At 39.2% G+C, this 72,089-nt stretch overlaps 3 protein-coding genes across 4 annotated transcripts; 2 read left to right on the forward strand and 1 right to left on the reverse strand.

The window, feature by feature from the left end:
* Nucleotides 1–2,485: 2,485 nt before the first annotated feature.
* LOC110895387 lies at nucleotides 2,486–5,596 on the forward strand. The gene is made up of 3 exons (XM_022142700.2): nucleotides 2,486–3,120; nucleotides 3,210–4,595; nucleotides 4,720–5,596. Exons 1-3 carry the CDS (start codon nucleotides 2,955–2,957, stop codon nucleotides 5,421–5,423), a joined length of 2,256 nt encoding a protein of 751 aa, XP_021998392.1. The 5' UTR covers nucleotides 2,486–2,954; the 3' UTR covers nucleotides 5,424–5,596.
* Nucleotides 5,597–38,684: 33,088 nt separating this feature from the next.
* Nucleotides 38,685–39,942, reverse strand: LOC110893141. The gene is made up of 3 exons (XM_022140259.2): nucleotides 39,783–39,942; nucleotides 39,084–39,346; nucleotides 38,685–38,999 (listed from the first exon to the last, which is right to left on the reverse strand). Exons 1-3 carry the CDS (start codon nucleotides 39,940–39,942, stop codon nucleotides 38,685–38,687), a joined length of 738 nt encoding a protein of 245 aa, XP_021995951.2.
* LOC110895385 lies at nucleotides 39,774–46,982 on the forward strand. Of its 2 annotated transcripts, XR_004874956.1 has the most exons (9): nucleotides 40,294–40,885; nucleotides 41,146–41,236; nucleotides 41,329–41,368; nucleotides 42,807–42,886; nucleotides 42,998–45,552; nucleotides 45,633–45,726; nucleotides 45,817–46,538; nucleotides 46,678–46,750; nucleotides 46,829–46,982. XR_004874956.1 is itself a non-coding variant. In XM_022142698.2 (5 exons), exons 1-5 carry the CDS (start codon nucleotides 40,063–40,065, stop codon nucleotides 43,628–43,630), a joined length of 1,200 nt encoding a protein of 399 aa, XP_021998390.1. In that variant the 5' UTR covers nucleotides 39,774–40,062; the 3' UTR covers nucleotides 43,631–43,700. The 2 variants fall into 2 exon arrangements, 1 of the variants encoding a protein (XP_021998390.1); XM_022142698.2 differs by lacking the exons at nucleotides 45,633–45,726; nucleotides 45,817–46,538; nucleotides 46,678–46,750; nucleotides 46,829–46,982 and having other exon boundaries at nucleotides 39,774–40,418; nucleotides 42,998–43,700.
* Nucleotides 46,983–72,089: the final 25,107 nt, after the last annotated feature.

Below are 72,089 nucleotides of genomic sequence, written 5' to 3' on the forward strand. Positions count from 1 at the left end.
ACCGAGATCATGTTTGAGAAATGCTTCAACTGTCTCAGCAATGATGAGCGTTCAAGGCTTCAGCAAGCCGAATCCTCTATCAAATGTATCGCTGACATACCCATCAAGTCTTTGGGCCAAATAACCCTTAATGTATGTTTTAGTGAAGGAAAGATGGAAAGAACCGAACCACTCACCTTTGTGGTAATCAACATGCCCTCCAACTATGATGTCATCAAATTTAATTAAAAATTATTAACATGTTAAAATGATTTTTTTCTAAAAAAGCTTCAAAACAGAAACATAAATCTACATATAATCATAATTTCATATAATCAGGTTAAATTAAATAAAACTTAAATGATAATTGCAAATAAATGATACCTTAAACTGAGATCTAAGATCTGAAACCCTAGAAACTAATACTGCATAGATCTCAGTCAAAATCGGTAACAACTAAAGTTTTGTAATAGTTTTCCGCAAGCAGATCTGAAAATATGTAGATTATTAATGTAGATTCGAAAAATCTCAGCCGAATCTGAAAAATCGTACATGGATGGTGCTAGACCTTCTATTAAATCGCAGTGGTTGTTGCTGCTGGTGTTTAATGTTTGCGTTCGCTGATGCTGGTGGCGTATTGTGGTGGCGGTGGTGGTGTAGTATGGTGGTGATGTTGGCGGCGTATGGCGGTGATTGAGAGAAGCTAGGGTTTCAAAGTGTGGATGGATTCTGTTGGTAAATCTTGAAGTAATTAGATTTTTTTTTGGACAAAAATGCCCCTGTTCTTCAGTTCCCCATTTTTTTAGTGTTCCCCAATGAACCCTTCCCTATATATATATACTAAAAAATCAAAGTGTATATAATATAAAAAATAAATAAAAATGATCAACAGGGCCGGCCCTGAGAATTTATGTACCTTGTTCGAGCTCGAAAAAACATGCCTATTTATAAGGACCAAAATGCCCTCCATTCCTACTTATTAGAAGTGTCGTATGTCATCATCACAATCCTTCTTAGGCTACTTAGGCAAAATCCACTTTTTAATGAATCATTCCTCTATACAAAAAAAATCAAAGTGTACAAAATATAAAAAATAAATAAAAATGATCAAAGAAAACGGATAAGAAAAAAAAATCCCTTAACCCAACCCCTCTCCAAACAACGCAGGTCCAAAGACTTGAAACCAAAAACCCACCAAAGGACCATACTATAATTGGTGGTCCATACTTCTCTGTTCTCCCATCCATGACCGCCAAATTGGTGTCATAGTGTCATTATTTCAGATTTGCCTAGATGAGTTTATTAATCCCCACCCACATTTCAAAGGAACCAGGATTAACCTAATATTATGTCCTTTCTGGCTTTCTCTTCATTTTTTGGTAAGAACTGCAAATACCCGTTTTTTCTTTCTAAAATTGTCTCTCATGTTACAATAAAGCTACAGGTCGACTAGGTCAACTTAAAAAAAAATTGAAATTCAGTAACGCTAGAGGTGTGAACGTACGATACTAGTACAAACCTAACTTGAAATTCACGGTTAACCTGTTTAGCTAAATGGGTTGGCTTGTGTTGACCCGACATGTTCGCAAGTTAACCCGTTTAACCCATTAACTTTTTAAGATTTGTTTTATGCTATAAATTAAATTCGTTGGATATTTCTTTTATCAAAATCTAAAACTTCGAAGAGGAACTGAAATAAGATTTTATAATTAAAATAAAAATGTTTTATATACATTTGTATGTCCTTTTTTTATAAAAATCTAAACTTGGAAAAATTAATATGTGAAAAAAAAATTACAAAAATAGATTAAACATATTGTGTTCAATTATTTGTGTCAATCCGCGAATATTAGTGTCGTGGTCAAATTTATATATTTGACATTATTTTGGGTCCGGGGCAGGGTCAAGTTCGAGTTTGGACTCAAGACAAATTTTCCGGTTTGTGTTTGGTTTAACCCGCGAAGCGATGTAACACGCGTGGGTAAAAGTAAAACATTCCGAAGCTATGTAACACCCGTAGGTAAAAGTAAAACGCAATGTTTTTAAACCCGGACCGGTCCAGCCTGGAGCCGGAAGCATCATCGGGCCGGTTCTTGCATTTAATCTGTTTCAACATCGACCGAGAAATCGGGCCGGGATCCGGCCAGTCGGGCCGGCGGTTCGTCTAATTAAGGTGGGGCTGTTTTTTAATTAAAAAATGCCCTAAATCATAAAACCTAATATCTCAAAAACTCAAACACGCCTTCATTCTTTATCTCCTTCATACGCTGCTGCTTAATTATTTGGAATTTTTATCTATTTTTTCTATATTTTATATATATTTTTATATAACTTATAACATAATCCGAGTCTTAAATCCGATTGAACCGGTCAAATCAGTTCGACCTTTGACCCCGTAAGACGACCAGGTCGAAATCAGGTCGGATCCTCAGAACATTAGTAAAACGTACCGAATTTTTGCTTAAACGAATACCTTTGACTTCGTCCGCTCACTTCTCTCTGTGCATGCGGTTGGTGGTGGGGCGTAATCGTACACTGTAAACATTTGTCACATCCTACATTCCTACCCTCCTATCCTACGCACCTACCTACCTTATCCTACGCATCAACCCATTCTTCAACACCAGTGCTCACCCAAACAAGCCGTTTTCACAGCCTTTCATGATCACCTACACCTACCTACACACACACTCCTGTCAATCCTCCACCTAGTGTTTCACTTAACTTCGATACAGCCACCGTATCCACTCCTTATTCCATCGGTTGTTTCTCGTGACCCAAGGTTTGACCACTCGTACGACCGATTGTTTTCATCTAACGTTAAGTTGTTTTCTGGATTGCTGCTGCTTTTGGAGCATACCTTTTGTCTTTTTGCAAAGATTCCTCTGTTTATTCCTCTCAAAAGTGTCCCCTGTTTTCTAGGGTTATTTACGAAAAAAATCTGCAATTATGAAATTGAATCTAGAGTGAACAAGATGACGGATGACAGTGCGAACGTTACGACGTCGTGTTTAGCCATCGGCGAGAAACGACCTCGTCGCTCCGGCGGTTGTGTCGGAATATTCTTTCAGTTTTTCGATTGGAATCGAAGATTCTCGAAGAAGAAATTCTTTCCCAAACGATTACTTCCTGTTCCACCAGGTTTGTTAATTGTTAATTTCATCTTAATTTTTTCCACGTTACCTTTTCATTTACAATTGATAAATTAAACATTACTTTTATTGTTTTAGATCGTGCAAAAGAAGCTTCAAACCTGTTGCAGATTGCTGATGCTGCTCAAAACGACGGCGTTTTAAGCGGTGGTAATATTAATTCTGCCGGAAATAATGGTGGTCAAGCTCCCACTCTGGTTGCCAGACTCATGGGGTTAGAATCCATGCCTTCAGTACAACAGATTGTTAAATATTCTTCCGGTGAACACGATGAGCTCGATACGAAACCGAACCCGAACCCGAAAGCGACACAGATACAGCAAGATTTCAGGCCTCAGAAGGTTCAGAAAACAGGAACTAGTGATAGAAGAAGTGTAACTAGATTTGGGGCAGAAGCATTGCAGTTAAAGAATGTTTTAACAAGATCTAGGAAGCATCATTACTCAAAACTTGCATCTCCTGTGCCGAAAAGTAGGAATCACTCGAGGAGGAATTCATCGCGCTTGATCGGTGCTGCCACTCGAGTTTTAGAGTCCGGGTTGCAGGGTAGACAGAAGTCGAAATACGCGATTTCCTACGGTGCGAGAAACCGTATGAATGGAGAGAATAAGAATGAGAATGTTGATGTGTTGAGTCAGCAAGCGTGTTGTAAGAACTGTGGCAGTTTGATTGATGTTTCGGAGTGTAAATCGAAGGTTAATGTCGGTCCGTCTATGTCGAATTCATCGTTTGATCAAGAACGAGAGTTGCAGCCTCGAAATGTTGCTTCACGGGATTATGTGAAGGGAAATACGCGACGGGTTGATGATGTTCGGGTTTCATTTCAGTCGAAAGACTTTGTGGCATTGAACAGGAGTTTAACGGGTCAGACACGGTCAAGGGTACCAGGTAAAGTCGACGATAAGTTTGACAAGAGGGGTAAGTTTGAAAACGGGCCGTCTCATTGGCAGAAAAGGCGAACAACACGCAACGGGCCAAGAATGGTTAGTAATGCCCAAGCTGCAGGAAAACAAATCGGGTCAGAAGCATTTAGATTCAATTCCCAAATGAAGAACAAGAGTGAAACACCTGTAAGATTAGAGAGAAGAAAGAGTAACAAAAATGCCACTTCTTGTAAACCGAGCGATCAAAAGATCAGTTTGCAGCACCCGTTCCCGTTAACAGGGGATTGTTTGAGTGCACTAGTGGAAGAAAAGCTGCAAGAATTGACGAGTAGAGTCGGGTATGATTTACGAACAAATGGGAATCCACCAAAGAGGACACCGGCAGCTAGTTTTCAAGATTTGTTATGTGCTCTAAGCACTGAGAGACAAATTAGTCAAAAGAATATGGAAGTTAGACCCAAAAGGAACCATCTTCCGCCCCGTAGCAGATGTAGGTTTGATCATCTTAGCCCGGGATCAGTTCTTGAAGCCTCCTTTTCAAACGACAGTTGTTGCTCTAGCAGTTTGGAAGATAACTCAGGTAACACATTTATACTCTCGGTTTCTTGTAGTAGAAAACTACAATCAACTTCAAGCCCTTTGATCAAGTTTTTGTTATTATAAACAAATGTATATTAATATGTTCTTTCGTTTTCTGATTAAAGGACGAACACAGCATGCTGTTTCCATAAGTTATTCATTCGGTGAATCACAATTTCAAGAATCCGAGATGAATATTTTTTACTCGGATGACTTATTTAGTAACGAGAACACCTGTAACGAGTTGGTAGTCGATCTTCTCACATATATTTCACAAGTATTATCCGCCATAGAGATTGTTAATTCCAGAATAACGGGAAACACGCTGGCCCACATAAAGCACGTCGTCTTCAACTCCGAGCTAGTACTAAGCAACCAAATATCACATAACCCAACTGAACTCAATTCCTTCTTCATATGTGACCTTCTTCTTGAACTAGACGCGCTTGCAGACGTCATATGGACCACATTCGGCAACTTTCTTGGTTCGCAGAACGCGGTTGCGGGATATCAACTCAAACGGTTCGTGTTTGATGCTGTAATCGAGTATCTGGAATCAAAATTCGTTAAATATTCCAAATGTGGGTTTATATCCTGGATTGATCTCCCTCATTTTACGGATTTAGATGGTTTGGTGCATGAAATTGTGGAGGAAGTGAGAAGGTGGATGGGTTTGGTTGGTGTGACGTCGGATGAGCTGGTAGAGCGGGACATGAGCCATTGTTTAGGAAAATGGACCGATTTTGAGGTTGAAGTGTATGAGACTGGTGCCAAAATCGAGTCGGATATTATGCAGATGTTGGTCGATGAAATTGTTGTTGAATGTTAAGGTATTCATTTTAATGGTACGATGATTTAACGATGGCAGTGAGTCGTCTTGTGTTTTGTTCCTTTTGGTTTGCTGAAATTGTTGTTGGTGTTTAAGGTATTCATTGGTAACATTGTAATGAAATGCTAGCAAGTTTAAATGAGATGGGCTGCATTTTGAAGAAGGAAAAAAAATGTTTTATATAATCTTGCATGCGAGTTATAAGGCTAAGGCTAAACGGCACTGGTGGAACCAGAAAATAAAATTTTCATACATTCGATTCCATCATTGCTAGCCGAGTATCATCTCACCCCACTCCACTCCATCATGACATTCGATTCCAAACTTCCACCGCATAAGGACACCTAATGAATACATGATTAGCGGTCTCTTCCTCCCAGTGGCGGAGCTTGACCAAAAGTTCTGAGGGACAGAAAGTCATGGGACCCAATTTATATATTGTGTAAATATTTAGGCAAAATAATTGGGGGGGCAATCCTATATAATTTTAAAATTTTCGGACGAAAAAGAGATTTTCTAACCGAAATATTGGGAGGGGGCGGGTGAACCCCCCACTTCACACTAAGCTACACCGGTGCTTCCTTGAATTTGCAGGGACAACGGACATCCATGATGGGGACACCCCATAGATGATTAAATAAACAAAATGTATTACTAACATCTATGATTCATGTGTTTACGATGGAAACGAATAAATGAAAATGATAGTCAGGTGCTTGCAGTTGAGACCAGTTTATGATCGCCTGCCATGTCCACTGGCCCAATTTTTTTTTACGTTTTTATGTTACCGGTTTCGTCATAGTTAAGTTGTATCATTTTCAAGCCTATGATGATTTACTACGCTAATCAAACTATCAACCATGGTTGCAAAAGTCGCTAGGTGCTCCCTAGTCGGTCGAGTGAGGAGTTAAGAGTACTCGGACTAGGTGGAGAATACTCGGGGAGTACTCAGACATGCTAAATTATAAAAAAAAAATAGTTTTCGGAAATTCAATATGTGTCGAATAATATAAATTTACTAATAATTATAACAAAATACGTGAAAATAATATTCATTATTTAATATGAAAGAAATAGAAATTATGTTTTATTTTTTTTAAAAGTCAAACTCGTCCTGAGTTGACCTACTAGATACGATTGTGGCCGAGGTTGATCGCATTTGATCGATTACGAGTAATTAGGCGGAGTTGAAGAAAATCATCTTAGCATCTTACCTTAGAACGATTACTCGAAGAGTTCTGAGACTTAAAAACCTTATTTTACAACCATGCTAAACTTTGTGTAATGATAGATTTTGGAGGAACCTAATTTGTAATAAGATTTCTATGTTAAGTTATTTAATTAAACGTGTTTCCAACACATCATATATTGCAATTTTTTTAAATACAATATTAACTTAATATATATTTTAATGTCCCGGGTGGGTTAATGTTTAAAACGAGTTGACGCTATCTCGCGCGTTGCGGCGGGATCTTGAAAAGGGCAATATAAAATAGGCTTCAAACTTTTACAGAGGGTGGAGGCGCAACTTGTTGCCCGACTACCTGTCATTGCTTTGTAATTGCCCTTTCTAGTGTGGAATGATATTTTTCTTTTTAATTAAAAAAAATGTAACAACTGAATATATGTATACAAAACCGATTCATTTGAATTGTTAACAAATAATCAGGATCGAATAAAGAGATGCTATGGAACTAATCAATCGAGCTACCAAAAGACGAAGGGTGGGTTTATATAGGTTTAGTGTTTAAGAACTTGTGGATGATAATGAAAGCCACCACATTGTGGCAGATCGAGTCCGGTATTCTTGCACTTCACATCCATTCTTTGGACATTGTTAAGATCATACCAACATGACTGAACTTCTTCATCCGATGCAACCATTTACTGATACTTGATGATGGATTGATGGCAGAAATTTAAAAAATAAAATATAAACAATAACAAAATTAAAAAAGTAAACAAAGTTACAGATTTATGGAAAACTAAATCAAATTCAATGCAAGGGAGAAAATGAAATTTAAGCACTTACATTTGTTGAAGTACGTTGATCTGTAATTGGATAAGAAATACAATAAGAAGCAAGTGTAATTTCAGTGGTTTCGTAAAGTCCCTCACTGAATCGGAATTGTTGATCATAAACTAATGTAGTTTGAAAAAGTTGACCGGAGCACATGTCAGTGGTTATTGCGGTGGTGGTGAGGGTGATATAGGGTGTGAAACGCTGGGGACGGTGGAGAAACGGTGGCATGAGCAGACGTGTTCGGTTTGATTATCATAAATTGTGATCCACTCATGACGGTGGTTGAATGTTTATGGTAGTTCGGTGTGTCTATAGCCGTTGTTCCAGAACGTCAAGTCTTCACTTTCATTTATTTTAGATGGATGTTTAAATATATTTTACTTTTAGAATTAAATAAGAAGATAATTTGAAAGGATTAGAAAAAAGAACAGGTAACGGGAACGGAGTTGTAAGGGTATGTCGATTGGGCTTGGGGTTTTGAAATGTAATTTATCTAATTTTGTTTAATAGAGTATGTTTACAATATTAAGAATGTGAAAGGCCATGTTGGTTTGTGTATAAACATGTATAATATAATTGGCACGTCGGTTTTCCGAAATGTATATATGTTGTTGAATCGGTGCTTTCTGAAATGTTTGAAAGTAAAAGTGTATTGTTGATTGAAATGGTGCCTTTTAATGAAGGGATGCGTTGGTTTGAAAGTAAATGCATACATATTGAGTGAAAAGGTGCCTTTTGATGAAGGGATGCGAAGGTGGTCAAAGTCATCCTAAGTTGCTTTTTGTATAAGAGATATAATTATTATATATACTTTTACTCGGCTTATGAAAATTTACCCGGCTACCTCACCTTATAAAATATATAATCCTTATTTTAAAATCTGACATAAAAAAATTGAAATCACAGGTTGGATAAAACAATCAAAATCTGAATTTGAATAAACAGAGTACTAAAAAACATTAATAAAGTTTGAATAAATTGAGTACTAAAAAACATTAATAAAATTGAAAGTGGTTTTTTTTTTTTTTAACTTTATGTATAAAGTTATCACATTCGTTGTTGTTGGAAACAATTTCTTCACTTCATCCAAGTTTGCATAGCTCTTCTAGACGACCTAATCGCCGTAAAAATCCCCTTCTTTCGCTTCTCCTCCGGCACTGACGACTTATAGCCACCCGATCTCAAACTAATATCATACACTTTTGAACAACTCTTACCCGCCGGAGCAGCATACTTCTCCACCACCGCCGGCAGAGCCGGTTTCCGGTAATCATTCCTAGTATTAGACACCACAACTGGAGCAGCAGATTGAGCGTACAAACCCGCGCCTTTCCCTCGAATATTCGTAGCTGAATGGAAGCTCTCCTGACCCTGAAACTTGACCGGCTTCTTCGCCGGAATTATATTATTGACGGAATCTTGATTTTCCGGTGGGTTTTTGGTTTGTTTCATCCTGAGTTTTGATTCGCGGAGATTGGCGTAAGCTTCGTATTTGGATCCTCTCTCCATGATTATTGATTGAACTGTCTGTAAAGAGTGATCGGGGAATTCGTCGGAGATATTGTCTCCGGCAAATATGGGTTCGATGTTTTTATAACATATTAATAATGCACTTGTGGAAATTGGGAAAAAGGAAAAGAAATATATTGAGTTGCCACAACCATCAAAAGAGTGTATTTTATAGCTTTTCAACACCTCCTATTAAGACATTTGTTGATCTACTAATACACGATTCTAAAATTAAATTTAAAATAACCTATTGTTTAAGATTAATTGTGTTAGATACATAGATAATTCTTTAAGATTTATTGTGTTAGATACATAGATAATATGATTTACTCGGTCTAAGTAATGTCAATCGTATCAGGTTGGTGGGCTGAAATGTCTAGTTCTAACACAACCAGTATATTTACTTATGTTAAACACACAAACTCTAACACATACTTAAAATTGTAAACCTAAAACGATCGGTTTATAGGATTTATCTAAACGTGTTAAAGGGGTTGAGGAGTGGCAATAAAGTTGTATACATGTTAACCGTGTTGGTGAGTTGTAAAAAAATGAGATAAACAAGTTAGCATGTCGAGTTGTTGACAAGAAGCATTAGCCTTGCTTATTAGTTATCGGATATAAACTATCGATATCACCCAACAATCCTTAATTCCTTTTGTTTGTTTCTTCCTTGTGACATGTTCCCATCTTGAAAGTTAAAACAGTGAAACGAAACGCTGTTTCGAGAATAGGCATTTAGAAAAAACTGTAGATAAACATGAGAGAGGTCGGAGGATAGATTGATTTTTCATCTCTCACTCACAGTCTACGTCTCTCAGACTCTCTGACATTCGATTATTGATTTCTCTCATAGAATACTCGATACTTGACTAGTTTCTCACTTCCTTATGACTCAAGGTATGCTTGTGTTATGACTATGTGAATTGATTTTGGGGATACTTATCACCTATATATTAATTATGTGTTTAATTTGATTATATGAATTGATTATCTATTTGAAATTGTTTGAGAGTGTAAGACTTGATTAGGTATCTTATTTTCTAAGTTCCTTGTATTAACTTGTACGAAAATTGAAAGTACAAACAGAGAGAAGGGATTATAACAATGAACTTTGGAAAAGAACAGAGAGGTTTTTTTACTTTGCTTTAGAACTCGAAAAATGATTGAGCTGCCTCTGATAATATACATGGGTCGCAATACTTCTTAGGGGGAGGGGGTGGTCACTAGTGATAGAATTCTATCACTCATAATATCCAATCATGTTTTGCCATGTCATCAACCATTTTTCCATCACTCACAACCTTTTTTGGTGGCAATGGTCATCACTCACCACCACACCCAACAATTTCCCCCCAACCAACAATTATACTCACAAAGTAAAACCTTCACGCGTTAAGAAAATAACGGAATTTGAATATATGCATGTTATCACGCGTTGAGTTTGTAGGTGGCGGTGGAAGTTTTGTGTTTTCCACGCGTGATAAATGCTATCACGGTGGATTAACTTGCCACCCCGCCTCCCCTTATATGAAGGTTTGGGTTTGTATGCTAATCTTTATATTATATTATTACAAAATAACTAATTACAAATAATTGCTTCTTAATAGTAAATAACTGAATTATGACAAGGGTAGTTAAAGTAGTGTTTGTTTCATAGAAATGTAATGGAATTGTAATTAGAAATGAATTTGATTTGGATTTTGAGGAATCCATTTGAAATCTCATTATGTGTTTGGTTGGTATAATTATTAATGGAATTGACATATAAAATATGTAAAATGACATAACTACCTTGAAATCAAATATTGTGTTTGGTTAGTGTAATTTCAAGGGATTTAGATTCAATTCCTTATTGAAACGAACAACATAAATAAGAAATAGAATTTACCTTTGAATTCCATCCAGAATCCATTTCATTATTTGAAACAAACACTACCTAAATTTTTTGTTATATCATAATATTTGTCCCCTTATTTATTTGGAATGACAATTTGCACTTTGTCACGTATTACAACATTAGTTGATATGTATTTAAGGGTTTATTAAACAATACTCAAAAATACTTGCTGATATGTTATTAAAGGTTTATTAAACAATACTCAAAAACACGATGCTAACTTTAGAGTTATAGTACTAATAAAAAATAATAATTATTAAAAATATAATATTAGTAGATATTTTACGACACATATATTAGGACGGCTATTTACGAGGGACACACATGGCTTAATTAAGCGCAGGGAAATTTGAACACCGTTAAAACACATATTAAGGAATACGTTATAATTTGTTTTAGAGAAAAATGTCCGGATAGTCCCTGTGGTTTCGTCTTTTTTCACCTATAGTCCCCAACTTTCTAAAATTACCTGAATAGTCCCCAAGTTTTCAATTTTTGTTCCCGGATAGTCCCAGGCCTAACTTTAATTTGTTTTCTCTGTTAAGAGAGTGTAAAATGACAAAAATACCCTTACTAAAAAACAAAATAACTTAACTTATTTAATAGATTTATTTGAGTTAATTACTGTTTTCGTCCCTGAGGTTTGTCAAAAATAACGGTTTCAGTCCTTCTATTTCTACGTGGGTCGATTTTTTATATGGTCAATCAGCTAGATTATATGTGGGGGATGAGTTTATTTGGTCTACTACTGGTGTTCAGCAGGGGGACCCCTTGGGGCCCCTCCTTTTTGCCCTTGTTCTACATCCCCTTGTTCACCAAATAAGGGATCGCTGCAATCTTCTATTTCACGCCTGGTACCTAGATGACGGAACGCTTATTGGAGATGCCACCCAAGTGGCTACTGCTTTAGATATCATCAGAGCTGAGGGTCCTTCCTTAGGGCTTCAACTTAATATAAAGAAAACTGAAGTTTTCTGGCCAACCTGCAATGGTGTAAAGGTTCAGGAGGGCTTATTCCCTCGGGGGATTGGGAAGCCGGTGCTGGGTGTGAAACTCCTGGGGGTGTCGTTAGTCGTGATGCAGAGTTTATTAGTAGTATGGCTCTTAAAAGAGCGAACTGTGCAGTCGAGCTGATGAGGTGCCTAAAACGCCTACGGGACCCTCAGAGTGAGCTCCTCTTGCTTCGTTCTTGTATGGGTGTTGCTAAATTACTGTTTGGTCTTCGAACGTGTCAACCTTCTTTGGTCGGGGGAGCTGTCTCTGTTTTTGATGAAGGCCTCCGGGGAGCATTAGAGGATATTGTTGTTTGTGGGGGTGCCTTTTTTGGAGATCTACAGTGGAGGTTGGCTTCTCTCCCGACCCGGTTCGGAGGCTTAGGGATTTGTACGGCCGAGGATGCCTCTTCATATGCATTCGTGGCTTCAAGGGCCCAATCTTGGGGTTTACAAGACCACATACTCCGAGAATGTGGTGGGGATGTTTTAGACTCCGATTACAGGAGTGCGTTGGACCTTTTGCATAGTTCTCTTCCCGACCTTGATATTGGCGGTTTCTACATTAAAGACACCGCCCCTCCTAAATCCCAGAAAATTCTGGCGAATGCCTTATATGGCGAAATTGTCAAGAGGTTTGAAGAGAAGTTTGTTTTATCCCCTCGGCAAAGAGCTGTGTTTGAATGTCTACGTGCCCCACATGCTCAGGATTTTCTGTCTGTCGTACCTATTGAAGGCTTGGGGCAACACATGTCGGCTGTGGAATACCGTGCTATCCTTAGATACCGATTGATGATTCCTTTGTTCCCAGTTGACGAGCCATGTCCGGTATGCCGCAAAGCGTGTTTAGATTCTTTCGGCGAGCACGCGGTCCACTGTAAAGAGCTACCAGGGTTTAAATATCGGCACGATTGGGTGAGAGATGTGTTATGTGATGTTCTTAAGCGGGCCGGAATCTCTGCCAAAAAGGAGGCCCCAGTAAATTTCCTGACTGACCCCTTAGAGGGGAGGTCCACTTTACGCCCGGCGGACATCCTTGTGTTTGGATGGGAAGGGGGAAACACGCGTGTGTAGATCTAACTGGAGTCTCCCCCCTTGTCGGGCTCAAGGACAAGGGCTTTGTCGTAGGGCAAGCGGTGCTCAAGGCAGAGGCGAGCAAAGTGGCAAAACATGAGAAAGCCTGCCTGGAGAATCAACATGTGTTTGTCCCGTTTGCGTTTGATACCTTTGGTGGTCTCGCTCCTGACGCTGTGCGACTTTTGAATCGGGTTCAAAAATTTGTTAATAGTAATTCTTCGTCGCTAAAGATTTCAAACTTTGTATTTAGTAGAATTGGTTTTTCTATTCAAAAGGGGGTGGCGGCGCAACTTGTTGCCCGACTACCTGCCATTGCTTTGTAATTGCCCTTTTTCGTGTGGAATGATAACAGTGTTGTTCTAAAAAAAATTTCGTAACCATTTCAGTCCACTAACTTAACTCCATCCATTTATTTTGTTAACTTTGGGTGAAATGACCAAATTACCCCTGCTAACTTAACAAATTGTAATAAAAAATGCAGTTCACAGGATTCGAACCCATGACCTTTGATTTTGAAAACAACCACTCAACCATTGAGCCATGTATTAAGTTTGTGATTTACATCATATTGTTTTCATTTTGGTAATTGCAGGCTAATTGCCATTTCACCACCTTTAGCCTCTGCAACTTACACAAACCCTAACCTAAATCACAATGTAACAATAATCTTCACACAAATTACACAAACCCTAACCTAAATCACACAAATCCTAACCTGAATTTTACTCTCAACACCCAACCAAATGCATCACACGATTGTTGGAACGATTGTGGCGGAGGTGGAGGTGGCGGAGGCGGAGGTGTGGCGGAGGCGGAGTTGTGGTGGTGTGTGGTGGAGGTGTGGATTATTGGAGCGAACACAGCCGTTGCGGATTATTGGAGCGATTGTGGTGTGTCGGTTGTTGTGTGGTGGGTTGTTAATGGTGGTGAATGAAAGGTTTGTGGAAGATGATGAATAGATTTAGGGAAGAAGATGATGAGTAAGCTATGTTATAAGAAAAACAAATTGAACTCATTCACAATCTTAATACATGGCATATTGGTTTAACAGTTACCTTTCAAAGCAAAGGTCACAGGTTCGAAACCTGTGACTAGCCTTTTTTTAAATTTAACCATACGGGTAATTTGGTAATTTCACCCAAAGTTAACAAAATAAATGGATGGGAGTTAAGTTGGTGGACTGAAATGGTTACGAAAATGAAACTAATGGACTGAAATTGCAATTTTTAAACTAATGGACTGAAACTGTTATTTTTGACAAACCTCAGGGACGAAAACAGTAATTAACTCAATTTATTTTTATGTGGGACCCACTACTTTATAAAGAAAAACAAAACAACCCCAACCCCACCCCACCTTCATCGTAGACCAACCATCATCTCCGGTCATCTTCTCCGGCCACCGTAAACTCTCCGACCAACCTGCAACATCCATCGCTGCCGTCATCATCATTCACAAAATCCCGCACACCACAGCACCATACACCATCCCTGCACACCACATCACCTTTCAAAACCGCACACTCTGTTCATCTTCTCAGTTCATCAACAGTTTCATCATCATCACTTCCGTCGATCACCATTAATCTCCATACATCACACGCGTATACATGTACTGATTTATCCATCGTCATCGTCATTTTAATCATCGTTCAACCTACATCTTCTCCGACAACCTCTGACGTCTTCTCCGTTCACTTGCGACATCAGTTCTTCATCATCTCCGGCAGACACCATCTTCAATCTTCATCTCCTTCTTCTCCGTTAATCAACCACCTCTGACCACGGTATCACCGACGACCTGCAACTCATCACCATAACCACCACGACCTCCAGTTGTCATCATCTACTGTTCGTCGACTGTACCTCCGTTACCTCTCGCCGGAGAAGATGACCGGAGATGATGGTTGGTCTACGATAACCCGTTTAATAAGTTTCCTTATCAGCGAGTTGTTTCCGTTTGACCAATTACAGAAAAAATTAACGTGCATTACCCAATTAATGGTAAATTGGCACCTCTAATCAAATATAATCAGTCTCGTTACCTTCTAAGGAATTTGGAATCTTTGAGGGAACTGACATGAGGCGAAGTAAAAACGGATGGAAGCGATGCAAAACTTATGTTGCTGAATGTTTGTGTAAAGTGAACAGATTTAACCTGCTTGATAGGCGAAAGACTGTTGATATAATTGAAAACTGGGGAGTCCTGCAAACCGGCAGCGGTGGATGTTGCAGGTTGGTCGGAAAGTTTACGGTGGCCGGAGAAGATGACCGGAGATGATGGTTGGTCTACGATGAAGGTGGGGGTGGGGGTGGGGTTGGGGTTTTTTTTTTTTTTTTATAAAGTAGTGGGTCCCACATAAAAATAAATCTATTAAATAGGTTAAGTTATTTTGTTTTTTAGTAAGGGTATTTTTGTCATTTCACACCCTCTTAACAGAGAAAACAAACTGAAGTTAAGCCTGGGGACTATCCGGGAACAAAAATTGAAAACTTGGGGACTATTCAGGTAATTTTAGAAAGTTTGGGACTATAGGTGAAAAAAGACGAAACCACAGGGACTATCCGGGCATTTTTCTCTTTGTTTTATGTGTAAAAGACGCAATAGAAAGTTGACAGAAGTTACCTATTAAAACAGAGTTATATATGTTAAAAAAAAAGAACACTTTACTAGTATTATAATCTGAATGTAAAACTCACGCGTTGCGATGAGATATTAAAACTTACGTGTTACAGTAGGGATGTTAAAATTTGTAAAACCCGGTTTCGAAGACTATTTTTTTTATTTCCAATGTTTATATTACACTAAATTGTATGATGTAACAAAAAAAAAAAAAAAGAATAAGACGTGTTTTACATCGACCGAATACCTTAAAAAATATATACTGATAATGGTTTCGATAATGCCGATGCGGCTCCTAAATTGTTCGGTCCATACTGGCTCGGTTTGTCATTGTACCGCTATTTCAAATACAACTCCAATTTATATGAAATTTACATCGAAATGTTGAGAAAAAAAATTCAAACACAACCACATACTTTTATAAAAAAACCTAATGATTGAAAGTCATAAAAGAAAATTAAAAGTACCGGATTAAAGAAATATGGTAGATATTGTATAAGGGATAAAAATGAAACGTAAAAAGAGAAAAAGAAAACTCAAATTCACTATTAGCATAACCTTGCAAATGTTATATACTAAATTCCTAATAATTACAACTAGTGGGGTTCCTTATTGTTTGTGGCTTATTTTCAGTTGGTATCAATTTGGTTTGTTACAGTAGTGGTTCAATGCTAATTGCTAGCACTCTATATACAACCAAAAGCAATGAAAACGATCACCTATACTGATATTGATGTTTCTTGGGGGGGTATCGTTTTAATTCGATATGATATTGGCACTCGCTATAGCTTACGATAAAAAAAAACTCTAATCCAAACACAAATTTGTTTTCAAGTAAATTTGTGCCGCACACTATATTCTTCTATACCAAGTTGATTGATTTAAATATTAATAAATAATTTTCGCTTTTATTAAATATTAATAAATAATTTTCGCTTTTATTATAGCCTACTTTTTACAAAGCTTTTGGGCTCACAGTAGTTGAAGGCTTGAAGCTATGACTTGTGGGTTTCCAGTATTTGTAGAGAAGGGCCTACATATGTGTTCCGTATATTATATTGAGTTATAAACATTGATTACAAGATGATGCAAAAAACTAAAATCACATGATCTTGACTCTCTCTCTAACTTACTGATTGTGCAATTGTCAATCTTCAATTCAATCATCCCTGTCCCATGTCAACAAGCCTTTAGACCGGGGCTATGGTGGGGCGGGGGTTTAGAGCATGAGTTGACACGTGGAGTTCGAGCCCCCCGCTGCCGAGTGACGTGTCCGTGGGGTATGGCGGGGCGTGACTAGCCCGGCGTGGCATGGCCATGTGTATAAAAAAAAAAAATCTAAAATTAAAAAATACACACAACATTTAAAATGTGCCCCGCTATGACCTAGCCAACAAGCGAATAAGAGCCGGCCACATAGGATCACTAGCATGCCCCACGCCCGGCCTTAAAATCCCGCCCCTTGGGCCACGCCCAAACCCAAACCCGCCCGGGGTGGTGGCTTGGGCGTTTTCAGCCATTATGGTCAATTCATTTGTACTTAACAGAATAAATGGATGGGGTTAACGGAGGTGGACTGAAATGGTTACGAAAGTGAAACCACAGGGACTGAAATCGCAATTTTTAAATTAATGGACTGAAATAGTAATTTTTGACAAACCACAGGGACGAAAACAGTAATTAACTCTAATTACATATAAGCTTTTTGCTTAACAACTAGTCTAAGTTTGGCAACAACAAGATGAGTAGCAATATACTTAAGAGTTTGGTAATCATCAATTCACAAACATCTAAACCTAACACAGACACCCCCTCACCCAAGCTAAATGCTAAAAACTAAACCCAAAAAAAATCTAAAAAATACACAATTTTTTTTAATATTTTTTATGTAAAAATCGCTACTTTTAGTAGCCAAATTTTTTTTTAAATTTTTTTAATAACGAAATCCAGCGATTTTTCATTAAAAAATATTAAAAAAAATTGTATGTTTTTTAGCTATTTTTGGTTGTGTTCACATTGGTTCTCGCGGTTCTCGCAATAAAGGGTGGTTCCTAAATGATCCTTCTCATATATATATATATATATATATATATATATATATATATATATATATATATATATATATATATATATATATATATATATAGGGTAGGGATCCTAAGAGAAGTCCACCCTATTTAAGAAACTTGAGAAGGATTCTGGACCACACATTTCCCTAAGCTTTTCGTAATATACACATATGTATAGTTTAAAATTGACTATATACATATGTGTATAATTCAAGATTTGACAATATACATATATGTATTTAGTCAATTTTAAACTATACATATGTGTATATTACGAAAAGTTTAGGGAAAATGTGTGGTCCAGAATGCTTCTCAAGTTTCTCAATTAGCCTAGTGCTTCTCACATGATCCTAACCCTATATATATATATATATATATATATATATATATATATAGTAGGAGTTTGGTAGAAAGTGTATTTTTCCTAGAAAGTCTAGGAAGCAATGAAAATTGGACATGTGGCATTGAGTTATTTTAACTAGAAGGGCAATTATGTAATTTACATTTTAATTTTATTTTTGGAATTTATATTTCATTAACTAACATTGCATGATCTCGAAGGTAACTGATTATGTCCATGATTTTCGAAATTTTGGTTGTGTTTTGAATCCAAATCTCATTCAAATCATATGTATATACAATTCTTTCTATCGTTTTCTTCTTCACCAGCAATATTCGTATTCAATAAATTTTTCAAAGAGAAAAATCATGGCTTCAAACACACTTGTTGATTGTGGAGATGGTTATTAACATTTAACTGCAAAACCATCAGCTTGTTCTTGGTGATGTGTTTTAACAGCAAGCAGATTCATACAATTATGTTTTAGCATTTAGATTCATACAGTTGTATTTTAACAGCAAGCAGATTCATACAGTTGTGTTTTAGTATTCAGATTCATACAGTTGTGTTTTAACAGCAAGCAGATTCATACAGTTGTGTTTTAGCATTCATGTTGGTAATGCTGGAGGATTTTTTGACGCTATGTTTTATTATTCAGATTCATACAATTGTGTTTTAACAACAAGCAGATACATACAGTTGTGTTTTAGCATTCAGATTCATACAGTTGTGTTTTAACAGCAAGCAGATTCATACAGTTGTGTTTTAGCATTCAGATTCATACAGTTGTGTTTTAATAGCAAGCAGATTCATACAATTGTGTTTTAGCATTCATGTTGGTAATGCTATAGGATTTCTTGATATTGTGTTTTAACAGCAAGCAGATTCATACAGTTGTGTTTTAGCATTCATGTTGGTAATGCTGGAGGATTTCTTGACGCTGTGTTTTACCATCCATGCTGGTAATGCTGGAGGATTTCTTGACATTGTGTTTTAACAGCAAGCAGATTCATACGCTGTGTTTTATCATCCATGCTGGTAATGCTGGAGGATTTCTTGACGCTGTGTTTTAACAGCAAGCAGATTAACACGATGTGTTTCTTCATGAAGGATAGAAGGAAGAGAGAGAGAGAGAGAGAGAGAGAGAGAGAGAGAAAATCGCAAGAAATGTGGGGTAATTATGGAATGACAATTATTTCCATATTTAAAACAAACTAAATGACATATCTACCCCTGATTAATTAAATAATCCTATTTTTAAGAAACACATATTACCAAAATGCCACCAAGATGATCTCAACCATTAAACACACCCATTGGATGGCCCAGATCGCTTCCTAGACTTTCTAGGAAAAACACACTTTCCGTAGGATCCCCACTCATATATAGAGTGGAGTTGGCTAGAAAGCCTAAGTTTCCTAGAAAGTCTAGGAAGCAATAGGGAGGTGACATGTGGCTTTTAGTTTTTTTATTCAAAAGGACATGATGGTAATTTGATTATTAATTTAATTTTGGAATATTATATATCCTAAACTAACTATCCAGATATTTATGGAAACGTATATCTCTTTGACTATTTCGAATCATTACAATTTCAAAAGGGCAGTTACTTTAAATTATGAAGTTCAAATCATTAACAATTTCTTCACATTGTGTTTTATCAGTTACTGGGTTCATCACAATGTGCTTTACCAGTTACTGGCTTTAGTTACTGTTTCATCACATTTAACACCCAAACCCTAATCCCAAGCCTGGCAGAATTCTTTCAAACTCGCGAATTTTGACTCCTTTTCCCTCCTTTCAACCCACAACCACCTCATTTAACACCGAAACCCTTATCCCAACTATAAATACAACCCCTTACCACCTCCTAAACACTTTCCACACTCCAAACACTCTCTCTAACACTCTCAAATCTCTACATTTCTCAACTTTGGGTAGATTCATCCAAGTTCAAAACAGTGAGTTTTGAGCTTGTTTCTTCACTTTTTCTTCATGTTTTTCTTCTCTTCCTTCTTTGGAACACATCTAGGAATGTTACCACAAGTTTACCATGGTAAAGTAAGATAGAACATCACCATATTTGAGGTCTAAAGTAGGGTATATTTTCTATTTTTAACAACTTTCAAAACACGGTTCATACTTACTTGTTTCTTAAATTTCTATGCCCCAAACCAAGTTGCCAACAAATCCTTTATTGGGAGACTTAAGTTGAGGTATGAAATCAGAAACTAAAAGGTTCATAACCGCATTTACTTTATGTTCCAAAGGATCTAAGTAACCTACAGGTGTTGAAACCAACCAAGCCCACAACCTTCAATATTGTGAGACTTGTGTTTTGGTAAGGTGTGAACAATGGAGCCTTGGTTTCCAACTATGATTCCACCTCCTCACTTAATTAGTTAATCCATTTCTATATAACCTAAGTCATCAAGTAAACTTACTAGTAATAAAGTGTCCAAACTAAACCAAGTCTCCAAACATTTGCCATGATTGGAATGCACTACTCTAGTCTGAGTTTCACTTGGTTATATGATGATTTAGATGATTAGTTAATTGTACATTCTTTATTTTATTCATAACCAACCAAAATCATCAACTAAGTTGACGATTTTGTGCTTTGGTGAATCCATATAATGACGTTAAATGGATGGCTTTCATCTTAGCTCCATGCATGACTATATATGACTTGGACTACTAACAATTATATATATATATATAGATACTTACATTACATAGGAGAAGGATGTATAGAAAACCCACTTTAATTTAGAAAACCCGGGAAACTCAAAGTTCCCGATTTTTTTTGTTTGAAAAAATTTATACATGTTACATACATGTTTTTAAGGGTTTTGGGCAAAAAAAAAAAAAAAAAAAAAATCAAAAAAGCGCCGAGTAGATATTTTTTAAAAAAAAGAAACAAGTTTTGGTGTAACACATGTTACATTCATCTGACATATTTGTAACATGTGTTACACCAAAACTTGTTTATTTTTTTAAAAAATATCTACTCGGCGCTTTTTTGATTTTTTTGCCCAAAACCCTTAAAAACATGTATATAACATGTGTAATTTTTTCAAAAAAAAAAACATCGAGAGCTTTGAGTTTTCCGGGTTTTCTAAATTAAAGTGGGTTTTCTATAGATACTTACATTATATACATATATATATATATATATATATATATATATATATATATATATATATATATATATATAAACGGGATCAGGAGAAAACGCTCAAAAGTGTGAGAACGGTGAGAACGCATCCTGACCCAACACGTGTCCTGTGGCATTAAGAAGGGCGGAGGGGCTTTTTTGTCTTTTCATTCTTCTTTTATTTTCACAAAGCGGTATAATATTTTTTGGCGTCTAAGTTTTATTTGGTGTTAATTGTATTCATTAAACTTTTTGGCATTTAATTAATTGTTTTTGTGTCACATATATAATTTTTTGGCGTTATATCGTTTTCTGGTTAATTTTTTTTGGCGTTTGTGGCGTTTTGTATAATAATTCACTACGAGTAATTAATGTTTGCATAAGATTAAAATAAGTTCAATTTTTCTTTTTGGCGTTTATTGAATTTTTTGGCATTTTACTACCCTTTTACAAGGTGCTTCGCCAGCAGCTGTTCTCCCAGTTTTCATTCTACTAGCGTTTTGGTGTTTGTAGTTTTTGGCGTTTTATATAATAATGTATTTTATTTATATAGAATTAGATAACAAAACAACATATAACTTGATATCAATACAATATAAAATGAAAACAAAAATAATTAAAAATGGTAATCTAATTTTTCTTTCTAATCTTCAATGTCATCAGCCTCTTCCTTCTTGAATTTGTTTTTGGCGTTTTGAACCTTTTTTGAATAATCTAGCTAGATGCCAACTTTCCTTCATAAACCCCGTCTTTTTCAGAAGAAGCTGCTTAGTGGCATCCTGTTTTTTGGTGTGATATTCTTGTTTGGTGGCATGTCATTAAAGATCAACTCTTGCTTGATGCTATTTATAATAATAGAGTCCAAAATAGTATTTTATTTTTGTGTTGAACCCTTTCTTCCATGCCTATAATCATTAAGAACAAAGCTCACATGATGGCATATCACTGTCATGAGTCTCTTTTTCCTGAATATTTGTCCATCTCATTCAGCAAAATATTATTGAGTTAACCCCCTCAGAAAAAGGATCCATTTCAGTGAAACCTTTGCCATCTGTGGCGTTTTAAAGGGAGTGGTTTCTAGAGGATATGGCATTTTTTGTGTTTTTCTGGGTGATTAATTTCATTGTGTATAGACCCCTCTCTTATATGAGTTTTTTGGCGCGTAGTTTTGGCGGGACTTTTTATCGTAGTAAATGATAGTAATAAAGTAACTGTCTTTTTAGTTACTGTTTTTGTATTTACTGTGTTGATCAGCTTTTATCAGTTTTATAGGTTATAGACGTCCCATCTTCTAAGTTTGGCGTTTTTTTTAAATGGTCTTATGCAAACCAACATGACAAAATACAATAACGGAGTAAATAAAATATTAAGCAGGAAAAATAATTTTTGTTATTTTTGGCGTTTTGTTAGGCTTAACCATTTTTAGTATTATTTTGGCGTTTTGCTAATAAAGATAGAAATATATCATTTAATTATCTTAAAAAAAAAAGAAGATTACATAGAAGAAAAACAAAAAGAGGAAAAAAAATTAAAATCCTTCGTCAGAAAGTACTTTATCTGAATAGTATCCATCACTTGTGTCATCTTCTTCCTCCTCAGAGTCTTCATCTTGATCTTCATCCATGTCATCACATTCACCTTCATCAGCTTCTTGTTCCTGAAGATTCTGAAGCCTCCACCTGAACATGTCTTGCATTAACTCCAATTTTGAGTCTATTTCTGTGTTGGTACAAGTGGCGTTATGCAATTCTTCCATGAAACCCTGTCGCTGCTTTGTCATGATGTTCTCTAGCCAGTAGACTTCCTGCTCTCCGTTGTCGTATGTAACCGTCACCATGTCTGTTTCATCATCAAAACGCCATGATGTCATTACAGGGTCTGGCTTCACATCTCCTTTGATTGGTCCAAATTTGCTGGTTAATGCTTTCATAAGCATATGCGTTTCATGGCATTCGTTGTCTAGAGCGATACCAATGGATAAGATTTGCCTCTGTATCTCTTCTTCCATCTTCAGAATTTCCCTAACCGTCTTAACATACACCCTCCTTCTGTTGTCAAAATGGAGGACGTATCGCCTGATTCCCAGAGTGTATCTCCACGAAACGATTGTTGCCATTTTTGGCGTTTTGTTTAAGTTGGCGTTTTTGGTTAACGAGTTTTTATTTTTGCAGAAAATGGATAGATTGAAGTGATTATAGAAGCTATGTTTTACCTTTGTTTATATAATGATGTTTTTGGCGCGTAATTTTGAAGGGAATTTCTTCTAATAAATGTTAATAACTGAAATTCAGTTATTTGTGTTGTTTCATCTTCCTGTAATATTCAACGCGTTTTATTTTTAATTTTTGGCATTTTGTTTTTAATGGCGTTTTATTTTTTGCATGGCGTTTTATCATTTGATGGCGTTTTGAATATGAGTGGTAAAAGACCCTTTTACCCTTAATGAAGCGCGTCCCACATAATAATATTGATGTTATTTACGAAAACGCCACCACGCAATCTAGTCCATGGATTGTTTTGATCGGACGATCCATAAGCGTTCTCACCGTTCTCACACTTTTCACCGTTTTCTCTAAATCCTGACCCTATATATATATATATATATATATATAAACTAACCAATCCTAAGATACTAACCAATCCATGGTTTGATGTCAAGAGAATTATGGTTATGATATCTTGGATAAAACTCCTCACGGATTGACTTCCAATAGGCGAATTTGTACCTATGAAAAATACATAGTTATGGTGTCCAAACTTAGGTGTTTTGTCAAGATAATTTTTATGTATTTTCCTACTAAGTAACCATCTTGCATTTGCATTTCGAATTCAAAATCCGTCAAACTCATACGCCTCATTTATCCTCGTAGGATAATTCGGTGGTTCTCCAAACACTCAAACGCATCAACTCATGTACACGGGATTTACTACGCAAAGCGTGAGTCGATCAATTTTCCTTCTGACACACTTTGGGTGTAACATGTACAATATATTACAGATCACATACTCACGATTAAACTTGTTTACATACACACTTTATCCTTAAAAACATGATACTTGTTATATTCTTGTTATTACATGCCATGCTCATACTTGTGTTCTATATGCTCATTAACTTTGCAAGCATACCTTAACAATTATAGCGCTATAGGATTAATGCACCGCCCGTATTCTTGTGGTAATGTTAAGTAAACCATTTTATGCACGATTGCAGTATACTTTGGTTTGACTTATAGTTAATACATGCTTGTATGTAAATAAACAATGTATGCAAATTACCATGTTGGATATGAGACAAGTTTTAAACACTATTATACTATGTATTCAAACTTGTATACTCGCCAACTTTTGTTGATTTTATTTTAATACATGTTGCAGGAAGCTATTTGATGACGATTGAAGGACGATATTTAGGGTGGACTAGAAACACACCTAGACTTTAATCTATGTTTTGTTTTATGTTGTTATTTTATTTGCAAAAAATGTTGTACTTTCCCTTCCAAGACAATGTATTTCCCTTTTAGTATGAATGAAATTTGAATTATTTAAATATTGTCACAAATTAGCAAGTTATGATGTCTCGAGCAATCATGTTTTCGTGTCACTCTGATGTTTCCGCCATCAGTGTGATGTCAGCCTTGATTGCGAACAAATGTTTGTACTTAGTATAAATAGATCTCACATGTTAGAGATCTATTTCATCACTTGACATCCTTATTGTATGAACAGAAGTGAGTGATCAGGCTGAGGGGGACTATAATCATTAATACAAGATTGATCATCATACTCAGTAAATCCCACCAATAGCAAAGCAAAGGTAGGGTCTGAGGAGGGTAAGATGTAGACAACCTTACCTCTACCCCGTAGGAATAGAGAGGCTGCTTCCAGTGAGACCCCCGGCTCGATAGTAGTGTCACACCCCAACCGATGGCAGAATCATCGGGGCGTGGCACTGAGCAAAACAGATTGTCAAGAGAAATTCCATAACGACTAAATTACCAAATAGTTAATATTATGTCCCATACCATAACCCATTAAGTAATCTAATTATTACAGACAAAGATATTCTCCAAACAAAAACTTGTTTCGACAACTCATATTTCAAATAAAAATAAATTGTCTGTTTGTTTCTAGACTCTTCCTAACTTGTTTCCACATAGCAAGCATCCTAGCAGATAGCATCCTAAACACCTGTCACATACGTTAAAATACGGGTCAATACACATGGTGTAAAGGTGAGCATACAAGTTTGATATAACATAATAGAGTTCGAAATAGTTTACGCATAACCAGCATGTAACATGTATAAAGTGAAGGCTAGTAAGTTATCGACAGAGAAATATGCACAGACGTGACTGCGAGTTGTAGAATGCACAACACATATCCCCACTGGGACGTGTGAAGTAAAGCCCTTAACAACCCCTGTCCACGACAGGTGCTGAGTCCAAACTATAGTACTATCGTTGCTAAGGTGTCAGGCAACAATCACTGTGTTAACATAACATACAAGCATTCATCGACTAACACGTAGCATGCAATAATGGTTAGCGTATAAATAGAGTTGCGTTGTGTGATTGATGTGATTTGAATATAGATAACGTATGTAACACCCAAAAGTGCATAAAGCAAAAAGGGATCGAGTATACTCACAGATTGTGTTTAACAAGTAAACGCGCTCTTGGATTGAAGGGAACGCTGAGAGAGATTAGCCTGAACAGTTAACGATAGCATAAACGATAAGTGGCGCGTAAAATGGTGCAAAGTGATAAGTGTCGGATGGTCATCCGATTGGATGGCCATTTGATTGGATTGACATCTTGATGTGTTTGTGTATGATGGTTTGTACTTTGAAGTTTTCGTTGTAGCATTTTGAAAACAGAGAAGTATCTCTACCTTTCAGGTCGGTCGATCGAACGGCGGCTCGATCGGACGGTGATCCGTTCGGTGAGACATTTCTTAGAGAACAAGTTCACAGCAGTATTATCATCCAATCCGGTGGTCTACCGATCGGGTGGTAATCCGTTAGAACTGATAGTGCATTGAACATGTTGAAAATTGTTTAAGTGTTGAAGTCCAAACGTCACCTGGTCGGATGGTCGTTCGATCGGATGGCAATCCGGTCGGACGGCAATCCGTTCGATGTTCAAAACTCTGAATAATCAAATAAAAAGTTTAAGTGTTTGAACCAAGTGTAAGCCGATCGGGTGACAGTCCGATCGGATGGCAATCTGATCGGATGGCAATCCGTCCCGTGACCTGATCGTCTTGGACACTTTGATTATTTTGTAGGTTTTGCGTTTTTTTCGAGACAGTGTGATAACGAGCTAAATAACAGAAACCTCGTCAAGACTCAAGTGATCCGATCGGTCAGGAATCACCCTAGTCCGGTCAGTCACTGGTTTGAGCCGGCGGTTCATGCTTAACCTGAATCAGTTGTCTCTTGGATAGAATTCAGATCTTGAACCAATACATCACTAAGAAAGAGTAGAAGATCAGAATTAGCTCCGATTCTATCGGTTTTGAGTGCATTGAGTGTAAAAGAGTTGAAAGAAAGTTAGAAAACCATCTTTCAATCTTTTTCACTATGAATATGTTCAGATCTATGCAAGATCTTTGTTTATTCATGTGGAAACCGTCCAGATGTAAGTTGTTCTTGGTGGATTGAAGCCAAAACATGAAGTTCATAAGAACCCCATGATGACATCATCCTAGAACACCTTAAATCTTGTGATTTCATGGTTAAAAGTTAAGATTCAAAAGAGAAAAAGATGAAGGAGTGCGTGTAGATCATGAAAGTACAAGATTTAGGTTGAAAACTTACAAGAATTGCGAGAAATCGAGAGAAAGGAGGGCTGAGTGTGGCTGGGTCAAGTGGAGAGCTGTCACATCACAAATGATGTGACAGGTAGGTATTTATAGGGTTTCCCAAAAAGGAAAGTGCAATGGGTCGAGTGGGTCACCGATTGGATGGCTGTCCGATCGGATGGCAATCCGATCGGTTAACCATCCGATCGAGCAGTCACTCGATCAAGTGGCTCCGACGATTGAGTTTTGGCGTTTCGTTTCTTGCGTTGGGTTTTGCGATGCGATAGAGTTTCCCATTAATCCCAACTACTATATCTAACATACAATCATCCTAAATAACTTGCGTTTAGCGTCTGCGATTCAATTACGATAGTGTTGCGATTGCGTTTTGATTAAACACCACAACATAAACATAAATAAACATGCACAAGTAACACATAAATAGCACACACATGTAAAACAATATCCAGAACGCACAATTCGAGTTGCGCATGCGATTGCGATGCGATAAGCGATAAAGCGGCAAAACATGCGATAAATATCGATTAAACTTCGATTATTAACAAGCACTCCACATAATACAACTAACGTGATAAAATAAATATATTATTTACAAGTGAAAGAAGTCAAAACAGTAGTTGAGCAAGGAGTGACAAATCGCAATTAGCAATCTTTTCTTCCTTTGACTTCAATGTTAACTTTGACTTGACTTTCGAAACACGAAGTGTTACAAGTAGTTTTGCATCAAGCCTTGGACATAAGGCACATAACACTCTGCAATCGGGACAAAGACTAATTAGTGTGTGTACCCTTTTGTCTTTCAGCTATCAACGCCACCACATGATGCGTGATTAACCGTCCTCAGCTTTTAACGTTATTTTCACAAAATTAGTAAAATAACGTTAAAATTAATACAAGATTGATTTCTTTCCCAATTTATGTGTTATCATTCATTCATAATTAGTTCACCCAAAGCACACAAGTTAAAACTCAGATCCTAACACTGGATATGTAATTCCTTTTTCGTTTTCTTTTCCTTCAAGTGTTTTTTTCAAATTTTCGTTTACCCAATCTAAGAAGAGATATGTTGATTGTACATGCGTTGAAGTTCTGAGTGGAAGGTTACCCACTGTTGTCTACGTGTTTCTGACTATATTCTCTACAAGTTGCTTTAGTTCGACAACCTATTGAGCGGTTATAACAAGCCTCCTAAAAATATTTTTGGACACCCTAAATGTCCCTAAATATACCCCGTACATGAAAACCGGACCCGTTATAGCCCCACGCTTGTAAAAATCAACAAAAACGAAATTTTACAGTCCCTCGCGGGCCACAACGGAGACCTATTGGTCTGTCGCGGGGCGCGACGTCCTCGTTCTGATCCAGACACCTGGCGTGCCACGTGGCACCTGACTCAGCAAAGCTACGAGCTGACTCGGCAAGCCAATAACCGCCCTAGGGGCTCTCGCCGGCCGCGAACGCCCGAGCCTTCTCTTTTGTGGGGCGCGACCAAGTGGTCGATCACCCTATAAAAGGGGGGGTCAGGGTTCATTTGTCAATCTTTCAGTTTTATTTTCTCTCTCAAATTCTCCGATAGTAAAAATTCTGCTCGAACATAATACCCAATATATAGCGAAGCTCTGCCTCGTTGTAAGTACTATAACCCTGCTATTACCCTACAAGATCGATTTAGAATTCCGTAACGCATGTCGGCTTTGCCCGACTCAGTCATTGGAATTCTGTCTCCTGTGTACACCCGATTGATTTAGAATTTCCGTAATGCATGTCGGCTCCGCCCGACTCAGTCATTGGAATTTCTGTCTCGAGTGTACGGTTAATTTAAATTGGGTTATTTTACTAACACGTGTGCATTATTTGATTTATTGGATAATAATCAGGAGATTCTCAGGAAGCCTTAGTATTATCTAAACTTGCAATGTGAGTTGATCCTCTTTTTATAAATCCTGTTTGTGAGTAATCCTAACCTTTTGCAAACTGTTTTTACAAAACATCGATTGTTTTAATTATATTCAACAGTGATTGAGTATTTGTATTCTACAATTATCGTCGGTATGTTGGGGTTTTGTATACAAAATTTGTTACTACACTGTGAGTAGTAACATGACCACCAGTCATGGATTGACAGTACCGTGGGTGGTAATTAAGGTAGAATGGTAAACAAACGTAATTGCGAGATCGCCATCGATGCTGTAAAATGATAAAACCTGTTTTGATTAAATTGGGATTCACTCACCAGTATTTCCTGCTGACAAAATGTTTTAAAACGCGGTTCAGGTAACATAATATGAAAGCCCAATAGAAGCCAGCTGGAGAGCACTAAAGGTCTGGGATAGTAGCTATAAAAGTTTACCTAAAATAAACAAGACATTTTGTTTTCAATAATTAGGGTTTATCCCTATCAATGTATTGTCAAATGAACTTGGGTTTTATTCCCATGAAATATTATTATAAAAAGTTTGATGTTTTACTCTAATAAAAATATTTCCTAACTACGGTCCTGATGTATTCCACTGCCAAATTAATAAACACCAATACCACCCGCTCTGAGTAGCTCGCGGCCGCCCGCTCCCGGGCAGGGGTCGGGGGTTGCGACAGAAGGTGGTATCAGAGCTACGGCCACTAATTTAAGCCGAAGAAGTGTTCTGCTGACACTGAAATTCCAAATTATGTGTTAGGAAATAAATTATGTGCTTATGTGTTATGTGTTATGTAACACCCCGTGTTTTGAAAGTCAAAGTGCAAGTCAAAGTCAAAGTCAAAGTCAAAGGAAGAAAAGATTGCTAATTGTGATATATCACTCCTTGCTTAAGTATTAATTGTACACCTTGACTTGTAATCGAATTCTATTATTTGTTTGCTTTAGTTGTATTATGTGGAGTATCTATAACAATCGAGGTTTAATCGCATATTTATCGCTAATGTACCTATCGCTAATCGCTATCACATCGCAACTCGAATAATGTGCTTTGGATATTGTTTTACGTGTGTGTGCCCTTTTTATGTGTTACGTGTGCATGTTTATGTTATGTTTATGGCGATTAATCGAAATGCAATCGCAACTCTATCGCAACGCAAATGCTAAGCGCAAGCTTATTTATGTTGGTTGTATGTTAGATATAGTATTTGTGTGACTATTAATTAAATCTATCGCATCGCTTAATCGACACTCGCTTAAACGCATCGCAACGCTCAGCATGCAAATCGAAACATCGAAAACCGACTCGCGACAACCTTTGATCGAATAACCATTCGATCGAATGGTCATCCACACGGATGACCATCCGATCGGTTTGCCATCGGATCTGCCACTTGTGCACACCTTTCCTTATTTGGCAACCTATAAATACCCCCCTGTCACATCACAAACAGTGATGTGACAGCTCTCTCGTTCGACCAGCACGTTCCAGCCCTCTTTTCTCTTGATTTCTCGCGATTCTTGTAAGTTCCTTTCTCAAATCTTGTACATCTATCATCTACACACACTTCTTCATCATCTTCACCTTTGAATCTTCATTTTTAACCATGGAATCGCCTGATTTGAGGTGTTCTAGGATGATGTCTTCATGGGGTTCTTATGAACTTCAAGGTTTGGCCTCATTCCGCCAAGAACAACCCAGATCTAAAGGATTTCAACATGTTTAAGCACTGATTTCGCATAGATCTAAACATTTTCAGAGTTTGAAGGATTGAAAGATGTTTTCATAACTTTCTTTCAACTCTTTTACACTCATGCACTCAAAACCGATAGAATCGGAGCTCGTTCAGGCCTTCCACTCGTCTCCTAGTGAAGTGTCGGATTGAGATCTGATTCCTATCAACGAGATAACCGACTTAGCGGGTTGAACATGAACAACCGTCACGAACAGTTAACTGATCGGATTGGGGTGATTCCCGTTCGATCGGATTGCCATCCTATCGATCGACAATCCGATCGGATGACCCATGATCTTCAACACATTAACATTTTTCCAATTTTCAAAGAACATCAGTTTCTAACGGATTACCATCCGATCGAAAGACCATCCGATCGAATGACCATCCTGCTGTGAACTTGTTCTCCAATAAATGTCTAGCTGGACGGATCGCCATCCGATCGTTATTTAATGCGTCGTCATACCGTCTCGACCAACCCGTAAATTTTCAAAAACTTAACAAAATATTTCAAATTTCAAACGATCAGGTGGTCGAACAGATTGTTGTCCGATCGGATTGCCATCCTATCGATCGACAATCCGATCGGATGACCCATGATCTTCAACACTTTAACATTTTTCCAATTTTCAAAGAACATCAGTTTCTAACGGATTACCATCCGATCGAAAGACCATCCGATCGAATGACCATCCTGCTGTGAACTTGTTCTCCAAGAAATGTCTCGCTGGACGGATCGCTATCCGATCGAATGACCGTTCGATCGAACGACCTGAAAGGTAGAGATACTTCTCTGATTTTAAAATGCTAAAACGAAAACTTCAAAGCCATCATACACAAACACATCTATCCCAAACGAGTGGCAATCCGACCGAATGTTCATCCGACCGGATTGTCATCCGATCGAATGACCATCCGTTCGGATTGTCATCCGACCGGATGACCATTCGTCAATTAGTTCATTTGCACCGTTTAACGCGCCGTTCTTCACTTATGCTATCGTTAACTGATCAGGCTAATCTCTCAGCGCTCCCTTCAATCCAAGAGAGTGTTTATTTCCTAAACACGATCTGTGAGTATACTCGATCCCTTTTTGCTTTACGCACTTTTGGGTGTTACATACGTTACCTATATTCAAATCACAATTGACACACAACGCTAACCGTTACTGCATGATATACGTGTTACTCGATGAATGCTTGTATGTTATGTTTACACAGTGATTGTTGCCTGACACCTTAGCAACGATAGTATTATAGTTTGGACTCAGCACCTGTCGTGGACAGGGGTTGTTAAGGGCTTTACTTCACATGTCCCAGTGGGGATATGTGTTGCGCATTCTACAACTCGCAGTCACGTCTGTGCATATTTCATTGTCGATAACCTACTAGCTTCACTTTGCTACATGTTACATGTTGGTTATGCGTAAACGCTTTCGCAATTTATTATACTAATAAACTTGTATGCTCACCTTTACACTATGTGTATTGACCTCTATTTTAACGTATGTGACAGGTGTTTAGGATGTTGTGCTTTGCTTGCTATCTTTTGTGGAATCAAGCTAGGATGGAGTCTAGAAACAAATCTAATAAAATCTGAGTTGTCGGAACATTTTATATGTCTTTGAGAAAACAATGTCTGTAATAACTGCTTTTATTTTGATATATTATGGTGTGGGACACAATGTTAAATATATGTTAATCTTAGTTGTTATGGGTTTCTCCTGGACAATCTGTTTCGCTCAGTGTCGCGCCCTGATGTTTCCGCCATCGTTTGGGGTGTGACAGATTGGTATCATAGCCATAACTATATGGAATTAGGCAAGACTTGACCTAGTCCGGGTCGATGTCTTAGAAACGACCTAGTCTATAGTCTAAGTACCAACAGACCGCCTTGTCCGAACCCGGTAAGGGGTTCCGCGCAAGCCTACTTTCTATTATTTGATCGACTCGCAATCATACTATCACTCTGCCTTTCCTAAGGCAGGCACATAACATACAATTTTCAAAAATAAACGAGTGGTTAGATCGAGACTAGGTGTGAAAACCGCAAACTCTCGATTGGATCGCTTGTTCGACGCACATTTTTACTATAAACACAAGAATTTGCGTTGAATCAGGAGAGAAATTCGTACTTCGACGCAATTCTCTCTCGCCATCTCATGATTCTATCACACAAACAGGAATAAAGTCGCTAAGTTAGGGGTGAAACCCGACCCTTGGTGACTCGTTCCATTCTCGATTTTGGTTTTACAAAACTCTCACCAAAGTCTCGACGGACTCCAACGACTTGAGTTACGCTGTAACTAGAAGGATGCGTGCCGTTCGCCCAAAAATCAAGGCGAGAGCACCGTCCTGAAAGCCAAAGTGTGCGCTCGAAGTCCTTGTGAATAGTTGAATCTCTTTGGGTAGTCGATGTCTACGCACCCAAGACAATCTACTCTCGATTTTATGTGTTACGATTCTGGATTTCGCTGCCGCTGACTCTGAAATTTGTCGCTTTTATGTGGAATTTTATATGTTTTATGTGTGGTTTTACATGTTTATGTGGTTCTATTTTTGGTGATTTATTCGCTTTTCGTTTTCGTTTTGATCAACACACACAATTTGCACTGCACATTTATCTCAATACGCTAATAAATCGTGAAACTCTTGCAATCGCTACTCGCTTTCGCACTCGCAACTCTCGATCGCTTTACACAACTGTGAAAGATAGGTGAATACGTGCAATATATGTAGGTAAATACGTGCAAAATATAGTGTGTCCTCATGTGTTTCGGTGCTCTACGTGCTTATGTGTTTATGTGCTTATGTGATTCTGTGGTTTATGTGCCTACGTGACTATGTGTTTATATGATTAGACGTGTTACTGAGCTTTAGTAGTGTTAAGTATGTTGTGAGGTGAGATTCGACATATAGTGTCTGAATCCTGTGGCGATGTCTATTGCAGACAATGTCGTCATTTGGATCGCACACTGCTCGCTCCGCCCGTCGTAATCATGAGGACAAACGCATCGTTGCTCTCGTCGCAAAGCAGATGGCGAAAGTCATTCCGCAAATTGTCAGTGAACTTAATGAAAACACTAGCAAGTCCTCTGACGAGTCTATGACTGATTCTCCACGCCCTACATTTAGCTTCAAGCAGTTTAAAGCCTGCGGACCCAAAGAATTCATCGGAGAAGATGGACCTACTGCCATATTCCAATGGTTCGATTCTATCGAAGTCACCCTGCGCCAAAGCTGCTGTCCTAATAATCTCCGCACTGTTAACGCCACTGGCGTTTTCCAGTCCAGGGCTCTGGACTGGTGGATTGACGAAAGAAACAAGCATGGAAATGATGCAGCCTATGGGCTTACGTGGGATGAGTTGAAGGACATCATGATGAAAGAGTTTTGCCCTCCCCATGAGCTTCAGAAGCTGGAGAACGAGTTCTGGCACATCAAGCAAGAGGGTGGTGACAACGTTGGTCTAACTGCCCACTTTAAGCAGCTGAGTATATTCTGTCCGGGCCAAGTTACTACCCCCGAGATCACCATCAAGAAATACATCCGTGCTCTACCGAATTGTGTGGCTGATTTCGTGCAAACCGCGAAGACGACAACTATTGAGGAAACCTTCCTACTCGCTGCCGAGATTAATGACAAGCGAGTTCGGGCTGGTTACTTTGATAAAGCCTCCAAGAATCTTCACCAAGTTACCGCTGCTCCCACCGCTGAAACCGCCACCGCACCGCAAGCTTCAAAGTCCTCCCGCCGCAAGAGAAAGAACAACAGCAACAGCAGTAGCAAGAACTGTGCTGTTACTGCCGCACCACTGAACGCTGTTCCAGCTCAACCACAACCCCAGAACCGCCCAGTAGCGGCCCCAGTGAACAATGCACCGCCGGCCAAGCGTGCATATACTAGTCCTCACCCACTCTGCCCTACCTGTACTTATCATCATCCTACTGGGATTGCTTGTAGATACTGTGTTCACTGCCACATGTACGGCCACTTTACTGCTAACTGCCGTACCGGTCCTCGCCAAGCACCTGCTCAAGCTCAAGGTCAAGCTCCTGCACCACAAGCTCTCCTTCCTACTCCCCAGGGCCAACAAGCAGCTCCTGCACCCGCTGCTCACGCTAGAGCTTGCTTCTCATGTGGTGATCCCAACCACTTTGCTAATATGTGCCCCAACAAAGTGGTGAAGCAAGAGCCACAATAGTACCCGCAACAACATCAACAGCAGCAGCCTCAGCAGCAGCAGCAGCAGCCAGCAGCCCCACTACAAAAAAGATCGCCATCAGGGACTGAAAAATCAGTCTCTAAAACTCCTAAATCAGTCCCTAATGGTTATTAGGGACTGATTTTGTCAGTCCCGAGTCAGTCCTAATTGCTTAGTCCTAGATACTTTTATTAGTAACTAAAATCCAGTCCCGATTGTATGACACCAATAGGGACTGACATTCTGTCTTCTATACACACAAAATCAGTCCTCAATCTATGTTGTCATACAACATTATTTCAGTCTCGAATACATTTCGTCGGTAACTGAAAATCAGTCCTTGATACTAGGCCATTCAGGGACTGAAAATCAGTACTTAAACCGTGTCTATTTTGTCCCAAATACAATTAATTAGCTTCGGGTTCCATGACAATTCAGTCTCTAATAAGACGTTGTAGAGACTGAGAATTAGTCCCTAATAACATACCATTTCATTCCTTAATATATTTTATTAGAGACTGAAAAATAATCTTAGATGTCATCCTATTTAGTTTCGAATATGTTTTTTAGGGACTGAAAATGTGTATCTTTTAAGAACTTTTTTCAATATGTTCTTTTAGAGATTGAGAATCAGTCCCTGATAACATACAATTTTAGTCTTCAATTTACCTTTTAGGGACTGAAAAATAATCTTAGATTTCATTATTTAGTCTGGAATATGTTTTTTTTAGAGATTGAAATTTTGTATTTTTAAGAACTTTTTCAATCCCGGATATGTTTTTTAGGGACTGACAATCACTCCCTAATATGTTAATTTCGTAAGTATAAAATAGTCTCTGATGCTATGACTGTTTCTAGTCATGAGTTTTTGAAGACTAAAAAATAGTCTTTGATACTAATTTGATAGTCCATAATATGAATGCACATTTTGGTAATATATTTACTTTTTAGGACTAATGAGAGTCTTAAATGCAATGACATTCTCAACAAATTTAATTGTAGCATGTTAATTCTAAACTTGAATAAAGTTAAAAGTCAAACATACAATTAAATAGTACTTAGTAGATCAATCCTAAACTTCAAAATAGTAAATCAAACACCAACAAACTAAGTCTTAACTAACTCACTTCCTAAATCAAACTATCATTGTCATTGAGTTGCCCATCCAAATCATTTGCTCCACCCCTCATATGCGCGGAAAGTGAGCTCTCAAAATCCGGAAACTTTGAGCTCATGAACATTAACACTTTTTCAGATTTCTCATTACATTGTTTCAATTTCTCTTCTAGTAAAGCAACCTTATTTCGAAGTGCTTCCGCCTTGCTTGAAGATGGTTGAGACGATCCAGCTTCCGATGTCATCCAAAAATCTTTTTTTTTCTGAAAACCGGTCCAACGCCTACCTTCCATGCAGATTTTGTTGTTTTTTCCTTAGCACATACACTTTCAATTGCCTCCTTTTTGAGCTCGTGGTCCATGGTAGTAGTTATCGTTGTCCTTTCAGAAATTAACTTAGCCACTGCCTCCTCTTTATGATGAATAATATTTTCCTAACAAAGAGAGTGTAACAATATCATCAATAAGTAGTAAACGAATAAACAAATCATTCAAATTTCAAACAAATAATGTGACTTTTCTAAATAAAAGTCTTTGATAACTAAATGGCTCAGCCTCTAAAAAAAATAAAAACCAATGAGATTATAACAATATCATCAGGTTTTATTTCTCTAAAAAATAATATAAAAAAGGAATCATTCACATTATTATATTTGATAAACAAAGGCTTCTCATCATTCACATCATATGCTAAAAAATCAAAAAAAAAAAAAATGAAACCTAAGGGCTGGCTTAGTTGTTGTCTTGGTCTGATGATGATGGATCGTAATACGCAAAGAAAAAGAAACGTCAATATCCTTACGTATTGCCGCTCAAAATTCAGCCCTATATATTCTCTAAACCGGACTTGCATCTATCCGAAATCCAGTTCTAAAAAACAGCAAATTTTGTACAGATTAAACAACACAGGATTGCAGGAACATCAAGTATTATACATCATATATTATCTAAACGAATAAACTGAATACATAATACAAGATTACAGGAACATGAATTATACAGTAAAAATACAGAATACAAGATTATACAGCAAGTATTATTAGCAGCAGTAAAAATCAGAATCATTAACACCAGAATCAGATTAAAACAAGAACGACAACAATAATCAGAATCATTAGCATGAGAATTAGATTAAAACAAGAACAACGGCAATAATCGGAATCATTAACATTATAATCAGATTAAAACAAGACTAGCAGCAATAATCAGAATCATTAACATCAGAATCATATTAAAACAAGAACAACAACGCTAATCGGAGGTTCGAAATCATTAATAGCAGCATGTATTATTAATAGCAGAAACTAATAACCCAAAATTAAAATTCGACAAGATTATATAGCATAAACACGAGCTTTAAACAAAGAGAGTAAGAACTTACATATTCACTTTTTTGCCTCATCATTTAACCATCCTTTTTTAGCATTATAATGCAACTTGTAATAGACTTCAAAGGGGCTAGGCGGCGTTTGAGTCTCACGATTTGTCTGTGTCAACAAAAAGCAATAATATAACATAAGGCTTGATAAATGTGTGTTGAAAACATTAAAGTTGGAACTAGCAAATAATGGTCTATAATCTAAATATTGACATAAATGGTCCATAAATGAAAAGAGGTAGGGATGAGCAAAATCCATTACCCGACCCGACCCGACCCGACCCAATAACCGAGAACCCATTATAACACAACCCGAAATAATACCCTAAATATAAACTCGGTTCCGATTCTTTTGTTACTCGGCTATATCGGTCCACGGTTAGAAGACCGACCCGGATACTCAGTTCCATTTATTTGATTTCAGCTTAGCAAGTGTGTTATTCTGGTAGCTTTGTGAAGGCTGTGAAGCATTAAACTGGGAAGCTACTCTACTGTACTACATCCTCAAGCCGTTCAACAATGAAGAAGTCAAGACCGGCTGCGAAAATACAGTCCGCAGACCGGCTGCCGACAGTCTGCAGACCCATACAATGTGAATTTAGCTGAACAAATTGATAGAAGTTTGGTGGCTTCATCTGGTCGTCCCGCCCATCACAATCTTGCTACTGATAAATCAGTTCAAGAATAATCAGGAAGCAAATCAGACACGGATAGATCTCGTAACAAATTTAAGCAACAACTTAAAATGAACTGAAACTGCTGACAAGCATGGCTGCAATGCCTGCCTATCTGCGTATTCAGTTCGGCATTCACGAACGCACGCGTAATGAGAAATCTGATTCATACCAAAAATGCCCTCTCCACATAAACACCATCGACTGACGTCTAGACACTCCATCACTACATAACATCCATGATAATACATCCTGTGCTATAACCCTAAACCTTTCCATAGCTAAAACATGACATACAGCATAAAAAGACCTAACCGAAGCACAAATTTGAAAGACGCAAGTCGTTTCCTTTATATAAAGAACCGAAAACGACCCAAACCCGATTTGATCACCAAAACAAGAACCGAACTAAATACCTATAGGTTAGGGTTGGGCCGGTTTCGGGTTATTTTAGGGTCGGGTATGGGTTATTGTTGGTCCGGATCCAAAAATGCTCACCCCTAAAAAGAGGGTACTAGAGAAATTTTACTAAATCAAATAAAACCCTTTAAAAGTTTAAACAATAAATCTTCAAAACTTACCATGTGGAATACGTGATTGGCTATTGACCGAGAGCCCCCTCTACTTGCGATAGCTTGTTTTCCACGATTAAGTTCCATTTGATCACTATATTTCTATAAAGTTAAGAACAATGGGCCAGTGAGTTATGTGTAATCAAATCACTATTATCCAGTAGCATTTACATCTATGTAAGACCTATAAGTATGCAAGTAGCTTTTTGTATGTATGCATATATATGATGTTAACATAAAGTTTACCCGAGTTGATTCTAACTCCCAATAATCGCACAAATGGTTCCAATCTTCTAGACTCTGACAATTGGATTTCATCATTGATATTGCCAACCGAGGATTGGTTTTTCCTCCATTCATCTTCCAGTGGGCACTCAACTCACCTCGGGTGCGTGTCCATTGGCGATGTAGTCGATAATCCACATATCCCATGAAAGCTTTATCTGTTCGCAACAAATTGAATTTTCCCTGCATTGAATATGTTTGTTAACAATACAAATTAAAATGTAAATAACTTCTCAATAATTAAAATTAAAAGTATATATAACTTACTTGTAACTTTTCATACATCAGATTTTTTATATCAGCAGGTATCGACACCCATTTATGATAGTTCATTGGACATACACGACGGACTACAATCCCAATCTCATTTGCAAACTGAGTAGATGTTTTCCCAACAAATCCTTTCGTACCACCAGCCATTGTTAAATCAATTTTGGAACCCTCGGGCAAATTCTCAAAGTCTTTTGTAGCGCTAAGATTGAGATTTGGACCACGCCTTTTTGGTGGATCAACTTGGGGTTGATCTACAGCTGCACATTGTTTTACAATCAGGGGAGGCTCAAAGAGTATTTCAATCAAAACAAACATAACAATTGTACTTTAAATAAGTCTAAAGACCAGCTGACTAATGGAAGCTAGTGGTTGTGACTTTGGATTTGTTCTAGTTTGAATAGTTTATGATTTCTTATTATCTTTTTAGCAGAAGAAAACATACCAAGTTTTTGTCACCCGTTAAAAAATTAAGATCAGCCCATCTGACCGGTCAAAAATTAAGATCTGCGCAGTGTAACCCGTTAAATTGAAAAGGGTTGTCTCAATAAACCCGATCCGACCCATTCAAAGGGAAAAAGACACCCATATCAACCCAAAAGTTTGAAAACCACCCATACCAACCCAGATTTGGAACTATAAGTAACACACAAGTATGTAATAAAATTTAAGTAATCAAAAGGATGTGATATTTACCGGTAGTTGTAGCGGCGTTACGCTTGCGTCTACGGGTTGAGCGCGGTACTATATTAGATGCACTTTCGATGGCCACCGACTGATTTGTAGGTCCTCTAGAATCTTCTTCAAGCATCGTTCTTGTAAGGACCATCATCACCAAAAACACAAACTTCCACATGAGACGAGTTACAACACGAAACGTGTTCAGTTCGAATTGAGTTTCGGGCCGAGACGGGTTTTGACACGACGCAAGTTTTGGACTAGAACGAGGTTGGTTCAGATCGGGTTTCAGTCCAACATGGGTTTCTGCACGGGACGAGTTTCGGATCGCAACGGGTTTTGGGCAGACACGAGTTTCCGCACGAGATGGGTTTCGGATCGCAACGGGTTTTGGGCCGAGACGAGTTTCCGCACGGGACGTGTTTCGGGTTGGGACGGTTTCGTTTCGGTTCGATTTATTCAGTTTCATTTTGGTTCGGTTTCGAGTGACGAGGAAAGAATAACCAAAGTTACTACAAATCACTTGATTAGGTTGTGGTCATCTGAAATTCTGAATCGGAGATTAGGGTTCAGTATTTTAATATACCATCACGCAATCTCAATTGATCTGGATAATCAATTCAATCAAGCAGGCTACAGGGGAAGGGCAATCAGGTTTGTTTGTTTGATTTATTGATCCAATTGTGATTTGAAGTATGAGACAATCACTTTCTCTGTGATCGTTTAATTATGCAAATTCATTTAAGTGATCAGGTAGTCTTGATTATTTTATTCGTTTAATTGCAACTGGGTTTGTAATCTCCTCGCAAGAATGGGAATCCTAGACTTTTCATCATCATGGAACTTATAAGCCATGACCAGGTCATAACCTGTGAGCTCAAAAACCTCCTGGACCATCATGTCACATAGCCGTTCAATGCTGCCACTAGGCAGAGACTGTAGCCTAGCTATCGCTTTGCCTGCGTATTTGTAAGACTGTAGAGAACCCGCATCTGTCGTTGGGGTTTCATTAGGCATAACGGGGCTCGAAATCTATGATCAAACTACCCGTTACCCGATGGATAATCGCATAAAACGGCTTCCCGAGTTTTTTACAGTGGACCAAATGGGATTTGGCAAAGGTACCTCCCCAAATTTTATGGCTTTGAACAACGCATTCGTGTTGGGACCGGAAAATACTCTTCTAACATCTGTTCCTATACCGATAACTGGTTGAAGTAGCATAGTGCTTAAATTTGAATACTGAACACAAGAACTTTTGATAATCAGATATATAAATTACACCAAGATTATTACATAAATCAAATCAGAACTAAATCTTTGAAAGTTGAAACTAATATTTGAAGCCCTAAATGACCAATTCTTCCCTTTTGATTAACAGACTCTGCCACACCGCCAACTCGACGCCGTATCACGGTTCTGCTAAACTACTTGCTGAAACATTTTATTTGTTTATCCAATTCAAGTCCCAGGTACCAAAAATAAAATTAGTATGCTCTTCTCTTTTGAACAGTTTTCTGCAAAATTGTTGATCTAATATTTTGTTAATTTGTTCATGCGACAGACACGCCTTCACGCATCGCGTACCGCCACTATCGTTTCTGGTACGTTCACTGCGTAATTATTGATGTAATGAATTAAACCTTTCGTTTCTGTCCTGTATCTCAGTATATGCTTATTCGAGTACGAAAGGCTTATTCGTTTCTGTCCTGTATCTCAGTATATGCTTATTCGAGTACGGAATGCGCTTAACCTGCACTAAGCACTCAAAAATGATGCTTAAATGTGCATAGCCCACTCCATCACTGGCTTAAGTGTATCAAAGCTGGGTTACGTGGCGCATGACGGGTGTTTTCCGGCCCTAGTACGCGTGACCGACATTTAAAGTTTAAACATGCATAACCGTTTCTTAAAACAACCTGTTCCGTCCCCTGACCCGAACTCATCCCGACCCTAACCAAAATAACCATTTATTGAATCAACTTGTTTTGACCAAAGCCGTTCTAACTCGCAACCCCAACCCACCCGACCTGACCCGTTCTCATCCGACCCCATCCCGACCCAAACACGTCCCGAGTCGGCATGCCGCCCAACCTAACCCACCAATATTTTGCCACGTCTAATTATTATTATTATTATTATTATTATTATTATTATTATTATTATTATACCTTTCCAATTTTCATTATATTTTTAGCCTATCTTGACCTAAACCCATCTATATATATATATATATATATATATATATATATATATATATATATGTATGTATATATATATCTTAAACTAATAGCAGCATATATGTATAAATAATTCAACCATACTTTTTTGATTAATTCCTATTGAATATGCATATAACTGGGAATCCTATACTTTTCAAATAAGCAATAAAAGAAACGTATTCGCAATAAGCATTTGATAAGAATGGTTAGGGGATTACTTAATCATGTTTGATCTGATATTCAGGGGCGAATCTACATTGATTAATACGGGTTCACACGAACCCACGGCGTTTCGAAATTTTAATAGAGATTATACATAAGAAACATAACACCCATAAATATTATTGGAGATGAACCCATAAGCAAAAGCTATTCACAGCTCAGCGGATAGGTCAGTTCATAAGCATACAGAGGATCCCGAGTTCTAGTCCCACCCCTGTAATTTTTTGTGCAATGTTAATGGAATCTTGAATTACTTTTTTTCTTTCTTATGTTCTTTCTGTGCTTTTTAGTTCTTTTCTTTGTTTCAGTTATCAGAATAATCAATTTAAGATTGTGTATTAGTTTGCTTTTTCTTGAACCTTACATGACCCGACTCGAATCAAACGAAACTGTGAACGGACCCGAAAGTTTAGATGCCCGGTTACATAACGAACCCACTGGAAAAAATTCCTGGATCCGCCACTGCTGATATTTTATATTTGTGGTTTGCTTATTAGTTTATAACTTAAGTGCTTTCTTGCACTTGTTTTTGTAATCTCCTCGTAAGATATATATTTTATTGCTTTTGTCATTAGGCAACTTTCTTTTGTACATGCAGGGTTTTCAAAAGTTACGTCACCATTTGGACAGGGGAATCAATTCAAGGATAATTTTGCAAATTCTTCTGCTCAAGATTTGGTAATTTGCCTACCGCCAAGTTTTATTATGTCTAAAACTATGTTACCTCATAAACCAAAAAAATAATGTTTTGTTTTGACAATTAGTTTATTTATTTTTGTTGTTAACCAGGATTTTGCAATGCCATTGGGTAAGAGCTGGACTAAAATCACTAATAAGGTAGATCCAGTGTTCATTAATGGAGCGATAGCTTTTGCAGAAAGGGGTAAAACATATGTTGATAGTGAAGGTAGGATACATTGCCCGTGTAAAAAGTGTGTGAATGCAAGAAGACATGTTCCCACAGTCGTTGCTGATCATATCATCTATAATTGTTTTGAACCATCATACAATGTATGGATTCATCATGGTGAACATCTTCCGAGTTATGAAACAGATGATACAGATAGTGACTATGAAGAAAGTGAAAACGAATCAAATGACGGTGTCAATGAGTTACTTGATGATGTTTTTCCTACGGGCGACGAATCTGAAGCTGAAAACTTCATGGACGGTGTCAATCTACGTAATAACCCAAAGGTGGAAAAGTTATTTGTCGATATGGAGAAGCCTTTATACCCCGGGTGTGATAAGTTTTCTGTACTAGGCTTTTTACTAGAGTTGATGAACGTGAAGGTAACATGCAAAATGACAAACGTGTCAATGGATATGATTCTGAATTTATTTAGTCGGGCCTTCAAGGATGCGCAAACTTGCCAAAAAACCATTATGAGGCGAAAAAGTATTTACGTACTCTTGGACTAGGATACGAATCTATTCATGCTTGTAAACATGATTGTGCATTATTTTGGAAAGAAAATGCAGAATTACAAAATTGCCCCGTGTGTGGCACTAGTCGTTATAAGGAAAATAGTAAAGGGAAGAAAAAACCGGTAAAAAATTTGCGTTACTTTCCCATCACAAGTAGACTTAAGCGCTTATATGCCTCAAGACACACTGCTAAGGAAATGTTGTGGCATGATAAATACAGAACCAAAGAGGAGGGGGTTCTTAGACATCCAGCAGATGGAAAGGCATGGAAACACTTTGATACAATGTTTCCTGATTTTGCAAAGGATCCTAGAAATGTTCGCCTAGGGCTTGCAAGTGATGGTTTCAATCCGTTTGTTGCAAAGAGTCTCTCCTATAGTATGTGGCCTGTTGTGCTCATAACATACAATATGCCTCCTTGGAAGTCTATGGTCGATGCTTCATTTATGTTGACATTGCTGATTCCTGGAAGCGATTCACCATGTAATGATATTGATGTATTTTTTGCGTCCACTAATAGATGAGTTGAAACTTCTGTGGGATAAGGGTGTTGAAACATATGATTGTGAATCAAAACAGAAATTCAACATGCGTGTTGCACTTCTATGGACAATTAATGATTTTCCTGCGTACAGTTATTTGTCTGGATGGAGCACGAGTGGATATAAGGGATGTCCAATATGCAATGAAGATGCGAGCAGTATACGTTTACGAGATAGAATAGGATATGTAGGTCATAGGCGATTTCTCCCGACCGATCACTCTTGGAGGAAAGCACGAGATTTTAATGGACAGAGAGAGACTAGGCTTGCACCTAAAATTGTCAACGGAGATGATTGCTTACATCAGTTGAAACATCTCCCTATACATCAGCATGGAAAACATCCGGATCATGTTGGTAAAAAGAGAAAACGAAACTCACATGATATAAACTGGTCAAAGAAAAGCATCTTCTTCGAACTCCCATATTGGCCTAAGTTATTGATTCGTCACAACATTGACGTGATGCATGTGGAAAAAAATGTGTGTGAGAATGTGTTGGAAACCCTATTAAACATAGAAGGAAGGACGGAAGACACTGACAATGCCCGACTAGAGTTGGAAGATATGAACATACGTAAAGAGCTTCACTTGGTTAGAAAGAATGATCATTGGGTTAAACCACATGCTTTGTATGTTTTAACTCGAGATGAGAGAAAACAATTTTGTAATTTACTTAGCTCTGTGCGTTTCCCAGATGGGTATGCTGGAAATTTAGCTAAAAATGTGATTACTGAGCAAGGTAAGGTACATGGGCTAAAATCACATGATTGTCACGTCTTAATACAACGCCTAATTCCTATTGCAATCCGTCACTTTATGACAAAACAGATTCGTGAGGCATTAGTGGAGTTGTCTCAGTTTTTCAAGAAACTTACTCAAGTCACATTACACGTGAATGAGTTGGAAGCGTTGCAAAAAGATGTAGTTATGATTTTGTGCAAGCTTGAACGTATATTTCCCCCATCATTTTTTACAGTTATGGTGCACTTGTGTGTGCATCTTCCTCAAGAGGCTATTTTGGGAGGACCTGTACAATCGAGGTGGATGTATCCAATCGAAAGATACCTTGGCCATTTAAAAAAATATGTTAAAAACTTAGCTAAACCCGAAGGCTCGATAGTAGAAGGTTATGTTGTTGAAGAAGCTATAACATTTTGTTCACACTATTTACGAGGTGTTGAATCCAAGTTAGACAAACGTGATAGAAATGATGACAAAACCTCTAGTGATGCTCAAAGTTGTGCGTTGGATGTTTTTAGATTGAATGGTCGAGGTATTGGGAAGAAAGAAGTACATATCCTTCCTAGTAATCTTATGAAAAAAGCAATATGGTTTATCTTCAACAATTGTCAAGAGGTTCAGCCGTACTTAGAGTAAGTTTTTTTATATTTGGTTGTGAATTGGTATTAACTATCATATGTCACTAAATTTATAGTATATCTACATGTGGCAGAGAACACTTGCGGTTTTTACAAATGCAACATCCGGAATCATCAGATTTTTACGAGATGCAACAGTCTACATTCTCGACTTGGTTTGCAAAACGGGTAATGCTAACACTCTATTTTACTTACTTTACTTTGTGATATTGCATTGCACTCTGATAACATGATTACTATGTTGAAAATTGGGAACAGATTCAAGAGATGTATGCGCTAAATCCATCTCAAATTAATGAAGAGTTATATGCATTGTCTTGCCTTCCTGATAATCGGGTATCGTCACACAGGGGTTATATCGTGAACGGGGTAAAATTTATAGTTAAGTCAAACGACGACGGTAGACAAACACAAAATTGTGGAGTTACGGTACCTGGCGTTCATAATGATATCGAAGATGACTATTATGGATTTCTTGACGAAGTCATTGAATTGTCATTTATAAGAGGTTATCGTATTATATTATTCAAATGCACATGGTTTGATATTGATTGTCGAAGAAAGAACGTGATATTTGAACCTCATTTTATAAGCATAGACACGTCTCGGCATGCTTACAAGGAGGATCCTTTCATCTGTGCAAACCAGGCTAAACAAGTGTTTTATATAAATGATCCACTTAAACCAAATTCACAATAGAAAATCATTGAAAGAATTACCCACATACACTTGTGGGATATTCCAGAAGACAAGAATGCAGAAGATTTGTTAGAAGATGTCAACCTTCACCGTAAAGATGTTGAAGAAGAAATTGTTGAAAATGTTGATGTTGATGGCACTATAGATGATTTTATCAATGACAAGCTAGATGATTCTGATCATAGCATGGAAGATTTTGGTTCAAAGTCAAATCTGGATGATTCAGACACTGATAAACCCAATAATGAAATGGAAAATGATGAGACAGACGATGATGATTGGTAATGTTCAGTATGTAACATTTGTAAGAGTTTCGAATATTAAGCTTTACAAAGACTAGTTTTATTCTTACTAATATACATGTAAAAGTAGCATTGTTTCACAATATCTAAGCATTTACTATGGATATTATGTTTGCAGGTAAAAGTGAGAAGTATCAAGAAAGGAATTACATTGAAGGAAAAAAGTAGAAGTATCAAGAAAGGAATTACAGGTAGTATTTAATAAAGCTTTTTTCTAATTTGTCTAGTATCTATTAAAATTTAAGATAACTTAGTATAAATGTTTTCAGAAGGATGAATTTGGAAGAAGCTTATCTTAGAGACTTGTGCTATTTGGACTTATGAAGGTTGTTGATATGTTGTAGTAGGTTGATTTGGATGCTAATGATCTTATTTTGTACTTTGTTGAACTTTGAACTTGTTTTATATTTTGTTAAAATTGATTTGGACATATAATGTATTTTGTTAAACGTATAATGCATATGTTTTTAAAATTATTCAATAATACATATGTTCATCGAAGAAAAAGACTCATTTTTTTAACTTTTTAAGTATTGAACCCGGTGCAAAGCTTATACCATATGTCCATATTTGGATCTAATTGGATTGTGTATCAACGTATCATTTCATTTTACGTGTCATATATGGTGTTACGAATGAAACATAATTGAGATTAAAATTCAGTTACCAATAAGATGTCAATATATTAGTGACTGAATAATAGTGATCAATAAAATTGTGCCTTTTTTATTAATTGGGCACTTATTTGGGACTGAATTTCAGTAACCAATAGGTTTCCATCCACTTTTTTGGCAAACATGTTTGTGACTAAAATTTAGTTTCAGACAAGTGGTCAAAGTATTAGGGATTGATTATCTGTCACAAAGATCATCGGAAAAAAATCAGTCTCTAATACAATTAGTAACTGAGAAATTAGTCTGGATACCATGCATCCGAGACTCATAGATCAGTCCTTCGTAATTTAGTCTCTAGGTGTCAATATATTAGTGACTGAATATTAGTGACCAATAAAATGGCGCCATTTTATATTTATTAATGGGGAAGTTACTTAGGACTGAATTTCAGTAACCAATAAGTTTCCCCCCAAAATTTATTTTTAGACTAACATATTTGTGACTAACATATTTTTAGACTAACATATTAAGGACTGATTATTAGTCACGGACATCAGTCACAAAAAAATCAACCTCTAATACAATTAGTAACTAATAAATTAGTCCCGGATACTATGTATTCGAGACTGATAGATCAGTCCCTCATAATTTAGTCCCTAGGTGTTAATATATTAGTGACTGAATATTAGTGACCAATAAAATGGCGCCATTTTTATTAATGGGGGCAGTTATTTAGGACTGAATTTCAGTAACCAATAAGTTTCCCTTCAAAAATTATTTTTAGACAAACATATTTGTGACTAAAATTCAGTCTCAGATAAGTGGTCCAAGTATTAAGGACTGATTATTAGTCACGGATATTAGTCACAAAAAAATCAGTCTCTAATACAATTAGTAACTAATAAATTAGTCCTAGATACTATGTATCCGAGACTGATAGATCAGTCCCTCATAATTTAGTCCCAAATGGTCATTTTTCTTGTAGTGCCCGCGGACGTACTTTCAACATCAACGCCCGCCAGGATCAAGCAGACAACAATGTGGTTAATGGTACGTTCCTCGTAAATGGTATATATGCTTCGTGTTTGTTTGATACTGGAGCCGATAACTGTTTTGTATCGTTTGAATTCGAAAAGCTCCTTAATCGTAAGCGTGCCCATCTCCCTACGACATTCGATGTTGAAGTTGACACTGGAAGAACCGTCGCTGTCAACTCTGTTCTACGTGATTGTACGCTTGAACACAACAATCACATCTTTCCTATCGATCTTATTCCGATGCAACTCGGTAGTTTTGACATCATAGTAGGCATGGATTTTCTTCGTGAAAATCGTGCTGAAGTTGTTTGCTTTGATAAAATGATTCATTTCTCGCTCGCTAATGGTGATCTATTGTGTGTTTACGGCGAAGTCGCATCGAAGAAACTCCAACTTATGTCGTGTGTCCAGGCTAGCAAATATCTCCGCAAGGAATACCAAGCTTTCTTGGCGCACATTGTAGTAGCGGAGAAAAAGGAAGTTAAGGCAATGGATAAGGTGCCTGTGGTTCATGATTTTCCTAACGTCTTTCCTGATGATTTACCTTGTTTACTCTCGAGTCGTGATATCGACTTTCGTATTGATCTCATTCCTGGAGCAAATCCTGTTGCTAAATCTCCTTATCGACTCACTCCGTTTGAAATGCGCGAACTCTCGAGTCAACTCCAGGAACTACTTGACAAAGGCTTTATTCGCCCTAGCACCTCTCCTTGGGGTGCACCAGTTCTTTTCGTCAAAAAGAAGGAGGGGTCGTTCCGGATGTGCATCGACTACAGGGAATTGAATAAGCTGACTATCAAGAACCACTATCCCCTGCCTCGAATCGATGATTTGTTTGACCAATTACAAGGTGCTACGTTTTTCTCAAAGATTGATTTACGCTCAGGCTATCACCAGTTACGCATTCAAGAAGAGGATATACCGAAAACTGCTTTTCACACCCGATACGACCACTATGAATTCGTTGTCATGCCATTTGGTTTGACTAATGCACCCGCGGTTTTCATGGATCTGATGAATCGCGTGTGTAAACCCTTTCTTGACCACTTCGTCACCGTGTTCATCGATGATATCCTGATCTATTCCAAGTCGAAAGCCGAACACGCGCAACATCTCGTTTGGTTCTCGAGCTACTCCAAGGGAATCGACTCTATGCCAAGTTCTCCAAGTGTGAATTTTGGAGGTTCAATTCCTCGGTCGCATTGTTAATAGTCAAGGTATCCATGTGGACCCCGCGAAGATCGAAGCTGTTAAGGGTTGGGTTACACCCAAGAACCCGTCTGAAGTCCATTCTTTTCTCGGACTAGCGGGCTATTATCGCCAATTTATCGAAGGATTCTCCAAGATCGCCGTTCCGCTTACTTCTTTGACGCATAAAGACAAGCCTTTTGTTTGGGGAACTGAACAAGAGACTGTCTTTCGAACTCTCAAGCATATGCTCTGCAATGCTCCCGTTCTCGCTTTACCCGACGGAAATGATGACTTCGTTGTCTATTGCGATGCCTCAAACCTTGGTCTTGGTTGTGTTCTCATGCAACGGGACAAGATTATCGCCTACGCGTCTCGTCAGCTCAAGATCCACGAGAAGAACTATGCAACCCACGATCTCGAGCTTTTTGCATTAAAGATCTGGCGACACTTCCTTTACGGTACCAAGTGTACGGTCTTCACCGACCATAAGAGCCTGCAACACATCTTGAGCCAAAAGGAACTGAATATGCGCGAACGCCGATGGGTTGAACTTCTTAATGACTACGACTGTGAGATTCGTTATCATCCTAGCAAAGCAAATGTCGATGCCGACGTTCTAAGCCGACGAAGCTATTTGCATAGCATTCGTAATACCCAAGCCCAGCATAATCTCGAAGCTCTTATCCGTGACGCCCAACATGCTTGTTTTACCGAACGGACTCTGAAGAAGGAAATGATTCTCAATAATGGCGACCAGTTGGAGTATAAATCGAATGGGATATCCATTATCTAGACCGAATTTGGATTCCCAAGCGCACCAACTTGCGACAAATTCTGTTGGACGAAGCCTACAAGTCTCGATATTCTATTCATCCCGGTGCTGATAAGATGTACCAGGACCTTCGCTACAAGTACTGGTGGCCGAGCATGAAGAAAGATATCACCATCTATGTTTCGAAGTGCCTGACTTGCTCAAAAGTCAAGGCCGAACATCAAAGACCCTCTGGGTTACTCGTCCAACCCGAGATCCCTATGTGGAAATGGGAGAGTATAGCTATGGACTTTATAATGAAGCGTCCGCGCACGCCATCAGGTCACGACAGCATCTGGGTTGTCGTTGACCGTTTGACTAAATCTGCTCATTTTCTGCCGATACAAGAAGACTTTAAGGTAGAAAAATTAGCCTGGATCTACACCGCAAAAATTATCTGTCGACACGGGACGCCTCGTGACATCATCTCTGACCGCGATGGTCGGTTTACCTCACGTCTTTGGGAAAGGTTTCAATCTGCTCTCGGTACTATTCTTAATCTAAGTACCGCTTTCCATCCCCAAACCGACGGTCAGACTGAAAGAACGATTCGTACCCTTGAGGACATGCTTTGCTCGTGTGTCATAGATTTCGGTGGTAATTGGGATGCGCACTTACCTTTGGTCGAATTCTCGTACAATAACAGTTATCATTCTAGCATCCAAATGGCACCGTTTGAGGCATTATACGGAAGAAAATGTCGATCGCCTATTGTATGGCACGAGATCGGAGATGCACAAATAACCGGTCCTCAGCTGTTGCAAGAAATGACTGACAAAATCCTCCAAATTCGAGACAATCTACTGAAAGCTTGGAGTAGTTAGAAAAGTTACACCGATAGACGCCACAAGCCCCTTGAATTTGACGTTGGCGATCACGTACTCCTAAAGGTTTCACCTCGGAAGGGTGTGATCAAATTCGGCAAGAAAGGAAAGCTCGCGCCTCGATATATTGGACCCTTAAAAATTCTGGAAAAGATTGGCAAAGTGGCCTACAGACTCGAACTACCGAAGGAACTTAGCAACGTCCACCCGACTTTCCATGTTTCGAACCTTAGAAAGTGTCTGGCTGAGCAGAATTTACAAGTGCCACTCGAGGATCTACAAGTGGACGAAACATTACACTTTGTGGAAAAGCCTGTTGAGATCATGGACCAAGAAACCAAGAAGCTCAGGCGCTCACGCATTCCCATTGTGAAGGTTCGCTGGGAAGGCAAACGCGGTGCGGAGTTCACCTGGGAACTCGAAAGTGACATGAAGGCGAAGCATCCACAGTTGTTTGTTACGCCTGCGCCTTAATATTGGGACGAAATTCCCTAAAGTAGGGGAGGCTGTAACACCCCGTGTTTTGAAAGTCAAAGTACACATCAAAGTCAAAGTCAAAGGAAGAAAAGATTGCTAATTGCGATCTGTCACTCCTTGACTTGTAATCGAATTCTATTATTTGTTTGCTTTAGTTGTATTATGTGGAGTATCTATAACAATCGAGGTTTAATCGCATATTTATCGCTAATCTACCTATCGCTAATCGCTATCACATCGCAACTCGAATAATGTGCTATGGATATTGTTTTACGTGTGTGTGCCCTTTTTATGTGTTACGTGTGCATGTTTATGTTATGTTTGTGGTGATTATTCGAAACGCAATCGCAACTCTATCGCAACGCAAATGCTAACCGTAAGCTTATTTATATTGGTTGTATGTTAGATATAGTATTTGTGTGACTATTAATTAAAACTATCACATCGCTTAATCAACACTCGCTTAAAAGCATCGCAACGCTCAGCACACAAATCGAAACATCAAAAACCGACTCGCGACAACCTTCGATTGATCAATGTCATCCGTATGGATGACCATCAGATCGGATGGATATCCGATCGGTTTGCAATCCGATCCGCCACTTGTGCACACCTTTCCTCTTTTGGCAACCTATAAATACCCCCATGTCACATCATAAACAGTGATGTGACAGCTCTCTCATTCGACCAGCACGTTCCAGCCCTCTTTTCTCATGATTTCTCGCAATTCTTGTATGTTCCTTCCTCAAATCTTGTACATCTATCATCTACACACACTTTTTCATCATCTTCACCTTTGAATCTTCACTTTTAACCATGGAATCGCCTGATTTGAGGTGTTCTAGGATGATGTGATCATGGGGTTCTTATGAACTTCAAGGTTTGGCCTCATTCCGCCAAGAACAACCCAGATCTAAAGGATTTCAACATGTTTAAGCACTGATTTCGCATAGATCTAAACATTTTCAGAGTTTGAAGGATTGAAAGATGTTTTCATAACTTTCTTTCAACTCTTTTACACTCATGCACTCAAAACCGATAGAATCGGAGCTCGTTCAGGCCTTCTACTCGTCTCCTAGTGAAATGTCGGATTGAGATCTAATTCCTATCAACGAGATAACTGACTTAGCGGGTTGAACATTAACAACCGTCACGAACAGTTTACTGATCGGATTGGGGTGATTCCCGTTCGATCGGATAACCTGGGTCTTGGTGGAGTTCTCGTTATTTAACGCGTCGTCATACCATCTCGACCAACCCGCTGATACGTGGTTGAAAACCGGTGTTCGTTATTGCTTAACTTAGTGTTTTTACATAAGTTTCAATCTTGAATGGCCTACTTTTAATAAGATTTGTGTTATGCAGGTTTTATAAAGTTTAAGGAGCTTTTCGGGAGCTTTACGGGTCACCGGGTCGAAAACCGGAGCACTAGGATGCATTACGGGTCAACCGGAAGAGTTGGAAGCGGAAAACAGAAAATGTGTAAACGGGAGCCCGTCGCCGACGGCCCTAGCCCCGTCGGCGACGCCCTCTAAATTAACCCGTCGGCCAGAAAACGCGTATCCAGATGTTTAACCCGTCGGCACCACTTGAAGAATTGGGAACCCGTCGGCGACGGCTTGTGAAAAGCTGAAACGCGAATTTTGTGTTTTGGGGGATTAACTTCGATTCTGATTGGTCCTTGGGGGCACTAACTCGGGAGTTACACAATTCTTGGGTTTTTGAACTTGTTCTTGGAGCCATATTCTTCTTCTTTCACCAACCATTCAACCTTCTACAACATCAATCACCCGAATCAAGATCAAGAACCATATCATAATCTTGATTCCAAACCCTAGCCATCAATCCATTCATCCATCCACCCATCATCATCAATCACCAAACCTTCATCATTCACCAATCCTTCAATCAAGCTTCAAGATGACTTCATCCGCATTCCAAACATCCGGTGATCAAGTTGCATCAACCATGAGCGGCTAATCATCTCGGTTTCACCCCGGCGTAGGTAGTTGTTAATTTTAGGGTTTCAATTTGTTATTGTTTCATCTTAGTGACAATTTGTATTTGGTTTTTGAAACTTTGGACAATAGTATTACATTTGTTACGAATTCGTGAATTGTCGAACGATGTTAAAAGTTATGACTTTGCGAAACGGTGATATGTAATTGTACGTTGTCGTTGTTAGGATTTACTTGTGTTGATTACAAAGTGTCTTTTTGTCCATTCTTCGGGGCGTTGATAGCTAGTAGCACCTAAGTCACGGTACACTAAATCCGTTAATCGAATACATTTGAGTTGAAACTAAAACTTGTAGAAATCCTAGGTTAACAATTACCGAAACCGGGTGTGATTCCTTTTTATCATTATTGTTCTAGTAATCATTTTCTTGCAATCGTTAATTAGTAGTTGTTAACCATTCGCATCAATTCATTTAGTTAAAAATCATATTTCTCCATTAAACGAAAATACAAAAACACTTTAGCAAGCTTCATAAATTGTGACAATTGTTTTAATTCATTCGAATCCACACACAAACCACATACTCTTCGTGGTTCGACCCCTTACTACCACTAACACATTGTTAAGGGTAATTTGGGCTTATAAATCTTATCTTTGACCGGAGCGCGACACTCCGATCAAATTTTGGCGCCATTGCCGGGGAGTGCGTGCGCTTTGTGTTTGGATATTGTTTGAATTTACGTGATTATCTGTTTAATTTGTTTAGTTTTCTTTTTTGTACTTGTCTTTTTCCTTATTACGCGGGGTGTGTTACTTGTGCAGGTTACAGGTAGTGCATGCATACGCGGAACTCCGGGAGGACTTCACCTTTAGTCTACGAACCGGAAATCGAAAGACTCACAAGAAGGAACCTAGCAAGCCGGTTAGAAGCAACTCTTGCTTCTAATCAAACCAACCAAACACCACCACTCACGCCGACCATTGAAACCGATTCAATGGCAAATCAAAACTCCAATCAAAACCAGAACCAATTCCAATACCGGAGCAACTTTAATCCTGTTCAAAACACCCAACCTATACCTCAAGAACAACCGAGTGGTAATACCAACGCTAGACCACCCACTCCACCTTTCCGAAACCAAAATCCCAATAACTCTCAACGAACACCCCAACAACAAACCCTCCATCGACAAGCATCGTTACCCATCAACCTTGATGATCGGAATGTCAATTCCGATCGTAGAGGTAATCGTGATCGCGGCAATCCCGCGAATGAAGACCCATTTTTCAACATCGACGACTTGAGAAATGCAATCCCCGATGATGAACCTTATAGTGTTCCTGGTTATCAATCGCCGGAACATGTAAGCATTCGTACAGAAAATTCGGATGATGGGGGTTACTTTGATGATCGAGTGGATGACGATGAAGATTGGGGATACATTAATAGGGGTAATGCCTACAATGCAAGAGAGTACGAAGATGAAGAGTTTGGCTATCAAAATGCCAATTACATTGGGGAGGAAGAGTATGGCTATGGGAATAGAAGGAATGACGGTTATGGGAATAACCGCCAACCACGAAACAACAACTAACGGAATCGAAATGAAGGGTATTACAATAACAATAATAATGGAAACCCCCCAATCGGATTCCTCGTTTCGTGGGAGGTGGAAATCAAAGAGGTAATCAAGGTGGGAATCAAGTAAGGGGTGAGAGAAGGGATGAGAGGCGAGATGAAAGAAGGAATGATCGAAGAGATGATAGGAGGGATAACCGAAGAATGGATGATCAAGAAGTCAATGGTCCTTATCGTCGTCAACAACCTCCACGGGGAGTAAATGACCGTTTCAGGTCGATCGTCACTGAGAACGATTCACCTATTGTTTGTGAGCGAAGGATGTTTGATTGTAAACCACATTACATCAACATACTTCCTCATTTCAATGGGAGGTCTAACGATGAGCCCTACACACATCTTGCGGAATTTTCTTCGGTTTGTAATACTATTGGGGGACACAACTTTGCTCTAGAAGAAGTCAAACTTCGCTTATTCCAATTTTCACTAAAGGATAAAGCGAAGCAGCGGTTTCTTACACTCCCGGCCAATAGCATCCGCACATGGGGGGAAATGCAACAAGCGTTTTTAGACGAGTACTACTCTATGGCAAAGACCGATGATGCTCGTGATGAAATTCGGTCTTTTCTCCAATTATCAGGCGAACCGTTGCATGAAGCCTTTACCAGATTTAGGGAAATGATGCGAAGATGCCCTCATCATCAAATCGAGAAGTGGGAGTTGGTTAAATGTTTCGTACGGGGTCTGGATGATAACACATGGAACCGACTTGAGTCGACGAGTAATGGGACTTTCTTGAGCAATCACGAAGACGATGATTGGGAGTTTTTAGAGCGGATGAGTAAGCGGTCAAAAGAGAAAGAGTCGGCCGATAGAGCTAAAAAACACCCCGTTTCCCGATCACTTCCCGATCTCGATTCTAAGGATTGGATTTCTACTTTAGAGCGGGAAATGGCTCGCATAAAAAGAAGGAAGTAAACGTGGTGCAGTTTGCAGTGTGTGAGGATTGTGGAGATATTGGCCATACGACCGATCAATGCCCAACGGGGCCGGCTGAGTACACCGAGGAAGTCAATCAAGTGTTCGGGGATAGAAAGAACAATGACATGAACTCGAACACCTACCATCCCGGATTGAGAAACCATCCCAACTTCCGATATGGGAATGCCGCGAATCAAATGAACCCGAACTTTCAACCGGGTAACCAAAGCGGTTCATCGTATCAAAATCGCCAAGGCGGTAACCAAGGGGGTTATCAACGTAATTACAATCAAGGGTACCAAGGTCGGGACAACAACCACCAAGTAGGGTACCAAAGGAATTACAATAATCAAGGCGGTAATGGAAGCGGGTCAAACAACCAAGGGGGTGGTAATGATTTGAATGCAAAGATGGATGCGATGCTTTTGATGATGCAAGAATCTAAGAAGGAGAATGAGATTCGAGACAAAGCACATGAGGCATTAGCAAAACAAGTGGGTCAACTAGCGGAAGAAGTGTCCCAGATAAAGGGAAGCATGGGGAAGCTTCCAAGTGACACCACGGTAAACCCTAAGCATCAAGGGTCGAGCTCGAGAAACACACGTGAGGTACATTTAAATGAAATTTCTTTACGTAGTGGTCGAGTCATAGATAATGGTGTCAAACCACCATCACCCGAATTTGTTGAAGGGGTGGTGGAAGATGCGAGTGAAGATGAGCGTGAGGATGGTCAAACGGGTCAAAATAAAAATGATGTGAAAAAGAAAAACAACCCACCCGTTGGGACCATCCCCGTCCCCAAGGCTAAGGAAAAGGGTGTGGAGGCTAATACCACCCCTTATCCCGAAGCATTGAAGGGACCCATGAAAAAAGTTGTAACCAAAAGAGGTCCGCAACAAGAAGAGTTGTTGGAAATTTTCAAACAAGTCAAAATCAATTTACCTCTTTTGGATGCAATTAAACAAGTACCGTCGTATGCTAAGTACTTGAAAGATTTGTGTACCCAAAAACGCACTCACAAATTTCCAAAAAAAATTAGATTTAACCGAAAACGTGAGTTCGATTCTTTCGGGTGCACTTCCACCTAAGCTCCAAGATCCTGGTGCGCCTATCATTTCAATTCAAGTAGGCGATTTTAAAATCAACCGGGCACTTCTTGATCTTGGTGCTAGCGTAAGCATTCTACCGGGTAGTTTGTATGACCAATACGAGTTTGGTCCACTTCAATCGTCAAACACCACCGTGGTGTTAGCCGATTTGACACCCAAACTACCCCGTGGAATTGTTTCGGATGTGATAGTGAAAATCAAGGATTTTTACTATCCGGTAGACTTTTTGGTACTTGATTATGTGGCCAAGGACCCAACCAAACAACCTACGGTGATTTTGGGTCGACCGTTCTTAGCAACTGCAAATGCTCAAATTGACTGCAGAACAGGAACGGTTGACATGACATTTGGAAACCGAAGGTTGAGGTTGCATGTTTTTTCCAGACTTATGAGCCCTCAAGTTGATGATGAATGCTATATGGCAGAAATTGTTGACACGTGTATACCTCTTTGCGATACAGTCGTTTATGGGGAAAACACAATGGAGGATTGTTATATGTTTGACAGGTCACAGGTGGAGGTGGAGCAAAGCATGGACGAGGAAGTAAGGAGTTTGGAGGTGCTTGCGGTTAGAGAAGGAAAGCCGACATGGACGCACCAATTTGAAAGCTTACCGGAGAGCATTGACACTAAATTGAAGCCGTCATTAGTAGAGCCTCCGGAAGTTGAGTTGAAAGCATTGCCAAAGCATCTCAAGTATGCTTATGTTGGAGAAGGCAATACCCTCCTGGTTATCATTGCATCGAATTTAACCGTGGAGCAAGAGAAAAAGTTGATGGAGGTGTTGGTCACCAATCGGGCAGCGATTGGATGGACCATTGCGGATTTGAAGGGTATTAGTCCCTCGGTGGTGATGCACAAAATCATCACGGAAGAGAATGTGACTCCCGTTCGAGATGCACAAAGGCGGTTAAATCCGAACATGCGGGAGGTCGTGAAGAAAGAAGTGTTGAAGTGGCTTGATGCGGGTATCATTTACCCGATCTCGGATAGCCAATGGGTGAGCCCAACACAGACGATTCCCAAGAAGGCTGGTATACAAGTCGTCAAAAATGACGCAGGTGAAGAGGTACCCACCCGGCCGGTAACCGGGTGGCGAATTTGTATTGATTATAGGAAGTTGAATACCGCAACTTCCAAAGATCATTTTCCTTTACCTTTCATAGATCAAATAGTTGAGAAATTGTCGGGGCAAAAATTTTATTGCTTTTTAGATGGTTATTCTGGTTATAATCAAATTGCCATCCATCCGGAAGATTAATCAAAGACTACGTTTACATGTCCCTACGGTACCTTCACATTTAGGCGAATGCCGTTTGGATTATGTAATGCTCCCGCCACCTTCCAAAGGTGCATGATGAGTATCTTCTCCGATATGGTGGGAAAATCTTTGGAAATCTTCATGGATGATTTCTCAATTTTTGGATCATCCTTTGAGACTTGTTTGGACCAACTAGATAAGGTGTTAAAAAGATGTGTTGAAACTAGTTTGGTCCTAAGTTGGGAAAAGAGTCATTTTATGGTTCAAGAGGGAATTGTGTTGGGACACGTGGTGTCAAGTCGTGGGATAGAGGTTGATCGTGCTAAGGTACAAGTCATATCTACTTTACCATATCCCACGACTGTTAAAGGTGTTAGGTCATTTTTAGGTCATGCGGGGTTTTATAGGCGGTTTATTAAGGGTTTTAGTGATATAACAAAACCTTTATGTAATTTGTTGTTAAAAGACCAACCGTTTGATTTCAATGAAAATTGCCAAAATGCTTTTAACAATTTGAAAGAGAAACTAGTGGAGGCCCCAATCTTGCAATCGCCAAATTGGTCTTTACCTTTTGAAATAATGTGCGATGCAAGTGATTATGCGGTAGGGGCCATGTTGGGACAACGGGTTGACAAGAAACCCGTTGCCATATACTACGCAAGTAAGACTCTTTCGGATGCGCAATTGAATTATACAACCACCGAAAAAGAGCTACATGCGGTGGTATATGCATTGGATAAATTTCGATCTTACATATGGGGTAGTAAAGTGATTATTTACTCTGATCACACTGCAGTTAGGTACCTCATGGAGAAGAAAGATGCAAAGCCGAGGTTAATCCGATGGGTGTTCTTGCTCCAAGAGTTTGATTTGGAGATACGGGACAAGAAGGGTATTGAGAATGTGGTAGCGGACCACTTGTCCCTGTAACACCTCGAATTTTTGTGTCCAATGATGTGTTAACACGTGTCATTTGATTACACGTGGCATCCATAATAAATAAAGGACTAATTTTGACAAACCTTGAAAGTATATAAATTCGAGGGTTATAAATGTCAACAAGGGTAAATATACTGTATAATAACCCTGAATAAATGCTTGTACCTTCAAACGAATAAATCATAAATCGTACGGAAGCGAAACGCGGAAGAAAGTGAGAGATTACGAACTACAGGGGTTAACTGTGTCAACATGTTTAATTATACCTCTGAGTGACCCTTTAACGTTCCCAAGGCTTCGTAACAGTATTATACGCTCACTAGAATATACTGTATAAATTCCGCGAAGTTCCGTTTTAAAACGAAAGAGTTATACTCGAATTCGTATGAGAAGGGTTAAAAGCGTCAACAGTGAAAGTTAAGGCTTTCCAAATAATTAATAAACTAACCGGGGACTTTATAATGCGGGTAAATAACACGAGGCCCCTATCGGTAAATAACCGAGGGCCAAACCGCAAAGTTACCCCTTCAAACCCGAAAGGTCAGGTAAATCATTACGAAAGATTTCGTTATTAATTACCGGATTTCGTAATCATTTCAAAAGATTTAAAGTTTCTGGAAATCTGGCCTCTCGCGACCCGCGTTAAGTAATAGCCTAAGTGTAGGCGGGTCGCGATCCACCTCAATTACGCGTCTGATTTCTTAAACTCAGGCGACCCGCGTTAAAGTGCATGGGAACTCCCATGCGGGTCGCGTGAGACGTCCAGATGCAGAAAGTTGGTGTTTTCTTGACTTTTGAGCATTATGAACGATCAATCTCCAATAAATGAGGCATGGGCGCCCCCTACTCGACCCATAGCCCTCTGGGACACCTACCCATCATCTCTGGACTGTTGTAGGTGTTTGTAATGATCATTGATGCTTGGCATTGGCTATAAATAGCCACATTATGCACATAACATTCACAACACCAAAAACACACATCTCTGGTCATTGCAAGAGCCCTCAAGTCCTCTTCTCTGCTCTATAATCAGCTCTCAACTTCTGTAAGTTGCCTAGATCATTTATAATTCAGTTTATGCTTAGTAAATAGCTAGAAAACAAACCGTCGTAAATACGGTATGACTTTAAATTAAATCCATGATGGTTCTGTCTTATGACGAATCAAAGGTGGTTATAAGTTGGTATCAATGAGGGTAATAAACCCCTAAAAGGGTTCCCCCTGATCACCACTCTAACTATGTCAAATATCAAGTCAAACGTGCGGTTAAAAAGTCAACAGAAAGCTATTTTAGCGATTTATGCATAATCTGTAATGTATATGTTATGAAACCTGTTTTGACACTTATAAAACATGATATTAAGTATATGAACTTGTTTGCGCTCGTTTGAATCGATCATTTGCTATATTGACCTGGTTCGGAGCCGAATGTCGCAAAAGTTTGACTTTTGCTTTGACTTCAGTTCTGACCCGTTTTAGTGAGGTATAGATATACCTTAGGACTCTCTTAGGACCAGGTTACATGATGGTATAAACCTCTGTGATCGGTTCATGAGTTATCCGAGTCTTTTACGCGTTTCCGTTAATCGCCTAAAAGTTGACCGTAACGGCCTTTTTAAAATAAAACGAGTATTTCGGACACGTGAACGGACCATAACCTTGCTTATTAAATTATAAGCATGTCCTTAAAGTTTCACGTCAATCCGGGGTCTAGAATGAGAGTTATGCTAAATGGCGCATTTAAAGTAAACTTTAGTAATTAACGGCGCAATTAGCATAACGCCCATCTAACCCAAGATTTCGTCACAAAAACTTTTACCCACTGTATTAAAATAATATTTTGGGAATTTTAAAGATTTTTAATAATTTTTACCTTGCTCATAACCTGCGGTTATGGCTACGGTTCGGTAAATACCGAATATGCCCTTTTCGGCCAAAACATGAGTTCTACAAGGTCTTTTGACCCGATTCCAGTTACTACTGATTTTAAATAATAAATAAAGTATTTTAAGCTTTATAAGCTGTTCGGGAAACTCAGATTTCCAGTAGAACTCGAAAAGCTCTTTAAAAGTCTTTAAAATAACCCAAAAGCCCCTACGGGGCATAATATTAACTTAAACTCGTTACGGGCATCACGGAATGTATCCTACTGATACCACAACCTCTTTAAGGCATATTGACTTAGGAAATAAGCGTACGACTCTCATGGTTAACCGTTTCGCCTATTGCGCGCACGGTTCGGCTTATGAAACTAGTTTTCATAAATTAGCCGATACGGGTCGAATTATATTATTTGAACCCCAAATTCCAGAGTGTGAACCATAAACCCATATAAAACAAGTCTCTGAACTTGTTGGGTCAGAATCACACTCCATTCTCGGTTTTCGCCTTTTCGCGCGATTAAACCATATCTATATATATCGGAACCAACCGGTCTAGGCTACGGCCATTATAAAGACTCGTTAGGATTCTAAGAGGTTAATCAAAACCTTCGTTCCAGATTAGGAGCCCCAGTAAAAGCTATCGGTGATTTAATCCAAACTAAGGAAATATACTTGCAAAGGTAAATACTTTAACTTATTTCCCCTATATGGGCTTGGGTTACGGTATATTAATACCGCTTGATTGAGCATTATATTCTTCCATCGCTTAGGTGGTTAATTAAATAATATGATCGGCTCATTTAAACAGTTTTGTTTCTTAAAAGCCTTTGGGGGTTTAATGACCGTTGTCCCGGATATCCTTGGCATCATTTTACGAAATGGCCACGACCATCGACATCCCGGTGTAGGCGTACACCCGGTATATAGTGTCGACATTAAATTAAAACACGTAGCCGTTGGTTTTTATACTACGGTTTTACGCAATGTGGTGTGTCTATAAATCTTTAACCCGACACGACCCGGGCTACTGAACGCATAAAAGAACATGTAAAACGTTCACAAGATTTTATTATAATTTTCCCAAGTTATAAAAGAGTTTGTGCCTTGTGCATTCAAATCAATTTTAATAAACATTTTCAAATGTGTCAGTTGAATGTATTTACCAGTGTAAACTGACGTATTTTCCCCAAAAAGATTAAATGCAGGTACTATACGTAATGGGCTGGTATTAGCTTCCTAAGCATCGTACATAGTCTCGCAAACTCGATGCTGCATCTGAATGAACAATATTTATTACTTTTGATCCGCTGTGGATATATTCAACTTCTGTAATACATTTGATATTACAACCAGAGGTTGAAATTTATATATTTATCTTAAGCTTCCGCTGTGCATTATATAATTGTGTGGTTTGACTATATTGTTGCCAACATCGTCACGGTAATCCCCCACCGGGCCCACCGGTGAGACAGTGGAAATCGGGGTGTGACAGGTTGGTATCAGAGCCAACATTGAGTGAATTAAACACTATCCTAAAGTGTTTAATCTCAATGACACAATTGCACATACTTGAGTCTAGACAAGAACTTAGGACAAAACTGGAATAACAATTCGAGGAGGAATAACAAAATTTTGTCTTTCCTTTTATTATTATTGGAATTTAAAGTTTTATAAAGCAGGAAAATGCCACCTGTTATATTCCGAGGAAGAGGAAGGGGAAGAAGAGGCAGAGGAGAAATCGTGACACATCACGATAACGAAGCTGGACCATCAGGTACAAGACATCCTTCGATGACACGGAGCGAAGAACCACAACGACGAAGAGATCTTTACGAACCCGCGAGGCATTCCACTTCGCACAGCTCGACGCCATCCTACCGGCACTCCTTTGGACCAAACTCAGAAAATGATCCCAACAACCCACAACCTTCCTTCATACCTCTACAACGTTCGGTATCACACCGAAATTACGACGACCCTACTCCCTACTACATAGGTCAGTTTAATCCGGCCGACTACATACAGGAACCTTCAGGCTTTGTTCCACTAGGGCCACAAGATCACTTCTCTGAGGACTATATGGATGAAGATACTGATCCAACTGAACCTGCTCGTGGTACGCCCACGCATCCGATAGAAGTCTCTGATGGGTCATCCTTCCACGGTACACCCTATCAGGGACCAGACAGTTTCCAAGCATTGTTTGACCGACATGAGTGGTACTACACGCCACCTCAACAGACATCTCAACAACCGCGACATCCACAGGATCCCTCTGAGGATTCACGCTTTGTGGCAGTTACGCCACCACCTCCGCCACCGGCGCAACCAGTAATACCTGATCCGCCAAGGCGTAGGAGGACGAATGCTCGTATGTCTACACGAGGAGGAGGGGGTATCCACTTCAGCACTCCTCGACATTCTAGTAGTAGCCACTATCCGCCACTACAAGAAGAAGGACCTTCAAGTCCTATACAGGAGGCGAACTCCGCACCAGCTGCACAAAATTCGCCACCATTTGGGTATGACCAACCCATACCTGCTTACACGGGTCCAACGGCTTACAACCCGTTCGAACCATCACAAGCACAATACAACTACGGCTATGAGCGCGACCCATATGTGGTGTCGGCTAGATATAATGCGCGATACCCCGACGGAGCTCATGGGAACATGGGACCACCGGACTACTCAGCTCACGGGTATCCAATACCTCCCAGACCCCCAGTTTCGCATCAAGCGCCACAACCACGATTCTCTCCTCCTGAACAGGAAGAGATACTCCATCGACTAGATCGTGTGGAGAGAGAGTTCGAGGAAGAGAAAAAGAGCCATCGAGGATTTCTCAAGGGCTTAGCAAACCTACTAAAGGGCAAAAAGAAGAAACGTGACTACTAGCCCTTAATAGTAGTACTAATGTAATTTCTACTTTGAAATAAGTCCCTGCGTGGACACTTATCGTATTTCAGTCCCTACATGGACATATCTTTTAGTCCTTACATGGACACCTATCTTGTGTTAGTCCCTGCGTGGACTTGTCACTTATTTTAAAAAACCTCTATGGAGGTATGTACTATTTGAAAGACCCGTTTAGGGCAATATGTAATTGTATTTGAGATTATGGAATGTATGTTATGAGTTTTGTTTTAATATGTATAAAATAAATCAAAACCATTCCTTTTATATTGATCTGCCTATATAAAGAATCTTAAAAGGTGAAACCTAGCTTGGTGTCTTTTAAGATCCAGTCAAGATGGTACGACCTAATTGAAAAGATTCTGATTCCCTGTTAACCTCTGTACGCATGTTAACAATCATGGCAGATGTGATTCGTTAAAATCACGCACGTCATTCTTATACATAATCCTTTAAGGATTTCAAAACCCAACTAAATGATTTATAAATCATGGGTTAAATCACCAATAAAGGTGATCAATGTTATTAAAACATCCATTAGTGGTGTAGTGCCTACGGGCCAATGTTATTAAAAACATCCATTAGTGATGTAGTGCCTACGGGCCAATATTATTAAAACATCCATTAGTGATGTAGTGCCTACGGGCCAACCATATTAAAACATCCATTAGTGATGTAGTGCCTACGGGCCAATATTATTAAAACATCCATTAGTGATGTAGTGCCTACGGGCCAACCATATTAAAACATCCATTAGGGATGTAGTGCCTACGGGCCAACCATATTAAAACATCCATTAGTGATGAAGTGCCTACGGGTCAACCATATTAAAACATCCATTAGAGATGTAGTGCCTACGGGCCAACCTTATCAAAACGTCCATTAGAGATGTAGTGCCTACGGGCCAACCATATTAAAAAAAAAAAACACCCATTAGAGGTGTAGTGCCTATGGGCCGTAATAATTGTCTTAAAACGACAAAAGACAGTGGCGGTCTATGACTCCCTGCCAGAAAGGGGTAAAAGAACTACGGTTCAAATCTCTATGCCTTTGATTCTCTGAAATCTCGGCTAAAATTATAAAGCATCCTCGTGATTAGGCTTTATGCCGCCAATACTATTTATATAGCTGAAATAGGATATATTCAAATCCTAATATGTAATGAAATAATAAGTTAACCAAATATGGTCTCTGTACCATGGTTGACAAATTGTCATAAAAGACAATTATATAATAAACTCTTGAATAAAATTTTGTTATCTTCTGTAACAGATTCAAGTTACAATGGCGGATCCCAACGGAGAGAATAGCCATACTAATGAAGATGACTACGACAATACGCCAGTGCATCTGACAGGCGCACAACTGAAGGCTCTGATTGACAATGCTGTTCAGGCAGCTCTTGATCGTCAATATACTGAGTCCCAAGGCAGAACCGTGTCAAAACCACCCTCTAAACCAAAGACACACTCCAAACCACCCTCTCAACCCAAGAAAGATGACGACAAACACTCGTCCACTGAGAACAGCGTTCATCGCGATAGAGAATATACTGATGCATCAAATGCTAAGGGTTGCACCTACAAATACTTTGTATCGTGTAAGCCCCGGGAATTTACAGGGGAAAAAGGTGCTGTTGATTGTATCACCTGGCTAGATGAGATGGACACTATAGTGGACATCAGCGGGTGTGCAGCGAGGGATGTGGTGAAATATGTGTCCCAGTCATTTAAGGGCGAGGCCCTGGCGTGGTGGAGGGCGTTGGTGCAGGCATCCGGTAAGTCTGCTTTGTACAAGATGACATGGGAGGAATTTATTGCTCTCATTAAGGAAAACTATTGCCCTCAACATGAGGTTGAGAAGATCGAGGCTGACTTTGTGTCACTGGTGATGACGAACCTGGACTGCCAGGCATATTTGACGAGTTTCAATACAATGTCTCGTCTGGTCCCATACCTTGTGACACCGGAACCTCGAAGAATCGCCCGTTTTATTGGGGGCTTGGAGCCCGCAATAAAGGCGAGTGTAAAGGCCTCCCGGCCGACGACCTTCAGGTCAGTTACTGACCTCTCCTTGTCTCTAACTTTAGATGCTGTCCGTCTGAGGACACTAAGGAGCAAGGAGGCTGAGAAAAGAAAGCGTGAGGATGAAACCTCACGAAGATCAGGGAAGAAGCACCGTGGAAACGGTGAAGGCAAAAGAGGGTCGGAGGCGAAGAAAGATGGGCAAGCTGGTGAAAGACCCAACTGCAAAATCTGCAAGAAACCCCACTCTGGGAAATGCAGATTTGCATCGAACTCACAGTCGCAATTAAAGACTCCTTCCTGTGGACTATGCAAGTCCAAGGATCATAAGACCGTGGGGTGCAAGAAAATCAAGGATGCAACCTGCTATGGTTGTAATGAAAAAGGGCACATCAAGAGTAACTGCCCAAGTTACGCCAAGAAGGCGGAAGAGACAAAGAAGTCAAATGCGAGAGTTTTTCGCATGGATGCAAAGGAAGCGGTCCAGAACGACAATGTGCTTACAGGTACTTTTCTCGTAAATAATATATTTGCAAGAGTACTATTTGATTCTGGCGCCGATAAATCCTTTGTGGACCAGAAATTTTGCCAACTACTAGATATGCCTATCAAAACCCTTGATATGAAATACGAAGTAGAGTTAGCAGACGGCACGATAGAAACCGTCTCAACTGTTCTAGAAGGATGTGAAATATCCTTTAGGAACCATTCTTTTCCTTTATCTCTACTTCCCTTCAAATTAGCGGGTTTTAACATTGTGCTAGGCATGGACTGGTTATCCCATAACCAGGCCCAAATCATTTGCGGCAAGAGGCAGATAGTTTTAAAGGCTCCGAGTGGTGAATCGCTTACCATTCGAGGAGATACGCAGTACGGGTTACCCGAGGACGTATCTATGCTCAAAGCTTCAAGGTGTTTAAACAGAGGCTGTGTAATTTACATGGCCCAGGTGATAATAGAAGAACCTAAGCCGAAGATCGAGGATCTTCCTGTCATCTCTGAATATCCCGAGGTTTTTCCTGAAGAACTACCTGGTTTGCCACCAGATAGACAAGTGGAGTTCAGAATAGACATCATTCCTGGAGCAGCTCCAATAGCAAGAGCACCTTACAGGCTAGCTCAAACGAAAATGAAAGAACTGAGGACCCAGTTGGATGAACTGCTGGCGAAAGGTTTTATCAGACCTAGTTCGTCTCCCTGGGGAGCACCAGTCCTATTTGTAAAGAAGAAGGACGGATCGATGCGGTTGTGCATCGACTACCGAGAGCTGAATAAAGTTACCATAAAGAACAGATATCCTTTGCCGAGGATCGATGATCTGTTCGATCAGCTGCAAGGAGCGAGCTACTTCTCGAAGATCGACTTAAGGTCGGGCTATCATCAGCTAAGGGTTAGAGATGAGGATGTACATAAGACAGCATTTAGGACTCGCTATGGTCATTACGAGTTCCTAGTGATGCCTTTTGGGCTCACAAATGCACCGGCTGCGTTCATGGATCTCATGAATCGCGTCTGCAAGCCGTATCTGGACAAATTTGTCATAGTCTTCATCGACGATATCCTTATATATTCCAAGAACCAAGCTGACCACGAGAAGCACCTCCGTTGCATTCTCGAATTACTACAGCGTGAGAAACTCTATGTCAAATTCTCGAAGTGTGAATTCTGGCTACGAGAGGTTCAGTTTTTAGGGCACGTTGTGAGTGAGCGTGGTATCCAAGTGGATCCCGCTAAGGTAGAGGCAGTCATGAACTGGCAAGAGCCAAAGACGCCTACCGAAATCCGTAGTTTCCTGGGATTAGCAGGATACTACAGAAGGTTTATTGAAAATTTTTCAAGGATTGTTGCGCCCTTGACTTCCCTAACCAAGAAAAAAGAAAAGTTTATTTGGGGCCCAAAGCAGCAAGAGTCCTTCGAAATACTGAAGCAAAAGCTAAGCAACGCACCTGTGCTAACATTACCGGAAGGTACAGAGGAATTCGTGGTTTACTGCGATGCATCACACACGGGCATGGGGTGTGTGCTTATGCAGAAGGGCAAGGTGATTGCCTATGCTTCAAGGCAATTAAAGGTGCATGAAAAGAATTACACCACCCATGATTTGGAGTTGGGTGCCGTTGTATTTGCACTAAAATTATGGAGGCATTACCTTTATGGTATTAAATTTGTGATTTATTCTGATCACAAAAGCCTCCAGCACTTGTTCAACCAGAAAGAGTTGAACATGAGGCAACGCCGTTGGATGGAAACCCTGAATGACTATGAGTGTGAGATCAGGTATCATCCCGGCAAGGAGAATGTAGTCGCCGATGCCTTGAGCAGAAAGGAAAGGGTAAAACCTATTCGAATCAATGCCAAGAGCATTGAGGTCAAGAACAATTTAATTGAAAGGATTTTGGCTGCACAGCGAGAGGCTGTGTTGGAAGCTAATTATCCTAATGAAAAGTTAGGAGTAACTGAGGAGCAGTTGACTCTTAGCAAGGATGGAATCTTGAGGCTGAACGGACGTATATGGGTTCCGATTTATGGAGGACTACGAGATGTTGTTCTCCAGGAAGCCCATAGTTCCAAATACTCAGTCCATCCTGGTGCAGACAAAATGTACCAAGACTTAAAGGCAAATTATTGGTGGATAGGCTTGAAAAAGTCTGTAGCCGCCCATGTAGCAAAGTGCTTGACTTGTGCTCAAGTCAAAGCCGAGCACCAAAAGCCGTCTGGCTTGCTACAACAGCCTGAGCTTCCCGAGTGGAAGTGGGAATGCGTAACTATGGACTTCATAACCAAGTTACCCAAAACCAGGAAAGGAAACGATACAATATGGGTCATAGTCGAGAGGCTGACTAAATCAGCTCATTTTCTACCCATTAAGGAGACATATAGCTCCGATATGTTAGCCCAACTTTATGTTGATAAGATTGTAGCCTTACACGGCATACCTGTGACTATTATCTCGGACAGGGATACCAGGTACACGTCTCATTTCTGGAAGAGTTTCCAGCAATCTTTGGGCACGCGTTTAAACTTTAGTACGGCTTACCATCCACAGACGGACGGTCAAAGTGAGCGTACTATCCAAACGCTAGAAGACATGCTTCGTGCATGTGCGATCGATTTAGGTGGTAACTGGGATAAGAACCTACCCCTGATCGAATTCTCCTACAATAATAGCTACCACACCAGCATAAAGGCTGCGCCTTTCGAGGCATTATACGGTAGGAAATGTAGATCGCCTGTTTGTTGGGCGGAAGTAGGAGAGGTCCAATTATCAGGACCAGAGATTGTTTTCCAGACAACAGACAAGATTATCCAGATCCGGGAACGTCTCAAGGCTGCCCGCGATAGGCAGAAGAGCTACGCTGATCCAAAGCGTAAGGATTTTCACTTCGAAGTGGGTGAAAAGGTATTACTTAAGGTGTCACCCTGGAAGGGGGTGATGCGTTTCGGCAAGAAAGGCAAACTGAGTCCGAGATACATAGGACCTTTTGAGGTCATTGAACGGGTCGGGTCAGTCGCCTATAAGTTGAACTTGCCTGAAGAGCTCAATGGAATTCACAATGTGTTCCACATCTGCAATCTCAAAAAGTGCTTCGCCGATGAATCATTGGTGATTCCACACACAGATGTGCATATAGATGAGAGCTTAAAGTTCATAGAAAGACCTTTGTCGATTGAAGATCGACAGGTGAAGAAACTTCGAAGAAAGCACGTACCGATTGTAAAAGTCAAATGGGATGCTCGTAGAGGTCCTGAATATACGTGGGAAGTCGAAGCTACAATGAAAGAAAAGTACCCCTATTTATTAGAGTAAATCTCGGGTCGAGATATATTTTAAGGGGGTGAGGATGTAACACCTCGAATTTTTGTGTCCAATGATGTGTTAACACGTGTCATTTGATTACACGTGGCATCCATAATAAATAAAGGACTAATTTTGACAAACCTTGAAAGTATATAAATTCGAGGGTTATAAATGTCAACAAGGGTAAATATACTGTATAATAACCCTGAATAAATGCTTGTACCTTCAAACGAATAAATCATAAATCGTACGGAAGCGAAACGCGGAAGAAAGTGAGAGATTACGAACTACATGGGTTAACTGTGTCAACATGTTTAATTATACCTCTGAGTGACCCTTTAACGTTCCCAAGGCTTCGTAACAGTATTATACGCTCACTAGAATATACTGTATAAATTCCGCGAAGTTCCGTTTTAAAACGAAAGAGTTATACTCGAATTCGTATGAGAAGGGTTAAAAGCGTCAACAGTGAAAGTTAAGGCTTTCCAAATAATTAATAAACTAACCGGGGACTTTATAATGCGGGTAAATAACACGAGGCCCCTATCGGTAAATAACCGAGGGCCAAACCGCAAAGTTACCCCTTCAAACCCGAAAGGTCAGGTAAATCATTACGAAAGATTTCGTTATTAATTACCGGATTTCGTAATCATTTCAAAAGATTTAAAGTTTCTGGAAATCTGGCCTCTCGCGACCCGCGTTAAGTAATAGCCTAAGTGTAGGCGGGTCGCGAGCCACCTCAATTACGCGTCTGATTTCTTAAACTCAGGCGACCCGCGTTAAAGTGCATGGGAACTCCCATGCGGGTCGCGTGAGACGTCCAGATGCAGAAAGTTGGTGTTTTCTTGACTTTTGAGCATTATGAACGATCAATCTCCAATAAATGAGGCATGGGCGCCCCCTACTCGACCCATAGCCCTCTGGGACACCTACCCATCATCTCTGGACTGTTGTAGGTGTTTGTAATGATCATTGATGCTTGGCATTGGCTATAAATAGCCACATTATGCACATAACATTCACAACACCAAAAACACACATCTCTGGTCATTGCAAGAGCCCTCAAGTCCTCTTCTCTGCTCTATAATCAGCTCTCAACTTCTGTAAGTTGCCTAGATCATTTATAATTCAGTTTATGCTTAGTAAATAGCTAGAAAACAAACCGTCGTAAATACGGTATGACTTTAAATTAAATCCATGATGGTTCTGTCTTATGACGAATCAAAGGTGGTTATAAGTTGGTATCAATGAGGGTAATAAACCCCTAAAAGGGTTCCCCCTGATCACCACTCTAACTATGTCAAATATCAAGTCAAACGTGCGGTTAAAAAGTCAACAGAAAGCTATTTTAGCGATTTATGCATAATCTGTAATGTATATGTTATGAAACCTGTTTTGACACTTATAAAACATGATATTAAGTATATGAACTTGTTTGCGCTCGTTTGAATCGATCATTTGCTATATTGACCTGGTTCGGAGCCGAATGTCGCAAAAGTTTGACTTTTGCTTTGACTTCAGTTCTGACCCGTTTTAGTGAGGTATAGATATACCTTAGGACTCTCTTAGGACCAGGTTACATGATGGTATAAACCTCTGTGATCGGTTCATGAGTTATCCGAGTCTTTTACGCGTTTCCGTTAATCGCCTAAAAGTTGACCGTAACGGCCTTTTTAAAATAAAACGAGTATTTCGGACACGTGAACGGACCATAACCTTGCTTATTAAATTATAAGCATGTCCTTAAAGTTTCACGTCAATCCGGGGTCTAGAATGAGAGTTATGCTAAATGGCGCATTTAAAGTAAACTTTAGTAATTAACGGCGCAATTAGCATAACGCCCATCTAACCCAAGATTTCGTCACAAAAACTTTTACCCACTGTATTAAAATAATATTTTGGGAATTTTAAAGATTTTTAATAATTTTTACCTTGCTCATAACCTGCGGTTATGGCTACGGTTCGGTAAATACCGAATATGCCCTTTTCGGCCAAAACATGAGTTCTACAAGGTCTTTTGACCCGATTCCAGTTACTACTGATTTTAAATAATAAATAAAGTATTTTAAGCTTTATAAGCTGTTCGGGAAACTCAGATTTCCAGTAGAACTCGAAAAGCTCTTTAA

Source organism: Helianthus annuus, chromosome 12 (assembly GCF_002127325.2).
Source record: "Helianthus annuus cultivar XRQ/B chromosome 12, HanXRQr2.0-SUNRISE, whole genome shotgun sequence".
Taxonomy (NCBI): Eukaryota; Viridiplantae; Streptophyta; class Magnoliopsida; order Asterales; family Asteraceae; genus Helianthus; species Helianthus annuus.

Bases quoted from the DNA above. Each gene is read 5' to 3' on its own strand.
- LOC110895387 (XM_022142700.2), top strand. From the start codon at position 2,955: ATGACGGATGACAGTGCGAACGTTACGACGTCGTGTTTAGCCATCGGC. The intron at 3,121-3,209 runs GTTTGTTAATTG...TTATTGTTTTAG, and splicing joins ATTACTTCCTGTTCCACCAG to ATCGTGCAAAAGAAGCTTCA. The intron at 4,596-4,719 runs GTAACACATTTA...TTCTGATTAAAG, and splicing joins CAGTTTGGAAGATAACTCAG to GACGAACACAGCATGCTGTT.
- LOC110893141 (XM_022140259.2), bottom strand. From the start codon at position 39,942: ATGTGGAAGTTTGTGTTTTTGGTGATGATGGTCCTTACAAGAACGATG. The intron at 39,347-39,782 runs GTAAATATCACA...AACAATGTGCAG, and splicing joins TAACGCCGCTACAACTACCG to CTGTAGATCAACCCCAAGTT. The intron at 39,000-39,083 runs GTAAGTTATATA...TATTCAATGCAG, and splicing joins TGATGTATGAAAAGTTACAA to GGAAAATTCAATTTGTTGCG.
- LOC110895385 (XM_022142698.2), top strand. From the start codon at position 40,063: ATGGGTTTCTGCACGGGACGAGTTTCGGATCGCAACGGGTTTTGGGCA. The intron at 41,237-41,328 runs GTACCAAAAATA...TTCATGCGACAG, and splicing joins TTATCCAATTCAAGTCCCAG to ACACGCCTTCACGCATCGCG. The intron at 42,887-42,997 runs GTAATTTGCCTA...GTTGTTAACCAG, and splicing joins ATTCTTCTGCTCAAGATTTG to GATTTTGCAATGCCATTGGG.